The 72,089-nt window shown below is 31.0% G+C and overlaps 2 protein-coding genes across 2 annotated transcripts; one reads left to right on the top strand and one right to left on the bottom strand.

Annotated features, from left to right (window-relative positions):
* Positions 1-43,762: 43,762 nt before the first annotated feature.
* LOC120154980 (protein MAINTENANCE OF MERISTEMS-like) lies at positions 43,763-44,503 on the bottom strand. Its single transcript, XM_039166578.1, has 2 exons — positions 44,456-44,503; positions 43,763-44,353 (listed from the first exon to the last, which is right to left on the bottom strand). Exons 1-2 carry the CDS (start codon positions 44,501-44,503, stop codon positions 43,763-43,765), a joined length of 639 nt encoding a protein of 212 aa, XP_039022509.1.
* Positions 44,504-57,322: 12,819 nt separating this feature from the next.
* On the top strand, positions 57,323-57,890 carry LOC120154976. Its single transcript, XM_039166576.1, has 2 exons — positions 57,323-57,642; positions 57,753-57,890. The coding sequence occupies exons 1-2, from the start codon at positions 57,333-57,335 to the stop codon at positions 57,827-57,829; spliced, it is 387 nt and encodes a 128-aa protein (XP_039022507.1). The 5' UTR covers positions 57,323-57,332; the 3' UTR covers positions 57,830-57,890.
* Positions 57,891-72,089: the final 14,199 nt, after the last annotated feature.

Raw genomic sequence — 72,089 nt, 5'->3', positions numbered from 1 at the left:
TGTGTGAGTGAAGTAGAGTTGTTTCAAGGAGACTATTGAGTATAGTTCTTTCAAACTCTTGTAGAATTAAAAAAAAAAATTGTTCATGGCTTTAAGGTTATACCCATGAGAAATAAAATTCTTGTCAGAGTGATAGTTGTGTGAAGTATATCATCGTTTACATAAACAGTAGAATAGTTCAAGGACAATGCGTCTACTATTTAACCAGTAAAGTAAATACACTGTCACAAGGGAATGTTCAAAGGAGGACACTTACCTATCCTATGCAACTATCGATTGTAGGGCCTATCACCATATCATGTCAAAATATTTTGATAAAATAATCAATTTCATTCATGCAAGGATTGTTGTAAAAAGAGTGAATTTCATTGATATTATATCTATTTTAATATCTCAAATTAAAATAATATCTATTTAAGTTTGTATAGTAAAAGGTATCTATATCTTTTGAATATTTTAAATTAAAAAATATTATTAACCATTTAAATTTGAATATTAAAAGACATCTATTTTGAGTAAATCTATCTTGAAAATCCCTATAAATATTGAGCTAACATGCTAGATTAAACACATCTAAGAATTCAATAACTTCTAAAATCTTGAAAAATATTTTCTCTCATTCTTTAGTTTTTTGGTGATAGAAAAAGACAAGAAATAGTTCATGATCTCGATAGTTTGTGATATTGTTTGTTGATCATCTAGTTGTTGTATCCTAGGAGACATATGACCAAAAGATCTCAATGGATGAAAATCTATCTTAAGAAAATTGTGAAGTGACAAGCCTCAACTCATTTTCCAATCTTTAGATCAACAAAAAAGTATTTATTCTTTCTATATATTTTATTTGATTTTTAAGAAGATTAATTTATTTTATTTTATTTTCTAAGGTTCGATTTTATCTCATTTTGTTATTTTGTATAACAGAAATAAATAGGAAATATGTGTGCAGTAAACAAAACAAACAAGCCATAGAAATGTCAAAGAGAAGGTCATTTTTAGATGCTATATCCATTCTACTATCTTCCAATGAAAGATAAATCAACCAATCTGAAGGAAAAAAAAATAGAATGTCACGGCCGTCTTTCGGGTAAGTCCGGAATTGGGCTACGACTTGAAAAAATGTTAGAGTCACCACCGATCATTTTTAAAAAAATATTTAGGCTGATCGAACACCATCTTACATGATCTGTGTTTTACTAGAAATGTGTCGGTTTTGGGGGTCAATTACAGTCAAGAAAGGATTAGCACCCTTGTACTGCCCTTTCGGTACCAATTAATTTTTCGGTTGTCTTAATCGCAAAAATTAAAATTTAAATTAAAATTTAAAAACCCGATTCAAATTGCTTACCTTTGATCGATTGAAATTACTACTGAGAAAAGTCAAAAATATTTTAGATGGTAGAATACAATATTGAATGCTAAACAAAAAGAATTTTAAAATGTTAAATTAAGAAATAAGAATAAAAAAATAATAATAAGGTGAAATAATGTCACAAGAGGAATAAATAAAAATGAAGAAAATATTAGAATAAAAAAAATTAAGAAAATGTTAATTTCTAAAAGAAATAAAAAGGAAATAAAAAGGAAAGAACTATAAAAATTTAGGAAATAATAACAATAATAATTTTATTAAAAAATGAAAAAAATGTTAAAGGATCACATAGTAATTATAAAATAAACTAAAGCCCAAATCGCAAAATGTTAAATAATACAGACACCCTAAATGTAAATAACCCATAAATCAAATACAACCTAAAATAAAATAAACAAGAAACATGGTGGACTAAACAATAATTAATCCTAAATACCAAATAGTGACTAAAATATAAACATAATAAAATTGGAAATCCAAATTAAAAATATTGAAACTTAACTTCAATGACTAAAATGTAAATGTTACAACATACAGGGACCACAGACGGGGTTTACCCACTCACAAATTACTCAGAAATCCCTCCCCCAAAACGACACATTTTAGAAAATGGTATAAATGTCCCAAAACCGGCTCAAAACAAGCCTTCATCCTCATTTCTTCATTTTTCCATCTCTCTCTAAAATGAGAGTTGTAACAACCTAAAAATTTCAAAATAATATCTAATTGAAATTTGAGAATTTAATTGTGTAAATCAGTGAATTTTGGGGACTAAATTGAAAGATTTTAAAACTTGAAGCTTGTTTTAGAGTTAAAGAAAATTTAGGAACCAAGCCCTGAATTTGCCCAATAAAAGTAGGTATGTTGGATGATATATACGTGCAATTGGTTTCAATCAGAAACCAATTGCTCCAAAAATCCCCTACCCCTACGCCAACTTCCGACGACGATCCCGAGGTCGTCCGAATTCCGATCGTCGTTTTGAAAGCACCATTGTGTTCGTTATCGAGTCAGGAACACTCCCCTTAAATTAATTGAAGCGAAACGCTGCCAAACGCCGTGAATTTCAAGTCAAAGCATCGGCGTTTTTTTAGCTCAATCGCCTAGAAAATCATAAATTCATCGCCGATCGTTGCTCGGGTTACAACACCTCCCGCACCATCGTGTTCCTTGTGCCGTTTCGATTCCGCCGGTGTCATCCTCGGTTTTCGTAAATGGCGGCGCGTGGGGAGGTGAAGCAGTCAAACTTTCCGATTTGTTGAAAACGAGCTCTCCGCCGTTCAAAAATTTGAACCGATCTTTGTAAGTATCTCGAAATAGTTCAAAATGATTTTTAGGAATTTTTCTGTAATTTTTCTGACGCTTATAGACGCCGCACGCGCCCGTGGGGAAGACTAAAATAACCGGTTTAACCGGTTTTTCAAAGGGTTGACCGGTTTGACTAGTTTTGACTCGACCCGTTAACCCGACCCGACCCGACCTGTTGACTCGACCGTTGATCGGGTGACATTTTGGGAATTAATTCGAAATGGGTGCTATTTTGGGAATTTAATTCGAAAAGGTGCTATTTTGGTCATTATTTTAAAAAGGGTGCTATTTCTATAAAATGATTGATAGTTTTTTTACCACCTTTGACCAGAACTTTGACCGGCTTTGACCGGCTATTAAACAGCCATTAATCTTTTCCGAGAATACTTATCCTAACAGTTTTCGACATCCCGAATCTGTTTTTGGGGTCGGTTTCACAAAATTCAAAACCGAAAGTCTCTGAATCGTCAGTCAAACCCGTTGACTTTGATTTTGACCAAGAATTCAAATTTTCAGAAAATCATACTTTATGTTTTTCGACGTCCTGAATCTGATTCCGAAGTCAGTTTTGCCAAATTCTGACGCAAAATTCCCGAATCGAGCTTGTAAACTCAAAAGGCTTAATATTTTAATATTTTGATTATTTAATTGAGATTTGGTCAAGGATTGATTCAATAAAAATATTTTATGAAGGTACTCGTGTTTCACCTGAGCAAGGATCAATTAGGTATGGTGTTATCCGTTCGTTAGATCAGCCTGAACCGCGTACTACGAGATCTACCCGTAGGTTTCCGTATATTATTTAAATAATATTTAGATTATTTATATTAGGATTCCAATATGGATTTTTCCAATTCGTAGGATCTAGCGCTGCAGTAGAACGTGATCGATAGACCTAGTAATAGGCTTCCCTATCTGATTTCCCAGACTGTTACAGGTGTGTTTCCTGACAGTGTTATTTTACTGTTTTAAACTGTCATATAAATAGTTTATATGATTTTTGACCTGGATTCTGATATGATATTTGACCTGAATTTTTATATGATACTTGACATGGACTCTGATTTATACTTAACATGAATTATGTTTTAATTTTTGATATATATATATATATCCGTTATAAGCGGAATATGATTATTTGGGAGGAATAATGTTGGAGGAAGTACACCTGGAGGTTCCTCAGCTGTGTGCTCAGGACCTTATTTACCGGCTCCTCTGCTGTGTGCTCAGGGCCTTACTGGACTTGTTGGTGGGTGTATGGTTCTGGGGAACCTACACAATTTGGACTTGATGGATGGGGTAGTATTCATATTTTAAAAAAAATAATAGAACATGTTTGATAACTGATTTTACTGGAATATTTTATTCGTATGTTTTATACACTGTTTGGAGCACATTGAGATTTTTAGCTCATTCTATAGTTTTTACCCTTTTTCAGATAACAACAGACCGTGAACTAGCAGATTTGGTATCAGGGGAAATCAACTACTTATTTTGTACGAACATATATTTCTATATATTTTTTAGTTATGTTTGGTGACATGTATTTGCTATAATTTTGGACATATCTGTATTATTAATATTTTGTTCTATATTATATTTAACGTTCTATAAGTTATAAAAAAAACCTCTGAATGGAATATGTGATTACTTAGGTTTGAGTCTATCTTACAGACTGGGTCTGGGGGTTACATTTGGTGGTATCAGAGCCTTCGGTTTTAAACACTCGGACTGTATATGGGTCCTAAACTTTGGATTTTTAAGAAATTTAAAAAAATATATCACCTTATTTTATAATTTAAAGTTTTCTCGGGATCCCTGATGCTAATCTGACATATGTTTCAAATTCTTTCTGTAGAGCCTTATAAATCCAACGATGAATGCTGCTAGAGGTCGTAGGACAGGACGTGGACGTGGTAGAGGGCGAGTCGCTAGACCTTCTGTTACGATAGACGATCCGATGTCACCACGTGATCCTCTTGTTCCGCAAGTAGATCCGACTCTTTCTCATGATGATCAGTTTACTCCTGTGAGAGACCCTCCCGTCACTGAAGATGAGGATTATGAGATGAATGAAGACGCCATTAACAGAGCTATCTTCTGCATGTTTCAGAGAGCTGCTAGAGCCCCTAGTAACATGACTGCAGTGGATATTTCAAATTCTCTGGTTGCTGTTGGTGTAGTTCCATTCGAGGGCATTACTGGTGGACCTCCGACAGCCGCTGAGTATTGGCTGGAGGACACCGAGAGGATTATGGATGAGATGGACCTCAGACCTGAGCAAAAGTTAAAGGGGGCCCTAACTATGTTGAAGAAAGAAAGCTTCAGATGGTGGCAATCCATTTCTGGTAGTATTCCAAGGAACCAATTAACATGGGAACTTTTCAAGACGTGCTTCCGGAGTCGCTACATCGGAGAGAGATATCTGCAGGAGTGACGCCAGGAGTTTCAGAATCTGGAGTATGGTAATATGTCTGTTATGGATTACGAGGTGGACTTCATCCGATTGAGTCGTTATGCTCCTGGACTTGTTGACACTGAGCCAGATCGATGCTTGAGGTTTGAGAATGGACTCAGGTATGAGATCAGGAGTCGAGTCGCTACCCACCGAGAGAGGAATTTTGATGCTTTGGTTGAGATAGCCAGGACTACTGAGGAAATAGAGCGACTGGGTATGGAGCACAAGAGAGATAGTGATCGAGCTCAAACCCGATTCAAGAGGCCTTCTGGTTCTGTTGATTCTTCTGCATATCCTAGCAAGAGAGGCAGGGGTGATTCCTTTCAGAGAGGTGGTGTGAGTGTCAGACCTGCTGCATCTAGTTCTTCAGCTGTTCAGCCTTCTAGACATGGTGGATCTTCTGGGTTACAATATTTGCGGACATGTGATTATTGTGGGAAACATCATCTTGGAGAATGCAGAATGAAATTGGGTACATGTTATAAGTGTGGTTATGGTGACCATTTTTTGAGGGACTGTCCAGAGCGAGATCGTTCATTTCAGATACCAGCTCGTACTCCCGCTAGTTCTCATAGTACAGTTCAGACTCCAACACGGGGACGTACTCAGTAGAGAGCACCTGGATCGGCTAACAGAGGTCGAGCATCTAAGAGTAGGGGTCCAATCAGATCTGAGGCCAGACAACCTGCATTGGTTTACACTGCTAGACTTCGACAAGATCGTGATGGGCCTAATGTGACTGCAGGTATTGTTACTATTCATTTAGTTCCATACTTTCCATTGTTTGATAGTGGCTCTACAAATTCCTATGTATCACATTCCGTTTCTGAGGGTCTAAATATTCCTGTTGAGAATATTGAGCATTCGGTGATAGTTCAAAGTCCCTTAGGCAAGCCCATTGTGTTGGATCGTATTTATAAAGAGTGCCCTATTGAGATCAATGGAGAGATTTTTCTGGCTAACCTGATGGAGTTACCTTTGGAAGAGTTTGATTTGATTCTGGGCGTAGATTGGTTGGACAAACATCGAGTAAATATTGATTTTGAGACTAAGAGAGCTGTTCTGAAGACCCCGGATAATCGAAAGATTGTAATGATCGGGGAATGTCGTGGATTTCTGACAAATGTTGTATCTGCTTTGATAGCTGAGAAGATGATCAGGAAAGGTTCCGAGGTGTTTCTTGCTTATATATTGGATACTAGGAGTTCTCTGTCTGATATTGAAGGTATCCGGATTGTCAAGGAATTTTCCGATGTTTTTTCTGAGGAGTTGCCTGGATTACCTCCGGATAGAGAAGTTGAGTTTGAGATTGAAATCTATTCTGGTTCCAGTCCAGTTTCAATGGCTCCTTATCGTATGGCCCCAAAGGAACTTAAAGAACTGAAAGTCGAACTCCAGGAGTTGTTGGACAGGGGATTTATCTAACCCAGTGTATCACCATGGGGAGCCCCAGTTCTCTTTGTCAAGAAAAAATATGGGACATTGAGACTTTGTATTGATTATAGGAAACTGAACAAGCTCACGGTTAAAAACAAATATCCTTTGCTCAGAATCGATGATCTATTTGACCAATTTCGAGGGGCTTCTATCTTCTCAAAAATATACTTGAGGTCTGGGTATTATCAACTCAAAGTGAAAGATTCGGATATTCCGAAGACTGCTTTTCGAACTCGGTATGGGCATTATGAGTTTTTAGTGATGTCGTTCGGGTTAACAAATACCCCTGCTGCTTTTATGGATTTGATGCATAGGGTATTTCAACCTTATTTGGACCAGTTTGTAGTTGTGTTCATCGATGACATACTGGTGTATTCTAGAAGTGAAGAAGAACATGATGAGCATTTAAAGGTTGTTTTACAGACTCTAAGGGAGAATACGCTATACGCTAAGTTGAGCAAGTGTGAATTCTGGCTCAGCGAAGTGACTTTTCTTGGACATATCGTTTCTGTTGATGGTATTCGGGTGGATCCAAGCAAAGTGGAGGCTATTCTGAACTGGAAGCAACCCAGGAACGTTTCTGAGATTCGTAGTTTCTTGTGCTTAGCTGGTTACTACCGTCATTTTGTTGAGGGGTTCTCCCTTATTGCAGCTCCTCTGATGAAACTATTGAGGAAATATGTTCCATTTATCTGGTCTGAGAACCAGCAAGCTAGCTTTGAGAAACTGAAGACTGTTCTAACTCAAGCCCCAGTACTGATTCAGCCTGAATCTGGGAGGGATTTTTCTGTCTACAGTGATACTTCTCACTCTGGATTAGGTTGTGTTTTGATGCAAGATAGGAAGGTTGTCGCTTATGCTTCGCGTCAATTAAAGCCGCATGAGCGTAACTATCCTATTTATGATCTGGAGTTAGCTGCCATAGTTTTTGCTTTAAAGATATGGAGACATTACCTATACAGAGAAAAGTTTTATATTTATACTGATCATAAGAGTCTGAAATATCTGCTTACTCAGAAAGAATTGAATTTGAGATAGCGTCGCCGGTTGGAGCTTCTAAAGAACTACGATTTGGAGATAGAATATCATCCAGAGAAAGCTAATGTAGTGGCAGACGCCTTAAGCCGTAAGGCGATATCAGATCTCAGAGCCTTATTCGCCAACTTGAGTTTATTTGATGATAATAGTCTGTTAGCAGAGTTGCAGGTTAAGCCTACTTTGGTCGAGGAGATTAAGACCAAACAACTTATGGATAACTCATTGCTTTCCATTATTGAGAAAGTTAAACAAGGATCGAGTTCAGAGTATACTATGGATCAGGATGGTATTTTGTGTTTTCATGGTCGTTACTGCGTACCTAAAGATGATGATTTGAGACGAGTTATTCTTCAGGAGGCTCATAGTAGTTCTTATGCTATGCATCCTGGCGGGGACAAAATGTACAATAATCTCAAGGAGCGTTACTTTTGGACTGGTATGAAGAAAAATATTTCAGATTTTGTGGCGAGGTGTTTGAATTGTCAGCATGTTAAGGCAGAACACCAACATCCATCTGGATTATTACAGTCAATTAAGATTCCTGAGTGGAAATGGGAGTGCATTACGATGGACTTCATTACTGGTCTTCCTCTAACTCCTTCCAAAAAGGATTCTATTTGGGTAATTGTTGATCGACTCACCAAGTCAGCTCACTTTATCCCTATTCGAGTTAATTATTCTCTGGACAAACTGCCGAGATTGTATATTTCTGAGATCGTTAGACTTCATGGTGTTCCGTTATCTATCATATCTGATCGAGATCCAAGATTCACCTCCAGGTTCTGGAAAGCTTTGCACAAGGCTCTGGGTACTCGTTTGAATTTCAGTACAGCTTTTCATCCTCAAACTGATGGACAGTCTGAGCGAGTAATTCAGGTGTTGGAGGATATGTTACGAGGTTGTGTGATTGATTTCTGTGGTAGTTGGGAAGATTTCTTGCCGTTAGCTGAGTTTGCTTACAATAATAATTATCATGCGAGTGTTCGCATGGCACCGTACGAGGTTCTGTATGGACGTAGATGTCATACTCCTATATGTTGGACAGAGTTACATGATAGAAAAACTTTGGGTCCAGACTTGGTTCGAGAGACTGAAGATACTGTCAGACTGATCCGTGATCGCTTAAGAGAGGCATTTGATAGGCAGAAGTCATACGCAGATAAGCGACGTAAGAATATCGAGTTTGAGGTTGGAGATCAGGTTTTTCTCAAGGTATCTCCATGGAAGAAGGTATTGAGATTTGGACGTAAGGGTAAACTGAGTCCGCGATTTATTGGGCCGTATCGTATTATGAAGAAAGTCAGACTTGTTGCTTATCAACTTGAGTTGCCTCCCCAGCTCAGTCGTATAAATGATGTTTTATATGTGTCTATGTTGAGACGATACCGTCCAGATCTAGATCACATCATTCAGGTAGATGAGGTAGAGCTGAGACCTGATTTGTCATATGAGGAGGAGCCTGTTCAGGTTTTAGAGAGGGATGAGCGAGTTCTTCGGAATAGGCGTATTCCAATGGTCAAAGTTCAGTGGAGTAATCGTAGCCCCTCAGAAGCTACTTGGGAGACATTGGAGTCAATGGAGGTTCAATTTCCTCATCTATTTTCATAAGGTAAATTTCGAGGACGAAATTTCTTGTAGAGGGGGAGAATTGTAACAACCTGAAAATTTCAAAATAATATCTAATTGAAATTTGAGAATTTAATTGTGTAAATTAGTGGATTTTGGGGACTAAATTGAAAGATTTTAAAACCTGAAGCTTGTTTTAGAGTTAAAGAAAATTCAGGGACCAAGCCCTGAATTTTCCCAATAAAAGTAGGTATGTTGGATGATATATACGTGCAATTGGTTTCAATCAGAAACCAATTGCTCCAAAAATCCCCTTCCCCTACGCCAACTTCCGACGACGATCCCGACGTCGTCCGAATTCCGATCGTCGTTTTGAAAGCACCATCGTGTTCGTTATCGAGTCAGGAACAATCCCCTTAAATTAATTGAAGCGAAACGATGCCAAACGCCTTGAATTTCAAGTTAAAGCATCGACGTTGTTTTTTAGCTCAATCGCCTAGAAAATCCTAAATTCATCGTCGATCGTTGCTCCGGTTACGACACCTCCCGCACCATCGTGTTCCTTGTGCCGTTCCGAGTCCGCCGGTGTAATCCTCAGTTTCTTTTGACGGTGGCGAGTGGGGAGGTGAAGCAGTCAAACTTTCCAATTTGTTGAAAACGAGCTCTCCGCTGTTCAAAAATTTGAACTGATCTTTGTAAGTATCTCGAAATCACTCAAAATGATTTTTAGGAATTTTTCTGTAATTTTTTCGACGCTTATAGACGCCGTACGCGCCCCCACGCCCCGCCACTGCACGTGGGGGAGACTAAAATAACCGGTTTAACCGGTTTTTCAAAGGGTTGACCGGTTTTGACTCGACCCGACCCGACCGTTGATCGGGTGACATTTTGGGAATTAATTCGAAATGGGTGCTATTTTGGGAATTTAATTCGAAATGGGTACTATTTTGGGAATTTAATTTGAAAAGGTGTTATTTTGGTAATTATTTTAAAAGTGTGCTATTTCGGTAAAATGATTGACAGTTTGTTGACCACCTTTGACCAGAACTTTGACCGGCTTTGACCGGCTATTAAATAGCCGTTAATCTTTTCCGATAATACCTATCCTGACAATTTTCACGTCCCAAATCCGTTTTTGGGGTCGGTTTCACAAAATTCAAAACCGAAAGTCTCCGAATCGTCAGTCAAACCCGTTGACTTTGATTTTGACCAAGAATTCAAATTTTCGGAAAGTCATACTTTATGTTTTTTCGACGTCCTGAATCTGATTCCGAAGTCCGTTTTGCCAAATTCTTACCCGAAATTCCCGAATCGAGCTTGTAAACCCAAAAGGCTTAATATTTTAATATTTTGATTATTTAATTGAGATTTGGTCAAGGATTGATTCAATAAAAATATTTTTATGAAGGTACTCGTGTTTCACCTGAGCAAGGATCAATTAGGTCCGGTGTTATTAGTTCGTTAGATCAGCCTGAACCACGTACTACGAGAATTACCCGTAGGTTTCCGTATATTATTTAAATAATATTTAGATTATTTATATTAGGATTCCAATATGGATTTTTCCAATTCGTAGGATCTAGCGCTGCAGCAAAACGTGATCGACAGATCTAGTAATAGGCTTCCCTATCTGATTTCCCAGACTGTTACAGGTGTGTTTCCTGACAGTGTTATTTTACTGTTTTAAACTATTATATATATAGTTTATCTGATTTTTGACCTGGATTCTGATATGATATTTGACCTGAATTTTTATATGATACTTGACATGGACTCTGATTTATACTTGACCTGAATTATGTTTTAATTTTTGATATATATATATATATATATATATATATATATATATATATCCGTTATAAGCGGAATATGATTATTTGGGGGGAATAATGTTGGATGAATTATACCCGGAGGTTCCTCTGTTGTGTGCTCAGGACCTTATTTACCAGCTCCTCTGCTGTGTGCTCAGGGCCTTACTGGACTTGTTGGTGGGTGTATGGTTCTGGGGAACCTACACAATTTGGACTTGATGGATGGGGGTAGTATTCATATTTTAAAAAAATAATAATAGAACATGTTTGATAACCGATTTTACTGGAATATTTTATTCTTATGTTTTATACACTGTTTGGAGCACACTGAGCTTTTTAGCTCATTCTATAGTTTTTACCATTTTTCAGATAACAACAGACCATGAACTAGCAGATTTGGCATCAGGGGAAATCAACTACTTATTTTGTACGAACATATATTTCTATATGTTTTTCAGTTATGTTTGGTGACATGTATTTGCTATAATTTTGGACATATATGTATTATTAATATTTTTTTCTATATTATATTTAACGTTCTATAAGTTATAAAAAAAACCTCTGAATGGGATATGTGACCACTTAGGTTTGAGTCTATCTTACAAACTGGTCTGGGGGGTTACAGAGAGTTATCTCACCTCTATCTACTTCCCTCGCCGGAGGGAAGCCAACCACCGTCAGCCACCGTACGCCAACGTTTTCGGCCATCGTCGACGGTGACCTAGAAATCTACCCAAATCGTAGATCACCAAACCCTCAACCCGAATCCGAGCCCCAGTCGTCTTAAGAACCTATCAATCGTTCTAGATCTAGGAAAATCGAAGATATTACCTTCGATTATTCAATGGTTTTCCTTTTGACAACAGTGCTCAGCTTCTCCGGTGGTAGGTTCCTCTTCTTTCTACTGTTTTCTCTTTTGGAATGGTTGTTGGTTTTTTTTTCCTGCTTCGTTCGAATGCTCCCCCCCGAAGCTAAGTGGTCTTCTATTTCTCTGGATTTATCTTTTGTTTCTTGATGCTTTCGAAAAACCGATGCCCCTTCGTTCTTCATTTTATTTAACCATATAAAATATACTTTGGGCTTTAACCATATAATTATTTCATTTTATTATTTAAAATGTGTTTTATTCTCGTATTGTACATTCACATAGGGTATCTTCACGCAGAACCTTTTCCCTTAGCACATTTCTATATATATAACATTTTCAGGTAGAACATTTTTCACGTAGAACAGTTTCACGTAACATTAACTAAGTTTATCATTTATTCACATAGAACTTGTTCTCATAGTATTTAATTTCACATAACTTTTATTTGACACTTATCAAATACTCATAGTTCATAATTATTTCATATTACATATCATATTACACTTATAAATTTACTCATATAAAGCATATTCACATATAAAACCCTCATCTATAACATACTCATATAAAACACTTTCATATAGAACATAATAACATATACTCATATCATTTCATTTCGTTCAAAAATATTTGAGATTGGCTCATTGCAAGCCATCCTCCAATCATAAATAAAATAAGTCAATAACACTCACCTTTGCCTCACTTAAGTCTTAAGCAAACATCATTTTCACTTTAGCTTACTAACTTTACACGTCCATTAGTTCATCACTTGCTTCCGATCAAATCTACACATAAATATAACCCATGAATATCGGAGCTCAATTACATCTAGCCAAATAACTTTTATTTGAACAAAATGGAACACCTAACTTAACATTTCAGGCTTAATAGTATTGGCACTCTACCCACATTACTGATACTTCTCTTCTATGGTACTGATACCCACTTCAGTGCCGATATCATTTTGACATTCTGGAAATTAGATTTCACTTTCAGTATCGATACCTTACTCTTGGTATCGATACCTCCACATCAATATCGATACTACTTTAATCAGTATCAATATTGTTCATCGTATTCATACTCTTCCCTTAAATTTTAACATTATAGTATCGATAATGTTCTTCCAGTACCGATACCCTTACTTAGAATTCATTTATTTCACTTCGAATTTTACCCAAACTTCACTTAAATCTCTTACCCTTAACTTTATTCCTGTTACACTTATTCCCATTAACTTATATCCATTAGAACTCCTTTAACATCTAATTCTTCTATAGAACTCTTGAAACTAAAAATCATACTAGTTTTCCAAACATGTTTTAAATTCTTTCTAACACTTCAAACACTTTAATTAGACCTTTGACAAGTCAAATATCTCAGTATAAATCCAAATACTAATCAATCTCATAAAATCCCTTAAAACCCATTTTACTAATTCACCAATAACTCGTAAATTCTATGGTTTTTAGTTATCTTTAAGATTTCTTAAGCTTTTATATCACCCAAGGACTAAAAAACAACTCAAAAAAGAAAGAAAGAATCAACTTTAAAATCACTTACCTTAGCCATGGCGGTTCTCGGTGGAGAAAGGAAGAAGAGAAGTGTTATAGATTTTTATTTCCCTTTATTTATTCATCACATGTTAAATAACCCTTAAAATGAATTTTAAATTCATTTCTTCACAAAAGGCCACTTTGACCTTCAATCCTTCAATCTTTGATAATAAGTCCTAACCAATATTTTCTAAAATTAGTCCTTGAAATTTTCAATTTTTCAAAATATAACCACTAACTTTTAAATCCTTACTCTTTAGTCACTGACATGATGTTTGGGGTATTACATCTATGGGGAGACATTCTTGTGCTAGTGTCATCGACATTGATCTTTGTAGTATGGTTCGTGAGCGATCTCATGATTGATATACAGGTGCTACTCTTTTTTCTCTCGTAGTCGACAACGTTGAACTATTCTGATTTTGATGGGGATATTTCCGAAGAAGAAACATTAAGAGAGATTGGGCTAGATGGTGACGAGGTGGGCCCTTTCAATGAAGAACTAGATGACCTTGACATGCCAGAGGGAGCGAATGATGATGGCATTCTATATGTTGTGCCTCTAGTTTCTTATTACCGGTCACTATCCCACTTCACAACAGTTGAGATAGAACCTTTAAACACTCTCGACTTTCTGAAATTATTGCAGCTTGAGTAATACAATGAACATGGTGATGGTGAGCTCTATGTTGGAATGACATTCATAACAAAAGAACTCGTCTTGGTTGCAATTAAGAACTACAATATACGTCGGTTGGTTACGTCAACTTTGAGAAAAATAGATTTGGATAAGTACATCGCTTAATGTGTCCACAAGTGCAACGAATGTAATTGGAGGATTCATGTATCACACTTGAAGAGGTTGAATAACCTATAGAAGCTAGCAACATACGAACAACCTCATATATGCACTGCTAACATGCTCACTCAGGATCATTCAAACTTAGATGTTCACGTACTTTCTGATGTATTCATACTATTAGTTAAATTAAATCCACGCCTTACACCTTCCAATTGTATTACTGTAATCACATGTCAGTACGACTGCACTGTTAACTACCATAAAGCTTGGTACGCTAGGTATCATGCTCAACAAAAAGTATATGGCCAATGGGAAGAATCGTACAAACATTTGCAGGCATGGCTGAAAGTGATGAAGAAGTATATATCGGGCACAATTGTCAAACTGGAAACTGTGTTGGCGTACAAAAATGACCTTGTCGTAAAAGGTGTGTATCGATTTCACATGTTATTTTGGATATTTTTGCAGTGTGTTAATTCATTTCGGTACTATAAGCTAATGGTTTAGATCGATGACACTTGGTTGTACGGAATATATACGCAAATAATGTTGTTGGCAGTGGCACAAGACGGCAATAGGAAAACAATTCCTATTACATTTGTAATAGTCGAAAAGGAAGATATAGGGTATTGGGCATTCTTCTTCAAGTACTTGCACGGATAAATTCCATCGCATGTCTTGTAAAAGCGTTCTGCAGGGATGTCTTATTTCTGATAGAGACACAGGGATCCGATACGCAATTGAGAATATGAGACTGTCTTGGTAGCCTCTCTGTATTTATCACTAGTAATTTTTATGCCACATTGCCACAAATTATTTACAAAAATTTAGGAACAAATATTAACGCGTAATGGTTCTTCGAATATGTATGCCTTTCAATTTATTTAGATTCATATATATTTTTCATTTATTATTTATAATTAATTGTTTCATTTTCAATGGGTAGGCCACTCGCATTCTGGACGTGAGGTTAACAAGTTGTTTGAAGAACTAAGACACAAGAGTCAGAAAGGCTACAACTACCTTACTAAAATCCAAAGAGACAAATGACTTCAGTCATTTGATGGAGGCAGATGATATAGTCACATGAAAAAGAACTTGGCTGAGGCAATCAATTCATCACTAAAGGAATGTAACATTTGCCTATCACTTCCATTGTCAAAGCGACATATTATCATTTAGAAACCATGTTTGCAACCTTGGGAAGGCAAGTAGATGAGTGTATTGAGGTGGTAACATAATCCTCCCAGATCTCCATCAAAAATTGTAAACCTTTTTGCAGCACTCAAACATGATGAGTACGATATGCGCCTCTCGCAAACAAAATCAATTCCATGTTTCAGAATATTCTAGGTCATTCAAAGGCATACAACACAACACATATGTCGTCATTCTACGTGACAAAACATATGATTGTGGAGTATTCCAAACATTCAAATATTCGTGTCCACATGTAATTGCCGCTTGTTTTTCTGTAAGGATTGACTACATGCAGTTTGTTGATCGCATGTACTTACTGGAAACCGTATCCAATATGTACTGGTATTGGTTTTCTCCGATTGGAAATGAAATGGATCCGCATGTGTTGATGATGAACATACAATACATCTAGATTTCGCGCTACAACGCCAAAAAAAGGGTCGTCCATGCTTAACAAGGATTTATTGTGGCGAAGATTTGGTCGACCATCGAGAAAGAATTGGGCAACCGAAGCTTTGTAGTATTTATACGAATCCCGGACACTCGAAGAACAAATGTCCTAATCGATCACACCCTAATCTCGATTAGTTTGTTAGCATCTTCTTCATGCGAAAACCAAGCTTTAAAACCATTTTGAACGCGATTTTTACCCCGATCACAATGTCTCATGTGTGTTGGTATCAATCTCAATCAAAGAATCAGTTACAATACTACACCTCTGGTTTTATAAATTATGCAATTTTTTAGACTAACTACTCGAAAAAAAACCCCTCGAATATGCCTACCCAACCATTTTGCCATTTCCTTCATGAACAAAACAAGCTTTGGAACCATTTTCAACTCGATTTTTAACTCGCTTGCGATATCTCACATGTTTATATTTTCTCAACTGAAATAAAAATTTGAATACTACATCTCTAATCTTTTAATTGTCCAAAATTTCGAGATTAAATATCCGAACATGCCCCCAAACATGTCTATCAACACATGTGATTTGTTCTAAAAAAAAAGACATTGCGCTTTGGAAAATACGAGGTACCTTGAATACCACTAGCGATAAATTTCTCGGGGTGTTTCATGTGAGGTATTAAATATCAATATTAAATTACGTCCTCTGAAAAGGTTGTCCACGTCGTAGGTTCCTCGCGCCTTTTGGATAGCGAGACACGTTCTTGCGTTGAATAGGACACTAGATAGTTTTACGTGTGCAGTTTGGGGATATTTTTCTAACAAATCTGCTAATATGATTACTGTTAAAAAAATAATTATTGGGGGGTTTTTTAATATGTTATCGCCTAAGATAAAAAGGGCGGTGAGCATCTTTGCTCAAATAATTTAATAATTATTAGATTGTAGAGTGAATGCACATTGTACTAAAATAAATAAATTAATTTATTCATTTAGTTCTCTTTATTTTTATAACAAAACAAATATAATTTCAAAGTTTAAGTATAGAATTTTGCTAATCTAATAGTATTCGTATTTATGTTTTTTATTTTTCATATTATTATTGTCGGAACCGTCTTTCGGTTGAAATCCAGAATTGGGCTTCGTCTTGAAATAATTGGGTTGGGAGTCACCACCAACCACTTTAAAACGAATTTAGGTGGGTCGGACACCTTATTTCTTACCTGATCTACGTCTTACCAAAGATGTATCGGATTCGGGAGTCGATTACAGTCAAGGAAGAGTTAGCACCCTTGAACTACCCTTTCGGTACTACGTAATTTCCAGTTCTCTTAATTAAGAAAATTGCAAATTTAAATTAAAAGGTAAAATGACGATCCGAATTACTTACATTCGATTGATTGAAACACCCTTAAAAGATATAAAATGTTAGATAAAAACGAGAATGGACAAAAAAAAGAGAGATAAATCAAAAAGAGTAAAACAACAAATGAAATAAAAACAAAGAAAAATAAAAATACGAAAAAGTGTATGGAAATAAAATAAAATAAAGATGGAAAAAAGAAAAAAATGAGAATAAGATTCATAATGAAAATGAATAAAATGAAAAAAGTAATAAAGGTAATATGTACATGATAATCAACTAAACAACATAGGAGGAAAATACAAATAAATAAATAGAACAAATATAAGGGAGATAAAAAGGATCAAAATACAAAAAGAAGAAAAAATATAAAAATAAATAAATACATAGAATATAAGAATAAGTAATATAATATAATATAAATAGAAAAATAATAATCAAAATAGTAATGAAATGTAAACCAATAGAAACAAAAAAATAAGGAAACTGAGAAACATAATTAAATGTATATACGTATAAAAGAATAATAAAAATAACAACTATAAAAAAGGAAATAAATAAAATAGATAAAAATAATAAGAACGAAATTAAAGGGAAAAAATATGAAACGTATATATATATAATAGTAATGATAACGGGACTGGTTTAAAAAAATGCGAAATTTAGGGGCCAATTCACAAGAAAATATAAGCTCAGAATCAAATTTGGGGCTAAAATGGAAGTTTGTGAACAAAAGGGACCAAAACCGCGGTTTACCCCTATAATCTTATAAACATGCGGGTCATGAGCTATCTGGGTCGGGTCATGGCTGGCTTAACGGGTAGTATATAAGTTAAAAGAAATTCTAAAAAGCTTCATTTGTTCTCAACTTCAGAACCAAATACCCCCCCTTTCTCAAGCTTTCTCTCAACTGTTCTTGAGATGAAGAACACAGGCCACAACCAAAAAAATTTTATTTTTCAAAAGCTCCTTGTCCCTACGTTTTAAAAATCGAAACATTTTTAAAAATCGAACCTCGAGGAACAGTAGATCTAAAGGAGAAGATCTCGGTTTCCCAACGTTTATCGGCTCCCATCACGCTTAAAACCCAAATAGAATCAACATGCAAGCCACACACAAGCCGAATCGGAGGTAAAAATAAATTATACCTTTTCTTTATTTCTTGTGAAGAAAAAAAATACAAATGCTCTAGCCTTCTCGATTGATTTTTGCTTGTATTTGGTGCCTAATATCGTATGTAATCGTCTATCAACCGTGTATGTGCTCTCGTAATCTCCCCTATTAACTGAGATTACATGCTTATTTATAATACTAAACAAAGCTATTTTTAGTTTTAAAAAGTTTGAGTTCTAATCGAACTGTGACTCTTGTTTATTGTGAGTTGTTAGTGTTCCTTGCGCCGGAGATCTCGGGGCTGTTGGAGATGAGTTGTACGGTCATGGGAGACGTGAGGCACAAGGGGTCTTCGGTGTGTGATGCTGTGTGGCTTGAAATGCTAGGGTTCTAGAAACCCTAGCTGCGTGTGTGTTTGGGGTTTGGATTAGACCAGGGCATTCGTTTGGGCCAGCCACTGTTTGGGTTTGGGCTTGTTGGTCCTTGGCTATTGGACCTGTAAAACATGAAATAAGAAAAAGAATAAATAATTAATATAATATGTGTTTGATGTAATATATGAATGAATATGAGATCGAACGAAATAACGTGTCTACAGCTGCCCTCTTTGTCCTTTTTCGTGGAATGAAAAATAGGGCAAAGATTAAAAGACACAAATTTCGTCACTATCGAATGTCCTCTGTCGTAGAGTGGAAATCTGATGTAATGACTGATCTGTTAATTTGAATTGAATCACAAAATAACTCCCTCTTTGTGAGGTTAAGTCGAAACTGGAAAATTCTGAGCGCAAAATCCTTCGTCGCGAAGTTGAAATCGAACTCAGGGTATTAGGAAGTAGTTCCTGGACTCCACCATGTGGTTGATGCAGCATCGAGCTGAATAGAATCGAACTCGTTAGTTTTGATAGATAGCCCCTCTTGCCTTGAGCTATGCTATAAATTTGATTTGCCTCTGATTTGAATGACATGATTCAGATGATGCTTCAAGAGGAGTTATCTCTAAAGAGAAAGAATTCGTTTCAAGGGAAACGATCTCAAAGGTATTTGTTGTTTCAAGTTGGGTCAATATGTTTGTGAATATAGAATCATATATGGCCCTTCCGTCGTGAAGTTGAGCCTTGGAATTGGATATCCTTTGTCGTGAAGTTGAAATCCAATGTAAGTTGCATTGTTTCGAGGCCAATATCCTCCGCCGTGAAGTTGAAATTGACTCTGAAACTGGAAAGTTTATTGACAGCTACTCCTTTCTTGAGTTGGATATCCTTCGTTGTGAAGTTGAAATCCAGTCTAGAGATGGATACTGCCTGTGTGCACGATTCCCTTCGTCGTGAAGTTGAAACCGCGGGTGGCCCCTTCGTCATGAAGTTGAGCCTGAGAATTGGATATCCTTCGTCGTGAAGTTGAAATCCAAGTAAGTTGTATTGCTCCGAGTCCAATATCCTTCGTCGTGAAGTTGAAATTGGTTCTGGAACTGGGAAATTATTTGTTGACAGTCAGCCGCCCCTTTGCCGTGAAGTTGAGCTTGTGCTGTCTTGGGTCCAATATCCTTCGCTGTGAAGTTGAAATTGGATATGAAATTGGGGAAATGTTTGTTGACAGTCAGCCGCCCCTTCGCCGTGAAGTTGAGCTTGTGTTGTCTGCGGGTAACAGACGTATCTATCTAAATATATCTACGGCTACGGATATGATTATTATATTATGAACTGACAAGAGACACAGCCCATCTAGAATCATACGAAAAAGCATCTAGAAGTTCAGAACCTTTGTTGACTTTAACCTTCTCCTATTCCTAATAAGATATTTGGAATGTTTGTCAAACAACTTATAGTTAGTAGTTGATTTCGGTATGTGGTTTGACCAATTGATTTGATTTTTTATAGGTTCACGGACACGACCTGATAATCGATTTCCTACAACCCCATGGAATCTCATTCATTCAAATTGTATAGAAGCTGATTTGAGAAGCTGATTTAAGAAGTTGATTTGAGAAGTTGATTTGAGAAGTTGATTTGAGAAACTGATTTGATTAATTGTTTATATAGAAGTATTTGGTAAAATTTAGTAGATAGTTGATAGATGATATGGGTAAAATGACAAATAAATGGATAATACATTTAATTGTTAAGTACTATATGTTTATAATACTTTAGTCTTTATTGGGGTAAAATTATTCAGATAAAATTCTTTTGACTAGGAATTAAAAATTCTTTAAGAAAATTAGTGAATATTTTAGAAATTTTTGGATATATATTTTAAATTTAATATTTACAAATATTAACCTTGTGAAATTGATACATACTATTAATCTTGTATAAAATATCAACACTACATTTTTTCTATTTTCATGTTTTACTATATTTTCTTAACTAAAATATATTTGAGAATCTACAACTAAAAAAATAGAATAATAAAATAAAATTTCACTAAAGTGTATTAGGATGAAGGCTATTTAATTAGATTAGGTTTTATGGAAAAGATGTAATTATGAAAATAATAAGGTTAAATATGTCATTTAATATCTTATTTTTCAATAATCTCTCCCAAACTGCTGGATTTTCCAACATTTTTTATTTTCAACTTATTTTACACAATAAACTCATTTTAAAAAGTGTTTACCAAGCACTAAAAATAGATGGTTTAACTATCAATAAGCTATTTATGCTCAAATAAACTAGATGCTCTTCGAAAAGATGTTTACCAAACACCCCATTATGTGCAAATGGAATGGATATTTCTTACCCTTTTTCCCACCAAGTTATGTGTGCTTATGAAAGTCGTACTAAAATAATTTCATTTAACCAACACAATAATAATTAAACTTACCTTATACATAATATGATTATGAATAATTAATTTAGAACATACTCTACAAAGTGTTCATTTAGGAGGAGTTTGGTTCACAAAATGTACGATTATCTTTGGGAATAACATTATTGGAATGCAACATTATTATGGGAATGTTGTATTTGTTTGGTTTGTTTAGCAGGAATGTAAAATTACAGTGTTTTATTGGAGGAATATAAGATTACTTCAATTGCATAAACTGTGTACGGTCACTGTGAGGGTCTATCATCCCAAGTTTGTTCATTTGATGTATACAGTGATCAAAGTTGTATGGGTTAAACAAAACTTTTAATGACTATTGTGTGTTTAGGTGAGTCAAACAACATAATTCACCTATGTGTGAGCGAAGTAGAGCTATTTCAAGGAAAATATTGAATATAGTTCTTTCAAACTCTTGCAGAATTAGTAGATTGTTCATGGCTTTAAGAATATACCCATGAGAACTAAAATTCTTGTCAAAGTGATAGTTGTGTGAAGTATATCATCGTTTACATAAACCGTAGAATAGTTCAAGGACAATGCGTCTATTGTTTAACCAGTAAAGTAAATATACTGTCACAAGAGAATGTTCAAAGGATGAGACTTACCTCCTATGCAACTATCGATTGTAGGGTCTATCACCATATCATGTCAAATATTTGATAAAATAATCAATTTCATTCATGTAAGAATTGTTGGAAAAAAGTGAATTTCATTAATGTGTTTAATATTTAAATTAACTTCATATTCTTTTTGAATATTACAAATTCAAATATATTTATCTCTTTAATTTGAATATTAGTAGGATAATTATTCTTTTGAATATCTCAAATTAAAAGGTATTTATTATCTATTTAACTTTGAATATTAAAAGATAATTATATCTTTCTTAATATCTCAAATTAAAATAATATCTATTTAAGTTTGTATAGTAAAATGTATCTATATCTTTTGAATATTTTAAATTAAAAAATATTATTAACCATTTAAATTTGAATATTAAAATATATCTATTTTGGGTAAATCTCTCTTGAAAATCCCTATAAATACTGAGCTAACATGCTAGATTAAACTCATCTAAGAATTCAAGAACTTCTAAAATCTTGAAAAATATTTTCTCTCATTCTTTAGTTTTTCGGTGATAGAAAAAGACAAGAAATAGTTCATGATCTCGATAGTTTGTGATATTGTTCGTTGATCATCTAGTTGTTGTATCCTAGGAGACATATGATCAAAAGATCTCGATGGCCGAAAATCTATCTTAAGAAAATTGTGTAGCGACAGGCCTCAACTCGTTTTTCGATCTTTAGATCAACAAAAGAGTATTTATTCTTTATATATATTTTATTTGATTTTTAAGAAGATTAATTTATTTTATTTTCCAAGGTTCGATTTATCTCATTTTGTTATTTGTATAACAGAAATAAATAGGGAATATGTGTGGTAAATAAAACAAACAAGCCATAGAAATGTCAAAGAGAATGTCGTTTTTAGATGCTTTATCCATTCTATTATCTTTCAAGGAAAGATAAATCAACAAATCTGAAGGAAAAAAGAAAACAGAAAAAAATTGAAAATTCTCTCCTCGTTTCGTTCTGTTTATGGATCATCAAAATTTATTTTTGTTTGGGACTATTTTTAGTTCTAGAATAAATTAACGAACACGTATAACCTTCCACCACCGTCTCAATGTCTAGCATTAGTCTCACTTGGTCGCTTATTGGAGAAGGAGAGCCATTTCCCAAGACCCAAAAACATGTTCTTTAAAGGCTACTGGAAGATCAAAAGGATGAAATGATTTTGGTAAAAAAAAAATGGTTTTCATTGGTCACGTCCATCGCCGATCAATAGTGTCGGAGAGGAATCCGATCATAATTAATAGTGGCTGGATTTTAGAAAGGGGGAGAAAATGAGAGGAAGAGAAAAGACGGAAAGAATGAAAATGGAAAAAAAGATAAAATATAATTTATATATGAGTTTTAAATCTACATCGTTTTGACTTGAAATTGAATTTTTCAAAACGATGTCGTTTTTGTATTTTGTGTCATGTCATAACGTCAGTAATTATTTAACGACGAAGTGATCAAAACATGAACAATTCTAAAGTTTAATGATTAAATTGAAAAAATTTAAAGTTCATTGAACAAAATAAGAGAGAGAATAAAGTTTAGTGAGAAAATTTGTAATTTACTCTATTTTTTAAAAGATATGAGGCATGGATTTGAGATGTAAGTGTTAATTGCCCGGAGCTTAGCTGGTTACTGTTTTATTTCTATTTCACTCAGAAAAAGAAATGTAATTGTTAATTGAAAATTTATATAAATATAAATGTTTTTGTTATTATTCTGAAAGATTATATGATACTTTGTTTTATTCTGTCATACAAGATAGTCTTTAAGAAATAAATATTCCGCTAGGGTAAAGCTAAAATTTATTACGAAATTATTTGATATAAAAGTTATATAACATTTAAATTCTATGATTTTATTTATTTTAATTTTAAAGTATAAATTTTTTAAATTTTAATTTTTAACATATAAATTATATAAAATTAAAAGATTTTGTAAATTTTAAACAACTTGTATATTAAAAAAATTTCCTTAAACTTTTACTTTAATCACGACAAACATTTTTTTTACCCGAATCCTTGCTTTTAATGGTTCTTATACGGAATTCGAAGTAAAATTGTGCACAAAATAAATAACACGTGGTAAAAAAAATATCATTCAAATCCAGTTCAATTAATTTCATAAACTTGGAATATTACCATTCTCGAAGTGTGAAACTGAACACTAACCTGATAACGAAACATTGGACATTGAAGGGGATGAGCTAACGTGTCATTACCAAAATGTGACACGTCATATGTGAAGCTATTTTCCGAAGTGGACGGTCCTATCCGACCTTCTCATCTCAATTCTTACACTGACCCATTTTAAGTTTTTTCTTTTTCTTTTTCATTATAAGGCCCCATATTCTCCACCAACTTCACAAATCCCAGCGTTCCCTCCTCCCCAACAATGTCTTTTAGGCCCAACAACCTTTTTCCCCAAATGGTTAGATTTCTCTTTACATAATTTCAGTTTCGTTATTTGTTGTTGTTATTCATTAATCATTTAACAGCACAACGATCTTAAGTTGTTAAGTGTTAAATGATGCCTTGTACTCTGTTACTGGATATGGCTAATTCTCCGCTTTACTTGACAAAACAGGGTCCCCCAGGTGTCGTTTCCATGGATCCGGAGGTTGAACTGGAAGTGCAAAAAGAGGTGACTCGTCGGATGGCTGAGTCAGCAAGGGCCGATTTTGTCGCGTATGTGGACAAGGTGAGGGAATTCACCGTGCTTTTGACAATGAAACGGGACCTGATAGCCGAGGAAGCGGCCAAGGCGAAATTTGCCGACGGGTTCATGGATTTCCTCGGAGCGATTGATAGCGAAGATCTCGAGACTCTCCGGCGTTTCGACGAAAAGATATGAGAAATACTATTCTGAAAATGATGGACGGTGACGCCGGCGATGAGGGACGACTTGGTTGCTTTTACGGTAAAAGAAACAAGATTGTTCAGATGAAACAGAACAGATCCACTTGGTTGGTTGGTTGATTTTGTTTCTTTGATGTTATTTATGCAGGAGACGAGGTTTCCAAACTCGGATTGGGACCACAGGGTGTCGAAGAAAAAGTTGCCCGCAGTGGCGGCGAGAAAGGGGGATTTGCCGGCGGCGAACACGGTAAAAAGCTTGTGTTTTGTATTCGCATGACTCACCTGGCTGGGCAAAAATGCTCTGATGGAGCTTTGAAAAAAATGATTGAAATGAGGTTGTAAAATTTTATTCTTTAGAGTGAGGTGAATGCTACAGTGAACGTGGGATCTCAATCGGAGCACATGGCGTCTCCGGAATATAGTCGGGGCATTTGGTGTTTTCAGATCTTCATCTCTGACAACATCCGATGTACTCTTCTCCGACGTTTTCCGGAGGTCAACCATGATATTCCGACTCGGTATAACTGCAGCAGAGAGGAAGGCCTGACGATGAAAAGCTTGAAGATGCGGCTGCTTCGACCGTCTTTCGGAAGACACAAGCTTGTGTTTTGACGACTCCCAAAGTCCACTATAGCATTCACTTTATTTGGAAAAATAAAGTCTAAAACATTTCGAAGTCTGATTTTTTTTTCTCACCACTCTAGTTGCTGATTTTGCCCACCCTGGCTGGTTGAATTGAAAGCCAGTCACTTGTTCTGTTCGGAACACATTAGTACACTCTGCATATAAATTGATGGTTTTGTGGTGGTTGTGTGCACTGTGCAGAGCTTGTGGGAACCATGGTTGATGCTGTTGAGAAACCAAACGGTGACGGCGATGGAGCCAGAAGCGGCGGTGAATAGGGTGGCAGCTGCTATGGAAACCGCAGCAAGAAAGAGTCATGGTGGGTTCTATTAATTACATCTATACGCAAAAGCTACACGAATACGTGCTTAGAACTGTCAGTTGCTTTCATCATTGATGATTGTTGGCTACCGGTATACTTGAGCTTATGGTTTGTAATATTGGCTTATATCTATAAATGATTGCTGGAACCGTGTTGTGCTATACTTGTTTTACAATGGCTTGTATCTATAAATACTTGTTTTACAATGGCTTGTACCTATGGTTCTTTTCCTATTAGATGTTTGGTTACAGAGTTTTGTTTGAAAAACTTCGTTTGTGGTTACGGTGCTCACGCGATCCCTTTTAGGTAAAACTTGTCTGTTTTATTTTAGGGTAGAAGAGTGAATTTCTAAAAAGACTATGATGATGATAGAAGGCATTAAAACAATACAACAATTATCTGAACTGAGAAATGATGTTTAGGATATTAAGCATGAAGAGTTGTCAAATTATTCGTTTGATGGTGACAAAAAGGGAAAAGTCCCACGTAATGAAAAGTTGTCAAATTTTTTATAAAGATTTAAATCTGAGCCATTCATGACCCTAAGAGTAATCCAACAATTTAAACATTTATTTTATCACTAAAATTTTATTCGGCCTAGTTTGAAATAAAATTATGTTTACCTATACTATTAAACCTCTAATTATATAAATCATGACTAATTAAATGTTAATTTTACATATTATTAAAAAATTATCTTTAAATTATAATTAAATTGTAATAAAGTTTGTATATTTTATATCTTTAAATAAAAATTATTCAACTGATGATTGAACCTATATTAATAAGATTAGCATATTCAATCTTTACATGTCAACTTATATTTATTATTAAATGAAGTTTTATAAAAATAATCTTTCTTTTAATCAATTTTCTCCAAAAATCAGTTGTGCTCAAAAAAAACAATCTTTCTTTTAAAATTTAAAATTTTCAATCTTAATAAATTCATCTTTTATATTTTAAAATTTTAAGTTAAATTATATTTAAATTATTAATTAATTATTACATAAAAATAAATTAAACTTATAAATATCTAAAGTAATTTTATATAATCTAATGAAATCGTGTTTAATAAATAAATTGTTTAATAAATTAAATAATTTGTTATTATTAAGATTTATAATATAATGATTATAATTATTATAGAAATTAAATTTATTAATTTAATTATCATAACTAACAATTGTTTTATCTTTTAAAATGTAACCATATTAATTATCATAGTTTATTATAAATTCAAAATCTCACAACTTCATCAATTGTAACTTATAAGTCAAGTAAATATCAAGTTAAGTAAATATCATATTAGTTCAATAATAAGTCGGATCATTTACAGGTTGAGTAAATTATAGGCCAGGTTCATAACATGTCAGTTTGATAACAGGTCGGGTAATACCATTTATTTACTAGGTTAATATCGAGTTCGGATTCATATCAATCGAATGTAGGTCGGGTTCGGTTATCATATTATCGGTGCAATTCGGTTTCAGGTCAGGTGCAGGTCGGGTTCAGATCCATAATTTCTAGGTCCAACTCGATTCAGGTCAACATCGGTTCGGACTGAAATCAGTTTCGAATCACCATCACTCGGATCACAAATAATTTTGACTCAAATCAATTTCGGTCAGTTTTACAGATAGACTCAACTTTTTACATCCCTGACCACACAAGCTTAAAATTGTAGTTTTTGTTTTGGTGAAAAATCACTTTTTAAACGGGCTTTTTTCTGTCAAAAATCCCTCTTAGATATAAAGTTGTTAGGTTGAACTAAACGCAAAACGAACAAGCTAATGTGAAAAGCACAAGTACAACTATCATGATGATGACACGCCTAATTTGACGATTATCAAACGAATTTAGGTTGGATGTTTTTTCATGCAAAATATAAAAGATTTAAATATATTATAACATATTAATTCGCTTTAAAGTAACATAATTTAATATTTTTAATTATGTTAATATTTACAACTGGTAACCTGAAATTAAATTAAAATGATTAATATTTTTTTGATAGAAGTTGTTAGTCTTGAAAATATCCAAAATTATAATAAGGGGCGTTTGATTCACGAAATATAAGATTATCTTTGGGAATAACATTGCTGGAATGTAAAATTACTATGAGAATGTTGTATTATTTTGTTTGGTTTATTTAGCAAGAATGTAAAATTACAATGTTTGGTTGGACAAATATAAGATTATTTGAATGCATATTTTACCAAATTATTCTTGTGATATATATTTTTAAAAGTTAAATTTTAATATTCAATTATAAATATTTCAATGAAAACTCAAAGAAATATTTTAATTGTTATACTATCTAATTTTTTAGAAAAAAAATATATTTAATATAAAATTAGTATATTAAACTTATATTATTAAATAATTGTTGTAAGTATCATATTTATTTATATAAAATATAATATAATATGAAAAAAAGTATTATGACTCGAGTAGACAAAGATATTATATTTCAATGTATAAGATCTATTTTTAATAACTTAAAAATATATAATTTTAAACAATTATATTTTTTAATAATATAATCTTTTACCCCATAAAATTATAAATATTTAATATATTAAATATTAAAAATATAAAATAATTTTAATACTTATATTTATTAATATTTTACTAAATTAACTTTTTTATATATTATTATGTTTATAATTTTGAGTAAAGTAAAAACATAAAAATTGAGAATGATTATTATAAAAAAAATTTATTAGTCTAAGAGTATTCTTGTCTTAAGTGGTGAGATTGTCTAATACCTAAGACTTTGGAAGTTATGGCATTCCATCGTTTAACAAAAAAATGCTACTATTAGAAAAGATTATTATATGGTAATTTTTTCCGTAAACCAAATATGAGAAAACTATTTCGAAAAAGATTATTTCCATTGATAATGATATTTCTATGAAATAAACGCCCTCCAAGTGTTTATAATTATTGTCGTAAATTACATACACAATTTGAATTTTTTTCATATAAAATTGAAACTAATCATTTTAGATCATAGAAGAACCATACATGAAAAATGTTAAAAGCTCAATCAAAAGACTTGAACAAAAAATAAATACAAATAAATCTGACTATATCAACAAATAAACTACAAAAGGGAATTAGGGTATTGAAATACTATTGAGAATCGTAAATTAGAATAGAGCGTCATTAGAAATATCCACAAATATAAATCGTGTATCCAAATTCAATATGAATGCTCATAAGGATGAGAGTTTATATTAAAATTATTAATATAAATATAAATGTTATAAGGTAAATTTATTTACATAGACGGTCCATTTAGAAGTAGACGTCTTGATGGGATGAGAGTTTCTAATTTTAACATAAAATATATTATTGGACTTGATTGGGCAGCCGCAATTGACACATAAGATTTTTGTGTTTTTATTTAGAGTACAGAAAATGATAATAGTGATTGAATCTAATATGTTTTTTTAAGGGATTTTTTTTTTGGAATTTAGAAGTGGTAATTGGTGGGATTGGCTTCAGTGCCCAATAAATATTTTAGATTAATTACGCTCACGCTCCTCGAATAATCAGTGATTTTCTATTTTATTATTTAATTTTTGATTTCCTTCACTTAAGTCACGGTTTAATTGTAAATCTCTTATTGAATTTTCAAATCAATGCAATTTAGTCATGTATACATTCTAATTCTAGTCATTAAATATGAATGTTAATTTAGAAACTTTTATTTTAGTATGTTTAATGATATATATATATATATATATTTTGTTTACATACATCATACATATATACTTATGTATACATTATACATATAATATATATATAGTTTTATATATATACAATTATACTTATATATATGTACTTATATATATATATATATATATATTTATATATACATACATACATCATACATATGTACATACATCATTGATCAATGATAAGTATATATATTAAACTTATATTTAATCTTGTGTACATACATCATACATATACATATATCAATGAACAATGATAGGTATATATATTAAAATTATATTCGTACTTAAGTACATACATCATATTATATACATATATCATTGATCAATGATAAGTGTGTATATATATATATATAAGTAGATTGGATTATGTATTTTGTACAAATGGGTAGAGCTGGGTATATGGGCTAAGGTACGCGGGCTACCCGTTTAACCCGCGATCCGTGCGGGCTTCGGGCCTCAAAAATTGAAGATCGTTTAAAAATCGGGTTTTTTAGCCCGGACCGTTAAACCCGCGGGTTTAATGGGTATAACCGTGGGCTACCCGCGGAAGCCCGCTTAATTTAATTTATGTTATCTATTATTGTATTATATGTAATAGTTTACAGTAATCATAAATTTAATCTCCATAATTTATTAACATAATGATTAATTTTGATTTTTCTATCATCGTTATTTAGTTATATCAAATCATGGGTTAATAGTAATACCAAAACTAAATTTGTAAGATAATTGCTATTTTGAATTGCATTACAGTTACAGTGAGTAGGGTTGTAAATGAGACGAGACAGATCGTGAGCTATTCGAGATCGACTCGATCTTCGCTCGATAAATACTCGGATCGAATGGACTCGACTCGAGCTCGAGCTCGACTCGAGTTCTTAACGAGCCGAAACGAGCTACTCGATACTCAACTCGAAAAACTCGTGAGCAGCTCGAAAAAATGTTATATTATAATTTTAGATTTTTTAAAATTACATTATTAAAAATATATTAAAAATACATTATTTATGAATAAATATTCTTGAATTGAAAATGGTTAGAAATTATTTTGAATAAATTTTCTTATATTTTATTTTAAATTAATAAAAAAATTATTTATCTAATGAAAATATTTAATATATTTATAATGATAATATTTGTAATAACTAATTTTTTAATTGTTGTTATATTTTGAGGTTTCGAGTTCAAATATCATAAATATCAATGGTTTAAGCATTTAATAAATATACTATATACTTACCTCATAACTAATTTTTTATTTGACCATCCTCATTTGGTAGAGCACAAGGTTCTTAACCTTGAGGTCGTGGGATCGAGTCCCACGGAGGGTATTTCATAATTCGGAGGTCTCTTACGGAAGCTGCTCTCAACTTAGTGTTGGGGGTACTACTCTTACCTCCCCCCCCCATCATATGGGAAAAGGACATCATTTTTTTAATTTAAATATTAATAATTTAAAAAATATATATCAAAACAAGATACTCTCTCCTTTCACTAAGCCATCACATTCCTTTCACTAAGACATATATGCACATTGAATGTGAATTTACAGTTGTCCTAATCTACTGTTTAAAATTTGGATGACCAAAAAGATCTTAAAATGCTAAAAGGAAGGCTTTGCCGCTAAGTTTTAGCATGCTCACACCAGTGGCCTAGCAACAAGTACAAACTACATACCGTCGTGTTCGACAATTAAATCTGAAATGAAAAAAAAAGTAAAACTGCAAGGCTTCTTCGATCAGGACATCAGGTATTTGAAATTTTGTTAAACTGACTTAATTAGACTTATAAGAATTTACAAATATAGAAAACAACTGATGGTTCACAGCTAAACTTGAATAAATATAAAATGATGGAAAAAGAAGGCTCAGAAGTCTCACTACAGGCTAATGAGTCATCATAAAAATATACAAGAGAAACTTACTTCCCACTTTCCAGAATTGAATTACCGTATAAAAAATAGCAAAATTATCATCAACTCCACTCAACCCATTGCAGTTCGTCATCTATAGCTGCATTAAGCCATACCATTAAATTGATAGTTTCATATATTAATTAGGCTACAAGTTTTTGATGAATTCCATTCCGAGGTGATAATGCCACACCCAACATAAACTATATGAGAATCCTATAAAATGATTAAACAAATCATTTCATTTTTATAAACCATAAACCCTAAATCATAAACCATAAACCTTAAACCTAAGCCTTAATATTAGACCCTAAACCCTAAGGCCTAAACATGAACCTTAAACCTAAATGTAAACTTAAAACACTAAACCCTAAACTATAAAATATAACCTTAAACCCTAAATCATAAACCCTAAATATAAACCCTAAACCCTAATCAAACCTTTAAATCCTAAAACCCTAAACCCTAACTAAACTATAAATACTAAACCCTAAATAATGATTAATTCGAAATATTGAACAATTGAAAGTTGAAAAAACCTAATGATAAAATAAAACAATAGAGACTTGTTTACAATAATATCTCAATAATTATATATATTTGATTTGACTCATATCTTAAACCAAATTAACTTGAAGACTAAATTTTAGCCATAATAAAAAACTAGTCGATTTGTTATTGACACGACCTGAAATTTATCGATTTGATATTAACCTAACTCAAATTTGATTAGACCTAAACAGACTTACTATAATCTTGAATTAAATAAAAAATGAATTCGTTTGACATCATTGAATCGGATATATTTAGATCCAAATAACTTTATTCAAACTTGATTCAAACAATCTGATTAGTACCTAAATTCAGTTTCATATTGCAATCACATAAAATAAATTCCCGTGTCACATTACAAAATTAAAAAATATAACAATTAAACCAAAACTACAAAGATTTTAAAATTGAAATTTAAAAAAAACAAAACAAATTATTCTCTCGGATTAATATAAGGAATTATTCCCAATGACAAAACATTCTCTTGACCTCATTCCAACGTTGGAAGCAAACAGCAAGAAACCCTTAAATCCCGAGCTATTTCTGACAAGCTACATAAACACATTATTTTGGGGATTTTTTAATAAAAAAATCAAAATGGAACTTGCTTTAAGTACTTCCAAAATCTTTGTCGGCATGCCATGTATTTTCCTATTATTATTATTATTATCAAAATGTGAGATGTTTCTTTGTACATTTATAACGTGTAAACGAGCTCCATCACCGCAAAAAAATCAATTAATAATTGATTATTGTTGAGCTGTCCAAGAACATGCTAGGGCCATATTTTATGGTCGCGTTGGGAACTGACAAAAGATAGTTTATTTTTTCTATTGATGCCTTTCTCGGTTCCTCAGGTTTGCTCCTTTCCCTTTCGTTTCATTATGATCCGTCTGGTTTTTTTATGCAATTTCGAATTTTCATTTTCAATAATTAATATGCTAATCGTTTTAAGATTAGCTAGAAGAAGATACAAATGTTCATTAGAAAACCCCACTCTACCGGTTTTCAAAACTGAGGAATCGAAGCATTCCGTCCCATTGTTCGTCTAAATGCTTGCGTCTGTGTGTTGGCGAACTTTGACTATACTTTCATGTCCCGGCCCACGACCGAATAGTACCTTTCCCCTCTGGTGAGTTTGTTTATGAGTTTGTTTTCTTTAAATAAATATTCCTTTAATTTTTATTTATATTGTCACTTGTATTTTTAGATATGTGTAGTGAACCACAAGTTCTTCAACCCATTGGTGTTCAAGAGTTGAAGAGTTTTTGTGAATGATGATGAACATAACAAAGAAAGTGCAATATAGAAGCTTCTGAACCTACTTGACAACACACAAAGAAGTTGAGGTTGAAAACCTTTCCAAGCCTTTAAGAGACCAAGAAGATCAAAGGTGTGTGATGATTTCTTAGAACCTGAAATCATAAACGAACAAAGTAAGTAAGGTGCTATGTATGGAAGCTTGGATATGTTACTGTTATTTTTTTTGTGAATTTGAGTTTTGTGATACATGAACAGGTAGATTGGAATATTTTGTTGCTGGATTTTGTGTTTTCTATGGAAGATTTGCCTTTGTATTTTGAGTTTTGAAACACTTTTTATGGCAAAAGTTGTTGTTTTGCTTTGGGGAGGATTGTAAATAGGTGCCTGCTGTGGGCACATGTTTGATCTTATGTGTTTAGAACCTGTTCTACAACCATAACTACTCTTGTATGCATCCTATAAAGTTTCTAAAATGAGTTATATTATCAAAAAAAATGTATTGGTGATGGTTGATTAAAGAGAAAATTATTTATATATTTAAATGTAATATAAGATTTTGTAGGTTCAAATTTGAGTTCGAGCTTGAATTGAGTTCGAGTTTGAATCGAGTTTGAGCTTGAATCGAGCTCAAAATCGAGCTTGATTCGAGCTCAAATTCGAGCTTGAATCGAGTTCGAGCTTGAATCGAGTTCGAGCTTGAATCGAGCTTGAATCGAGCTTGAATCGAGCTTCAATCGAGCTCGAGTCTCGAGCTTCAATTGAGCTCATGAATTTTTTTTGAGTTCGAGCCTTTTCGAGTTTGAGTCGAGTTTCAATATTATCTTTCGAGTTCGAGTCGAGCTTGAAAATTTAGGCTCGTGAGTTTTCGAGCCGAGCTATATTTAAAGTTTTCGAGTTCGAGTCGAGCTCGGCAATACTCGAGCTCGACTCGGCTCGTTTACACCCCTAACAGTGAGGACAGTAAAAGTGGAAAACAGCAAATAAAACCAGAATTCAGGGACCTTGTAGCAGACAATGCTCCCAAAGAAGAGTATACCCGCAATCAAAATTTACTTTTGATATGTACCGAAGTTGTCTCCTTCCGGAAAATGTTCAATCTTTGATATGAATCAAAATTGGTGGTTAGAATTTGAGGTTGAAGGTAAATATTACAATTCTTAATGTTTAATAATTGTTTCTTTATAAATTTACTTTTGATTTCAAAATTTAAACTATCTAATATATTATGATTTTTCTTATATGTAGATGAAGTGGACAAGTCTCTGGTGATTGGAAAAATGGAAGATTCAACTACATCCAAGGATTCAAAAAAACATTGATATTATTGATGTTGATTTTATTTAGACTTATTGAGACTTATTGGTGTTATTTATTTTAAACTTATTGAGATTTAATGGTGTTATGATGTTATTTATTTTAGACTTATTGAGACTTAATAGTGTTATGATGTTATTTAAAGGTGTAGCAAGTTAGAATATTATTTTTTATTGCATTTAAAACATTTAAAATTATTATTATTTAACGGCCGCGAGTAAGTCCGTTTAGCCCAGGGTTAAATGGACGGGCCACGGCCTTAAAATTCAAGACCGTTTATGATTGCAGGCTTTTTAAACCGCTCTGTTTAAGTCCACACCGTCAAAACTCTACAAATGAACTTATTAATAGAATGAACATGTATTTATTTCAAATATATATATATATATATATATATATGTAACGGATGCATAAGTGCAATGTACATTATATATACATGTATCATAACATTCAGAGGTGGAGGGCCCTTGGGGCTCGAGGGGGGCCCGACCCCTGCTCCAATTTTATGTTTTTTTACCCTAGTACTAATATAATTGTAAGAGCCGACAAAAGTTTTATAAATAAAATAAAATATTAAAATCTTTCATAGAAAAACTTTGAGTTAATCACCCTTCCATCGACTAAAGCTCTTCAAATATTGCAAAACCAAATTAATCACAGTTTTTTCTTTCACAATGATACAAATAGCATTTAAACAATACTTCTTCTGAACCCCAATGAAGCATAACCAAATTCAAAAGAACTTTAGTAAAAGAAATATCAATAAACTTACACATGTACAATGTTTTATTAATAAACTCACCGGCATATACTGTTTATCAGAGGGCATAGTCGGATGCTGCCGGTATATAAATTGACATTAATAATAAATTTAAAACAAAACGACAACAAAGCGAAGCAATTATTTACTATATAAATGTCAAACAATGATTTCTAAGAACCACCTAGTAAAGACGAATCTTAGGACAACCCAAAGCTATCATATGTTCCTATGTTATCAGAAATAAAAGAATCAATATTCCAACCTATATTAATTATTAAATTGAATTAAATTCAATGATTAATTATACGTATACATTTAATGTATTATGATGTATAATTTTTATATATTAATAATAATAATATTATTAAATATAAATTTAATAATTTAGTATTAACATTATATAATAATTATTATATGATTAATTAGTCGTACGTAAAAATATATAGTTTTAACATTATCCTTAATCATGTTTATAGTTAATATCAATTCAAGCAAAGATGTGATTTTTTTAAATTTCACACAAATGTGATAGGAAGTTGCAAACTAATGATCATTATGCATCCATAATCATTGAAATTGTAAAAAGCTTTATCTTGTATGGATTAAAAATATGCTCATGTTTTTTGTTTGTTTTATAATTGAATTCTCAGGTAGAAAATATTGAACTTTTTGTTTTCTAAACTCGGGTTGTAGAATCTGATATAATTATTAAAATATTTTATTTTTGAACTATTTTTATTTTGGAACATTGTTTGGACTGCAATTAAGTTATTTCTTATTTTCATTTCTAGTTTATTTTTTATTTTATTTTTAAAACTAAAATGGGTCGGTCTCCAGACAAAGACAAACAGAAATCCGTTTGTTCCATCCTATTCCATTGCCATATCTATGTGCAACAGCTAGGTCCAAAAAGATATTATTTAAGAAATATTTTCTATTTTTATATAATTCAATAAAATTATATAATTTAATGTAAATAAAATTTCAACTCTTTGATATTTAATAAAAATATTTTTTAGAAGTAGATTTTAATAATGAATCAAGGTGTGATTAGAGGGATGGGCATAGGACTCAAACCTGACGGGTTCCGACCCAACCCGACTCGATTGGATCATTTTTTAAATTTCGGGTTCGGGTCATGTCATGTTTTTAAAGGTGATGTTCAGGTTTGGTTGGATTCGGGTTTAGGGTGAAAAATATCCGGCCTGACCCGACCTGGGAAAAAATATAATTATATTATATATTTAGGAATAATTACAATAATACCCCTCTATATATTTTTTTCAATTAAATCACAATTTTTATTGAATAAAAATAATAATTTTTGGATTTTCTCTCAAAACTTAGGTCGAATTCTAGTCGGGTGGAGGATATACTTTTCAGATCAGGTTACATTGGGTGAAAGATATAAAAATTTCAGGTGGAATCGGGTTATTCAAACCCGACCATGCGCATCCCCAGGTGTGATTTCCTTTCGGCGTATAAATGACACAGTGATAACATATCAAATATTGATTAACAATTAATAATATAATCAACATATATAGTGGTAGGCGAACGAGTATTGATATAAATGGTTAGGATTCATGAACTTGAGAGCTTGTAAGGCCAAGTTCGAATTCTACCACCGTCACTCTTGTAGGCAATCTGTAAATCCTAATTGAGTCTTAGGTATGCCATGACCTTAAACTGGAGGAACCACCCTGATCCAAACTTATTTATATATATATATATATATATATATATATATATATAGTGGGTATGTACTCAACTGGAATTTGAATTTTTTATTTTAGTTGTTTATTTTATTGAAAATATTCACCCTATAATTTTATTCGTCGCATATAATTTTTTTATGTTATTATTATATATGTATCTATCCTAAAATATACTTTTATTTATCCGTTATTGAATATAAATGTTTGATATAATGATCAGATACTTTTATTATTAAAAAACTTAAATTTAAATATTTGATATAACATTCAATATAAAGATAATTCAGTTTCCACGTGCTAGGAGGGCTAGAATTATCATTTATTAATGAAAAAATATTTTTAACGGAAATTTAAGTATAAAGATATGTCAACTCATTAATCGATTTTAATAATAATAATGAATGTTGGTTATCTTATAAGTTTTAAATTTTAGTATTTATGTTTATAGATATGTATAATAATAAAAATATTCTAAATAAATATTATCTTATAGTATTTTATACTATTAAAAAATATAGATATACATAAATACAAATAACTTTTTAATTTATTAATATAATACTATTAATTGACGGGCCAAGTTGGATAAAAACTAAACCTGAACAATGAGAATAATATATAGTTTGGGCCTGGGCCTGATGAATAGAAAATATTCTCATCTTGGGTGAATACACTGTTTCAAAATTTTGAGAGCTCAAGACATACAGAATTGATTCAGCGAATGACACACTATCTTATTATAGAAAGATGAATTTATAAAATTTTAAAAATTGAATTTATAAAATTTTAGATATAAAAATAAATTATAAATACAAATTTAAATTATATGAAAATTTAATTTTTTAGGAAACAACTATTCAGTAGTTCCTTCGGGACATCCATGAGTTGTACATTCCTCTCCTGCACTGTTAGAGTTGAACACAAAAAGGGAATAATTTTATGAGCAGATGCTTAAAAAAACACTTGAAAGAATCAGGAGCAAAACCTTAGTTGGAGACAACCATTTTTGTGTCAAACTGATTGCTTCAAGTCATTTATGAAAGAATTAGATGACCCTATTCCCATATGTAATGGAATAAAGAGGAGGTAGGATAGTAGGCTGCCCCAACACCAGGTTGAGAGAAGTTTCCGTGGGAGACCTCCGGCAGTCACAATTATGATTTATGAAAGAGAGCAAAAAAAAACATAAAATTACAAATTAATGACCCAACTCTTCCAGTTTCGTTTGAGTGACAAAAATAATGGAAATGAAGCTTCATATAAAGAAAAGATGGTGGTGGTGGTGGTGGTTGGGTGTTTTGGGGGGGGTAATTGAGAGGAGAAAGGAAGAGGGGTGAAGTGATAGCCTTTCATGGGTCCATTTATAGCCAAAGATTTCTGATTAAGACAACTCTGTTCATTTTCTTCTCTTAAGAGATTTATTTCATACAAATTCAAGATATTACAAGATAATATTTATTCGAAGATTTTCAATAATGTAATAATAAACGTTAATATATACTTACAATTTTTATATTTGGACTGAAAACCTCTAAAAAAAAATCATTCCTTAATTACTAAAATTACTTATTTGATGCTTTTTCCACTAAAAGTTAATTCACCTTATATTATCCAGTTGGATGTCAACTTCGATTTTAGCACTCTAACCTTATATTATTTTCTTTATAATTTTGAAAATTTTATGTGTAGGTGTTTCAGCAGCCTGGCTTTTCTTTCTTCTTTATTTGTCCGTTTGGCTGTAAATCGAATTAAGATAGGCAGATTGGCTGATACTTTTTCATAAGGACAAATTTGCTATATTTGTTTGAGAGCTAAGCAAAGACGATTTCTTTTATGTTTTCTTTTTGGGTACTACACCAAATGTCACCTAATTAGGGGTTTAATAACAATAGGGATGTAAAATCGGGTAATCGTTCAGGTTTCAGTCGGATCCTATCAGTTCGGGTAAAATCGGATACAGATAAAGTCAGGTAAATTTGAGGCTTCGACTCGGATTAGGTCGGGTCCAGGTCATTTTCAGGTTGATTTGACACCAGGTACAGTTCGGGTTACTTTTAGTTCGGATCAATGCCAGTTCAAGTCCGGAGCAGTTAAAAAAGCAGGTTAATTCAGGTTCGGATTGACTTCAGGCGGATCACGTTCTGATCGGGTCACATCATTGGCAGATAAAATTCAGGTCGGATCTCTATCAGATACAGATTGAGTTCAAATCGGATTAATTTTTATTTTTGAATTAATTATTTTCGTCTTTCGCGAACGTTAAATTGTAATTTGTAATTGTATATGATTTAGAGTAAATTACTAAGAATATAAATAATCATGGTTCAATTTTATGAAAAATACAAATTTAAGAATTAAATTGAACAATATGAAATTACAAATTAAAATTTAAATAAATTAAACAACACACATTGATGAGGGATCAAATCGAAATAATTTTAAATTGTGAGGTTGAAATTAATACAAAAAGTACTAAATTATACACAAAAAGTCATGGACCAATTAAAAAATATAAATAAGTAATAAGTATGGGTTAATTTCAGATGCAAATATAATTTGGAGGACTAGATTGATCAAATATGAAATTACAAATAAAAATTTAAATAAATTAAACAACACACATTGATGAGGGATCAAATCGAAATAATTTTAAATTGTGAGGTTTAAATTAATACAAAAAGTACTAAATTATACCCATTTAAAAAGTTATGGGCCAATTAAAAAATAGAAATAAGTAATAAGTATGGGTTAATTTCATATGCAAATATAATTTGAAGGACTAAATTGAACAAATATGAAATTACAAATAAAAATTTAAATAAATTAAGCAACACACATTGATGAGGGATCAAATCAAAATAATTTTAAATTGTGAGGTTTAAATTAATGCAAAAAAGTACTAAATTATACCATTTAAAAAGTTATGGGCCAATTAAAAAATAGAAATAAGTAATAAGTATGGGTCAATTTCAGATGCAAATATAATTTTAAGGACTAAATTATTGTTGCAGGATACTTGCTGAATTGATGCAATGATGCTTGCTGAATTGGTACATTGATGCTTGTCGGTTGTTGTTGTCTATTACTCACTGATGCCTTGTAAATTATTGTTGTTGGTCTTACTTAAATCAATTTTTGAACTTTATAAATTCTTATCTAAATAGTTACTCATGTAGAATTATGTTGGTGACATTTTGACTTTTAAAGCTAGAAAGTTGCCTATAATTAAACATGTTGACAACATTTAGGTATAATGGCTTGATGATTATATTTCTGGTACTATAGTTAGGCTTTTAGCCTTGGAAAATTTTAGCTATAAGATCTGAGATCATTTATTCTAATATAAATTTATTTTGTTTAGTTGATTTTATTATAATTTTAGTGTTTTCAAGTGTAATAAAATTAACTTTATTTATAATTTTTTTGTTTTAGTATTTGTAATGTTATTCAAGTTTTAAATCTTTACTAAGTTCATCATTTCAACTAATATATTTTTATTTTAAAATTTCAAGTTAAGTTATAATTAAATTGTTAATCAATTTTAACATTAAAATTAAATTAGATTTATGAATATTTTAACTCAATTTATATAATTTAATAAAATCATGTTCAATAAGATAATATTTAAATTTAACTTAGTGATTATAAATAAAATTTAAAATATAAGAATTATAAATAATATAAATAATTAGAATTAATATAAAAATCAAATTTAAAATATAAAAATTATAATTAATATAAAAAAACTAAATTTTAAAAAGTAATTATATTAATTTAATTATCATAAGTTTATTACAAATTTAAAATAACATAATTATATTAATTGTAACTTATTACTTATAAGTCTAGACAATATCAAATCACTTTAACAACATGTCAGATCATTTACAGGTTGAGTCAATTACATGTCAAGTTCATACTAAGTCAGGTTGAAAACAGATCGGGTAATACTAGTTATTTACCAGGTCAATCTCGGGTTCGGGTTCATATCAGTCGGATGCAGTTCCAGTTCGGGTATCATATTTTTGGTTTAATTCGGGTTTAGGTCGGGTTCAGATCTACAATTTACAGGTCCAACTCGGGTTCAGGTCAACACCAGTTCCAACTCAAGTTGGTTTCGGATTGCCACAACCCAGGTCAAAAACAGTTTTGACTCGAGTCGGTTTCAGTCAATTTTACAGATCGAGTCAACTTTTTACACCCCTAAATAACAAGCACAAATCTTTTCCCTTAAAAGTTACAAACATGTCATCAATTAAAATATTGGTAGAAACATGTCATCACTTAAATATTAGTACAAACATGTCGTTAAAACTAGAACGATATTCTAATGTGATATGACTATTGTCAGGGACAAACTCAATATTATATGCTATGAGACAAATATAAAAAAAATTAGGGGAGATAATTTATAAAATTTTACAAATTTATAAAATTTTAAGAGAAAAATATATTATTAATTGAAAATATAAAGAAAGATATAAAATATTTAATAATTTAAAATTTTAACGATTTTTTCATGAACCAAGTGCCATTTCAGTGTTTAACGCTTTCCCACTTTGAAATTGATTATTTTTCTTTATATTACTTTCACCTATAATACTTAAAATTTAGTCAAATAAATTTTTGGATAAACTACTTGTTTGGTCACCCACCTATTCTTGCATTTTAGTTTTTCTCATCCAACTTTTTTCATCAAATTACACCTAATGTTAGGTTTCATTTTTTTTTTTTTTATTTTGATCTCCCGTTGTTATATTTAAATGTCGATAAAAAGAAAATGGTAATGTGATATAATTTAATAATAGTTTAGCCCTCAAAACTTGCACATTCTATCAAATTGGTTCTAGTTCAAAATAATTCAATATATTTCAAATATTAAAATTTAATAATTCTTTAATAATTAATAATATAGCAACAATCAATTAGTCTAATTGGATGAGATATTAAATCTCTTAAACAAATATCAAAAGTTAAAAAAGTATGCAGGAAAGGTAGAAGAAATCCTAAGAACTGAAATGGAAAAGTGAGAACTATATTTTTAACTTACATGTGTTAGTTCAGTAAACTATGTAGCACGGGTACAACAATTCAGTGTCATACGAAGTACGTCCCGAGATGGGTACGTGATGCATACAACTTGGGTATGTACCGGGGATATCCCATGATTAAAGAGTACGATTGGAATTAATTGGGTACATCAGAGAGATTTCTAAGAACGCATCGGGGACAACATTTGATCTTTACATGCATGCTCAAGATTTTTTTGGATTTAAATTATATATATATAATCTTTTAAATAATTTAAGATTCATCATTTATTTTATTTTTAGAATGATATGTTAAAATCAATAAATCTTACATGCAGAACCAATTGACACATAAGGATCTTGATAGGGTAATTAAATCAACCAAATCAAACTCATGACATAATTATTAAGAATTACAGTAAAGAAATGAAAACCTACTTTATGATTCCATTATGATAGTTGAATATCCTAAAAGCAAGAAATAATAAATGTTATCCAATCCCAATGCTGTATAATCCTTAATTCGCCTTGTGATGATATCAAAATTAATTTGATTCTTGATGAAAGAATCAGAACCCCAAAACAAAGAGTGTTATTGTTTTCTTTTTTAAGAGAAAAATAAAGAGGCTTGAGAAAAAAAACTATCTGCTACGTGAGATTTTAAAAAACTGATTTCACTATTCTTTTTAAATCACAAAATAATCGAAAAACCATAATAACGGAAAAGCCCCTATACTTTTTCAGTTACACGTAACACCCCTAAAACTTATATTTTCACGGTATAAGGTGGAGGGATATACATCCGATAATTGCCTCCTCAATACTACACTAATCATCACCGCGTGTACAACAACAACACTTATCAATTACTTAAATTATATGAATCAATATTATAAATCAAAATTTCTAACATTCTCCCACTTGATTCATATATGACTAGTATATAACATATTAACATAATTTGAGCTCACTTAAATAATGTAATATACAAGTCACAACTTCGTAAGAATTAAATCGACAGAATCATGGCGGTCACGGGCCTAAAAAAGTCCCAATTCCTTCCAAGTATTATAGGTCAATCCAATTCAAACAGACACAATTTAATAAGACAGTCACCCGAAAATATCTTATCTGACAATATCTTAAAATAAGATCCAACATCTATAATCATAACAAAATATGCATAACTGAAATATTATTCATAGATAAACGAAATCCAAACAAACAACGATATCTAGAGTATCAAACAAACATAAATGTGCAAGACATATATTCATATATGTATGACTAATCATCCGCTATACAAGGGCTTCACGACTACTCCCATTTCACTAACATGGTCAATGAATGTCTTAGGAACTAGTCATTTAGTCAATGAATCCACAATCATAACATTGGTGCCAATGTGCACTATTTGGATCTCAACAATTGCGAAATGGAGCAATAGTGTTATGGCACACCATGTGTCCGCTCCTTCAAAGAACATTGGCGGTAGACACCGTTGGATATCTGACTCATAATAACTAATCCAATTAAATTGTCAAAAGTATTATGTTAGTATAATTAAGCAATTAATATTACAACTTCAAAGTTAATGCAAAAAATATGAAAATTTACCGCATGTGTATCAACGATATCAATTCTCATCTGAATATCTATTTTGGTTGCACCCGATAACTTTGTATTGATTATTCGGTGTTTCCATATAAAAAAATTAAGTTATTTATTGTCATTTTCAAAATATTTAAATATATTATAAAATATAAAAACTTTAAATATATTAATTTACCTTGCGGCGAGAGGAAACCCCATAGAAACTGATGTAATAGGCGTCATAAACTGGAGATGATACCATGCCCATGATTGGAGCAAAACTAAATAACCTGCTACATCCGTTTTTTTCCTCTAACGACTACGGTCGCCTTACATAGTTCACAATACAAAACGCCAAAATTGTAGAACCACAACTATATTGGCGACATACAGCGAAATCTTCCATTATCGGAAGATATTGGGTGTGCACCAAATTGCCCGATTTATCCGGTAGCAAAATCCCTCCAATCAACGTCAAAAGATATGCTCGAGCTGCATATATCACCTCTTGCTCCGTTGATTGTTCAGCTACTCTAAATTCTCTTTCCAACCACGTCATTCGTACCCGCAACCCATCAATGACATCGGTTGGAGCATCTTTTCCCAATAAATTTGAAATAAGAACATTTACCTTATAAGTGTTGCAAAACACCAATGGCATACCATTAATCGGAACATCAAGTTGATATGCGGCATCTTCCAAAGTTATCGTCACTTCACCACAAGGTAAATGAAACGTATGCGTTTCAGGCCTCCAACGCTCAATTAACGCAGACATCAGTGTCGGCATCACCTTAAATCCGCGAAGAAATGTCGCTCCATATAATCTTGATTGTGAAAGAGATATCACCAGCCGCTCATGTGGCTCTTCATTAGTCATTCCTTGACGACGAATGGTTCGTTCTTCTCGCTACAATTTGAAATTAAATTATTTAATACAATTACATAAATAAATATTATTAATACTATAATTTTGTCAAAACTAAAATGAAATAAAACAAATTAAACTTACCGTTGTCAACTCAATCAACGAAATATGAACTTCATCAAGACGTAACATTTCTTCTCATTAGGCTATTTCAACACAAATTCTTCAACGCAAAAGTTTTTGCTCTCAGTAGAATGTTTGATTACAGGTGAAAATCAATCCAACCTAAACATCTATTTATACTACTCTACCCAACGACTGGTTTTTTTCAAACTGAAAATAGCCGTTGGAACTTGTCACACTGGCGTGATGAGTTCTATTGATTTTTTTAAAAAAAAATCGATCGTTGAATAACGGTCAATCCAACTTTCAAAAAATCTAATTATACCTGTTGGAACCTGTCACGATGGCGTGACGAGTTCCATAGCCATTACAATATTATTTTTTTAATTTTCTTTTAAAAAAATTCGAAATTAAAAAAAAAGTAGTGGGACTCGTCACGCCAGAGTGATGAGTCCCTTAAAAATATTTTTTTATCCCGGATGTGGAGCCCACCTGACACGATTGGGGCTCACCTGACCCAACTGGGGCCCACCCGACCCAACTGGGACCCACCTGACCGGACTGCTCAATTTATCATAGATCCAAATGAGATGTTTGGGTGCCCTAATGAACCAAATTATTTTCCCGGTACCGTAATGGGCCAATTTGGCCTTAAAAGGCAGTATCGGTTAGTCATCAGCCCAATTTGATGACGCAGAAACGTCCACGTTGCTAGTAAGTAGCAACCGCAGATGAAGTTTTCTCATACTGAGTGAACAAAGAACACATAAGACTTCCCTTTCAGTTTTTTTTCCCAATGATTGACACTTCAGTTTCTACCGAGATTTAGTTTATAATGTTGAAAAAAATTAGAATAACATTGGTGGTGGAACTAAAAATATTTTTTAGAATATATGTTAATTAAAATTAGTTTCAAATAGAGTTCTCACTTCTTCTTTTGGGTTTTTAGGATTTCTCCCTTCGGTTTTAAATGCCATCGGTGGCGGAATTAATTTTTTTTCCCCAGAAATCCAAAAAACCCAAAGGGAGAAGTGAGAACTCTATTTAGTTTATAATGTTAATTAAACGGAATCAAGATTTTAACTCAATGGGGGCAAAGTACAATTAATAATAAAAATGGGGTGCAAAATGAAAATAAATCAATAATTAAAGACCTAAATAGGAAATTGCCCCAATATTCTTTAATGGTAAAAAAATTGCCCCCTGCCCCTGATTTCTTCCAGCTCTTATGCATATTTACTGGACTTTTGGTTTTGTTTAAAAGATTTAATGTATCATCTCAGTAGACCAATCTATTGTTAGTAAATTATTAATTATTAAATTTAAACATTAGAAATTTATTGAATTATTTTTTAATTAAGTCCAATTTGATGGAACGTGTATGTTTTGAGTACTAAAACTATCATTAAACTATACTACATCAACATTTTCATTAAATTAATGATCAAATATAACGAAGGAAGATCAAAATAGAAATGAAACCTAACATTAGGATAATTTTTAGAGAGAAAAATCGGATGATCAAAACAAAAAATGTAATTTCAAAGTGAGAAATGGTTAAACATTAAGGTGACGTTTGGTTCACCAAAATATCATTATTAGGGTAATCGTTTTTGGATTTGTAATTTCACGTTTACTTTGTTATCATAGCCCTCGTGAGAATATCTTATTACCAACGTTAATGTTTTTTTTCTAAAATGGGGTAATGACATTCCCCTCAGTTTTTTAAGTGTCTGATAATTTTTAAAATAATTTAATAATTTTTTTAAGATTGCCCCCAGTCAATTAATTTAGTCATAATTTGAAACAATTTAATAAATTTAATCATTCATCTTAAAAAACAATCATCAAATAATCTTTAATTTTCTCTTAAACTACTTGTTCTTTTTCTAGATCAATTATTCAACTATCACTTTGATCCGATGGACTCGCTTCATTTGATAATATTGCCAAAAAAATTATTGAATTGATAGAAGTTTAAATATGAAGGATTAACTTTATTGAATTGTTTCAAATTAGGATAAAAATGATCGAATGTATAAGTTTTGGGGACTAAAAGTGTTATTATACCATACTAGAGATGGATAGAGGGGAACAGATGAGACAATCGCTCCTTGAAAATTTTAAATTATCATATATTTTATATATTTTTCTTTGTATTTTCAATTGATATTCTATTTTTACTCCTTAAAATTTTAGAAGTATATCCCATAACATACAACATTGTGTCCATCCGTGACGGTAACCATATCATATTAGACTATTATTTCAATTTTAATCACACGTTTGTACCAATATTTTAAATGATGATATGTTTGGTACTTTTAAAAGAAAAAGTGACCTGCTTTTTTATTAAACCCCTACTTAGGTGACATTATGTGTAGTTTACCCTAAATGAAAACATGAAAGGAATCCTCGTGTTTAGCTCTCAAACAAATATAGAAATTGTCCTTATGAAAAAGGATCAGCCAATCTGCTGAAACACCTACTCCAGTTTTTAAATTCAAAATAAAAAGAAAATAATATAAATTTAGAGTGTTAAAATCAAATTCAACATCCAACTAAATAATACAAGGTAAATTAACTCTAAAAAGAGCACGGAACGAGCGACTTTAACAGTTAATGGATGATTATTTTCTTTGAAGATTTTGGATTCGAACACGCCGATTATAAGAGTGTCTGGATATTCATTATCAGATAATTGAGAATCTTTCAAATAAATACTACTATGTAACACCTAAAATTTATATTTATAAAAAAAAATCAAGGGAAGAAAATGAAAGGGTTGTCTTATCCAGGAATCTTTCGCTATAAATGGAATATATGCCATGAAAGGGCTATAATTTACCCCTCTTCCTTTCTCCTCTCAATTCATGTGTATAATTTTCCCCCTTTTCTTTTATATGAAGCTTCATTTTCATTATTTTTTTACTCAAAGGAAATTGAAAGACTTGAGTATTGATTTAACATTTAATTAATTTTAAGTTTTATGTTTTGTTTTCGCTATCTTTTCCTTTTTGGTTGCCTTCGAGTTTCAAGATTTTATATTGACTAATTTAAACCGACTTAGGTCGTACACTTAACATTGGTGGGTGAGTCTCCCAGTGGAGATTTTATGCATGTACAAGGACTCGAACCTAAGACCTTAATTAAACAATATCAAACTACTTAACACTTGAACCAACTTCTGTTAGTATATTTGCTCTTTTATAAATGACTTGAAGCAATCGATTTGACACAAAAATGGTTGTCTTGAACATAGATTCTCTCCTCATTCTTTTACTGTTTCCCCAACACCTTCTGAGAAAGCTATTTCCCTTTTTGTGTTCAGCTCTAGCAGTGCAGGGAGGTATCTTCAACAAATGGATGTCCTCAAGAGACAAGTTGAAATTCATTTTCTTGAAAATTTTAAATTTTTATATAATTTAATTATTTTTATATTTATATTTATAATTTATATTTTGTTTTTTTAATTTTAAAAATTTATTCTCTAAAATTTTATAATTTAATTTTCTAGGACAAAATCTTAGATTCAAATCAATCTGTGTTAAGCTCACAAAATGTGAAAGCAGAGTATCGACAATTGTTTCTATTCATCAGGCCTAGGCCCAAAACACATATTATTTTGGTTTTTTGGCCCAATACGCCAAAACCAAAAAAAATTAGCCTTTTAGTACATGTAAAAGTTTATTTTGAGATCTACGACATTTACTACAGTAACTTATAACTCATCATGTGAATAAAAAATATTTTTTATTCAAACTTTCTATCTCAATGTGATAAAATTTAATAAAATATATATTTTATTGAAACTCATCACTTCAACGTAACGAGTTTGAATAAAAATATTTTTTATTTAAACTCGTCACGAGTTCCATTGAATACCGTAGAAAATGCCGTAAATCCTAAAATAAACTTCTACTTTACTCTATTTTTCTAAATAATTTACCCATTTATCCTATTAAGCCAAAAAAACCTATTATTTTCATCGTTCGAAGTTTAATTTTTATCCAACTTGGCCCGTCAATTAATAGTATCAAATTAATAAATTAAAAAGTTATTCGTATTTGCATATCTCTCTATATTGTTAATAGTATAAGGTGTTTATAAAGTAATATTTATTTATATTCTTTTTTAATTATTGATAACATAGTTACTCAAATTCATAACTAAAAAAAATATTTTTTTATCACTGAGTTCATTTAGTGAATTCATATATTTTTATACTTAAAATGTTCATTAAAAATATATTTTTATTAATAAATGATAATTGTGGTCCATCCTCGTACGTGGAAACTGAATTATCTCTATATTGCATCTCAGTTTTACTGCCTGATTAATTGTGTATTCAATTTCTTTTATATCTTTTAAAAGACAAAGGAGATAACCATTTATATTTGGAGTTTATTATTAATTTTTAAATAATATTATACTGAAGATTTAAATTTAAGTTTTTTTTTTCAATAGTAAAAGTGTCTTATCATTACACCAAACATCTATGTATATTATATATTAATGTGTGAATCTATATTTGATCTATTATTACCGTGATTAATACACTGAAAGAAAATTGTACCTTGATATATTATTAAAATTTCTAAAAAAATATTATTAAATTTTATTTTTAAAGTAATTTTTTATTTAATATTAAAGTGTTGAAAAACTATTTTATATTAAATTTATATAATTTTATAAATAAAAAATATTTCTTAAATAATATCCTATTTTGGACAGAGCTGTTACACATAAATATGGCAACATAATAGGATGGGACAAACGGATTTTTGTTTGCCCCTGTCAGTATGTCACAATCCTGACTTTTTTTTAGACTTAATATAAATGGGGAATGCTTACATGAGGCGTTTAATATACTGTTTAAAAAAAGGTGGTATAGATTTTGTTATTGATTAAAAAAAAGTGGTATAAAATCGGTAACGGTTTTGTTATTATTGTGCATAACAAAACCAGTAAAAAATATCGAAAATATCATTATTTCTATTGATTTTGTTATTATTTGCATTTTACCGGGTAAAAATATATCGGTTTTGTTATTGTTGTGTATAACAAAACTAGTAAAAATTACCGAAAATATCATTATTTTAACAAAACAGGTAAAGTACTAATGGTTTTGTTATTTTTTGCCGGTTTTGTTATTGTTGGAAATTTTACCGGAAATGTTAAAAAATATTGATGTTTTAGGTATCTTTTACTGGTTTTATTAACCCAACAATAACAAAACCGATAAAAATAAACTTTTTTTAATGATAAAATTAAAATTATACAATTTTTTAAAAAAAATTCTTTATTATAAACATTAAATACAATAAAATAATATTATTTATTAACAAAATAATAATATTATTTTTAAAATATTAGAATAATTTATTTAATATTATTTATGTCAATATTACTATTAAAATATTATATCTAAAATTTTATAAATAAAAAATTATGATTATTATATTTTATTAAAATAAAATTATTATAAATTATATTTATTATTTATTATAATAAGAATAATATATCATTAATTATATTATAATGAGAGAATAATGAAACACATGTGTCGATACATTTTCAAAAAGTATCGACACATATGTTACATCGAAACCGATAATTATAATGTAATAGGTAAATTTACAATGTAACCGATATAAATATAACGATTTTATGAGAGAATAGGTCAACATAATGTATCGACACAAATTTAAAAAGTGTCGATACATTTTGTCCAGAATGAATGCCAAACGAGGTGCACACATAAAGTGTCGATACATTTATTAAAAGTATCGATCCCAAAAATATCGAAATCGATAATTACAATGTAATAGGTAAATTTACAATGTACTCGGTATAAATATATCATTTTTATGAGAAAATAGGTCTACATAATGTATCGACACATTTTAAGTTTGTGTCGATACTTTTTTCCAAAATGAATGCCCAACGAGGTGTACACACAAAGTGTCGATACATTTAAAATTGTATCGATCTCAAAAACATCGAAACCGATAATTATAATGTAATAGATAAATTTACAATGTTTATTTTAAAAATAATATTATTATTTTGTTAATAAATAATATTATTTTATTGTTATCTTTGGTAACATTTTAAGTGTTTACATATATATGTTGTAATAACAAATTAAGTAATTAACAAAATAATGTTATATAAGCAGTTATTACTTAACTTGTACGTTATAAAAAGTATTAATGAGTTTTTACGTCATTAAAAACAAAAGAATCCTTATAATAAATAAATAATCTTTGCAAGTCCTTTACAAATTACGTTAATATGTATGTAATAATTAGATAATAAATATTTTTTACAATTCATAAATAGTTTATTTTCAAATAATATTCTTATTATATTACATTATAAAATTAATTACAAGATGCAATTATTTTTTTCGTTAATAAATGAATATAAAAAATATTATAATCAATTAACGTAACTTTTTTTTATAACGTACAAGTTAAGTAATAACAAAATAATGTTATTACATTATAATAAACGGAAGTTATTTTAAAATAACAAAATAATAATTAATCAGTTATGTTATTTTTGGTAACATTTTAAGTGTTTACCTAATATGTTAAAAAATTAAGTAATTAACCTATTTTATTATATAAGCGCTACCTAATATGTTATTGTGCTTGATAATATTTCCAGTAATTAACTTATTTTATTATATAAGTGTTACCTATTACATTATATAAGTGGTACCTAATATGTTATTGTGCTTGATAATGTTTTCAGTAATTAACATATTTATTATATAAGCGCTACCTATTTTATTATATAAGCGTTACCTATTACATTATATAAGCGCTACCTAATATGTTATTATGTTTGATAATGTTTCCAATAATTAACCTATTTTATTATATAAGTGCTACCTATTACATTATATAAGCGGTACCTAATATATTATTGTGCTTGATAATGTTTCCAGTAATTAACCTATTTTATTATATAAGCGCTACCTATTTTATTATATAAGCGCTACCTATTTTATTATATAAGCGCTACCTATTTTATTATATAAGCGCTACCTATTACATTATATAAGCGCTACCTAATATGTTATTGTGTTTGATAATATTTACAGTAATTAACCTATTTTATTATATAAGTGATACATATTACATTATATAAGCGGTACCTAATATATTATTGTGCTTGATAATGTTTCCAGTACTTAACATATTTTATTATATAAACGCTACCTATTACATTATATAAGCGGTACCTAATATGTTATTGTACTTGGTAATATTTCCGGTTAAATGATATAACATAACCGGTCTAAATTTTAACCGATCACGACATTTTTTAAACGCCGCACAGCAGAACTTCCCAATATAAATATAATTATTCAACCTATCATTTTCTTAGTTAGGTGATTAAATTTTTCCTATTAATTTAGGTGTTAAATATTTTTAATGTTACACTTTTAACTATTTCGACAATAACAAACATTAAATTATGCCGTTAAGTGGCACATGTCTTGCTCAAATAATTTTGAAAATTTAGTTTCTTTTAAAATATAAATTTTATAAAGGGTACCCATGTCATTTAGCAGCAATTATGGTTTAGACACATAAAAATGTAACGTTGAAAATGTTAGACACCTAGATTAACTGAAAAATAGTTTAGACGCCTAAATAGGGCAAACTGTATAATTTGAGCATTTATTTTTATATTAAGCATTTAATTTAACATATTTTAATTTAGGGTAAAGTGCACAAATGGTCCCCTAATTATAGGACACTACTTTATTATTGAGTCCTCTAACTATTAAAAATTACAAAATGGTCCTCCAACTATAGAGCATTAATTTGTAGAGTCCCTCGACTATTAAAGTTTAGAAAATGGTCAATTGACTATTTATATGTTCCAAACTTGTCATTTTTCGTTAAAAAATATGAAGGCAGTCTGAGTTAGATGTTAACATAGTGGCTGAGATATGATAGTCATTTGAGATTAACACCTAATCAATAGGTTAACACCCAATCAACAGGTTAACACCCAACTTAGATTGTCGTTAATTTTCTAACAAAAAAGGACGAGTTTAGAACATATGAATAGTCGTGAGCTAATTTCGTAACTTTTAATAGTTGGGGAACTCAATAAAGTAACACCGTATAGTTGAAGGACCATTTTATAACTTTTAATAGACAAAGAACTTAACAAAACAACATTATATACTCGGGAGATCATTTGTCTACTTTACACTTTAACTTATTAGTAACTTAATTCCAAAAATAAATAGTATACTCAATTTGACTTGATTTAACTTAATATAAAATAAAAAAATGATTGCAACTACAATATACCCATCTCCGTGATTTTTCCTAATCAATCTAAAAATGAAAAATAAGAGAATAACTTAATTACACTTAAAACAATGTTCCAAAATTATGTTCACTTTAAAATTAAAAAAAAATTATAAAAAATACACCTGCAAAGTTCTAATTTAATAAAATTTTGAAAAATGTAATTTAAAGAACTATGAAAAATCAAAAGAATTTAAAGAAAAACAAATTAAAGCAAGAAATTTTTTTAAAAAAAATCTTACGGACGGTGAAAAGAAATAAACCCTAATATACATATAAAGTAATTTAAAAATAATAATTATATTAGATAATACGAGACGAGTTTAGCAAACAAAAAGTTCAACATTTTCTTCCTGAAAATCCAATTAAAAACAAATGGAAAGATACGAGCATTTTTTAACCCATAAACGATAATGCTTTTTGACAATTTCAATGATGATGAATGCATAATTAGTTTGCAACTTCCTATCACAATTATGAGAAATTAAAAAAAAACACATCATTGTTTTACTTGATAAAATATTAACTAAATATATAATTAACGATAATATATTAATAATAATATACTAGTATTTAATATATTTATAATATAAATACTATGCATATACTTTAAATATACACATATAATTAATCGTTGAATTTAATTCAATTTAATATAGATTAGAATCTTAATGCTTTTAGTTCTGATGCCATAGGAACAAGGTAGCTTTGTATTGTCTTAGGATTTGTTTTCTACTAGGTGATTTTTGAAATAATTGTTTGACATTTTTGATAATAAATAATTGCTTTGCTTCGTTGTCGTTTTGTTTAAATTTATTATTTATGTCAATTTAAATACTGTATATACCCCGGCAGCATGAATTATTCACTAAAATTAATATTATAAACGAGAATCCGACTATGCCTTCTATCGTACTTTTTCTTCAATAATGTTTAATTGAACCCTAAAACTATGAATCATCAAATAGTATATTAATAAAACATTGTACATGTGTAAGTTTATTTAATTTTTTTCTGAAAGAATTGAATTTTGGTTTTGCTTAATTTGGGTCAAGAAGTATTGCTTAAATCTTATTTATGTATTATTCTGAAGAGGAAAATGCGTTTAACGTTATTATAACTTTTGTCAATTTGGAAGCATTCCGTTTCAAGGTATCTCAACAACGAATATATTTTAAGGAGCATACCGATTTACTTTTTCACCGTCCAATAATTAACACTGAATAGTCAATATACATTAATCCAACAGATTACGAAATGTCTATAATAATTTCAATACAATCTATCGATTATTATATTCTTTCTCATATATTAATGGTTATAGGACTACATTCGAATATATAATCAACTTTCACATGACAAAGGGAAGGACACCCTTTTCTCCTTTGGCCTAATTCTCTCACCTCTCACGATGTTTGTATCCTGTTACGTCTTTAATTGTCTCACTATCTCATATGACCAAAAAAATAAGCTAATTTGGTCATATGAGAGAGTGAGAGAATTAATTTTTTTGAAAGAACATTCCTTCGCGATGTCCTGCATCGTATGATCCTCAACCCAACTAAACTAATAGATCTATCAATTAAAAATTTATTAAGTATTCTCAGTGATAAAATATAATATAATTATTCCTAAAGAAGTTTGCAAACCAAATTCTCATATAAAAACTAATACTCAAACTTGAATCAAGTTTACATTATCTCAATCCAAATTATATTATGAGTTAGATGTTTAGGTAATATATTTTTAAAATATATTCAAGATATTATAAACACAATATTAATAAAAAAAATACATTAAATAGTATATTATTATATAAATATATGTAACAAAATTTAAAATATTGAACTAAAATGAAATAAAAATATTTAATAAATTTACCCCTCAAATAATTAGCTATCTAGTTAAAAATGCGCAATAAATGTTCAATATGAAGAAAACCTATTATTTCAAAGATAACTCTGTCCATAATAATAAGAATAGACAAAAAGTGATGGACCTAGAAAAATTATTTTAAAGTGGACACATATTTATTAACACTATAAAATTTTCAAATGGAATAGACCCAAATAAAATTTTCGGGTGGACACCATCAATAAAATAAAAATTAATCACAAAAAAATTCGGATTTCAAAATAGATACATACCTACCCTCAGTCCTCAACAAATATGTCATTGTTTACAAATACATAGGAATAAGTGGGCATGACTCTTTTAGATTCTTGCCAAAAATGCTGCTATTGATAATATTTGTAATCCCTAGACCTGGCATAGACGTTATAATCAAATCTCAGAGATCACAATAATTGAAATTAACATAAATCATAAAATTTTCAGATTATAGCATGCTTCGTTAAAAATCGATGTAAATCCGTAAAAAAAATACGAGTTCATAAAATATAACATAATCCAAGTTTAAAGTCCAGAACAAGTAAAAATATAGCATTTCAAAGCCCCATTATAAATATATAAAAGTTGACATAATAAGAAATAAAATAGTCTAAAAACATTCATCAATGTCTAGAATAAATTTGCTACTAGTTGATCCTTTAAATACCAATTGTAATCTTAAAAGTCAGAGGTATCTGAAAAGATAGGAATTTAAAAAAAATGAGCTAGAGAGTTCAATGTGTCCTCTAAATACATTAGGTATTGATGATAAATATTAAATATTTTAGATAAAACATAAAGTGTAAATCAAAACACATGCATTAGTAAATTAAAAGTCCATTACATTATTATTATAATAGATAGTTTCACACAACCTTACCTTTTGTCGAGGATAAACAAGATGAGGACATTACTCTCTGAATAGGTACCAAAATTAGAATATAGAAATTAGGATGGGATAATGTCCTTCAAAAAGGATCATAGTCAAAAAAAATAAATTAGGATGGGAATATAATCCTTCAAAGAGGATCCCAAACAGAAACAAGACAAGGATATTATCCTCCGTAGAGGATCCCATATAGAAATAGAACCCGGATATATTTTCTTCCGTAGAGGATCCCATGCAGATGACAGAATACATCAAAACACATATTATAGGTGATATAGCAATTATCAGAAATTAGACCTTTCATAGATAAATATAATTAGATTACGATCATACTTGTAGATAACCTCATACAATATAATAGAATAAAATTAATAAATGCGTATTATGGGTCAAAGGGACACACAATAGCAGTAAATCAATACCGACTAAGCTTTATGCTTCATACGATTTGTAGTACTAAGTCCTGTGAAATGAGGACCTAAACACACATAGTGCATGGTAGAATTAAAAACTTAGTAAAATTAACACAAATCATCATAAATGTTCTTTAATTTCAGTCCATACTCAAACTATTCAAATTATCATGCTCTTTAATCAACTAATCAGTTAGTGTAGAATGATGGTGATTTTTTTGAATTTATTCAGTACTTTCTGTCAAGCATTAAAAATGTTGTAGGCTAAAGTGAGAGACTTGTAAATTCTATAATTGGTTTATAGAACTTATTCGTCTTTGCTTGCTTTAATTCCATAATTTATGGGTCCAACAACTAGTCAACTACTTTCTTTTATTCCTTTCTCAATATGCTATTGGCTTAGTTAATTTATATATGTATGGAACTATCTTTTGTATGATATTAAATTATTATTTAATTAAGTAATATGTAATTTTGATAAAGTATTGATTGTAATCCTGAAATATATTATCTAACAAAATTATATTGAATATCAAAGATTTTATTATTATTTTTTATCATTGATATTTATTTATTTATAAACTAATCTAGATTAAATATTACATAGACTCGTTATGGGGGTGATCTCCCAATTTAATTTATATCATTCACAACGTTAGAATTTGATCCCTGGCATTAATGAAAAAATCCGGTGTCTTATCTCACTAAACAAAATAATTGTTGATTGAAAATAATATTATATATTATTTCAATCAGTCTCATTTAAACTTTTTTTTAAATAAATGTTATGCTTATATTAGAAAGAAAAAGAAACATAAACCTGCTACAAACAACAATAGTATAAAAAAAACATAAAGGGAAATCTACCACCTATTACAAAATGAACATTACCGAAAGAAGCCCTCTCAATCACTAGACCAAATAACATAATTTTTAAAAGAATAATGAAAAGTAGAATAGCAAATGTGTGAACTCTTGAGTATTTGCGGATCCAACTATGTGAGAAAGGACAGAGAAAAAGTAGTCAAAGCAGAATCGATTAGCCAATAAAGCAACACCACGTCGGATTAACGGTCGATCTTGTCTCCACTAAAACGGACGACAAATATTATCCGATGATGGACCCCACCCACCACCACAGAAACACTATCCGATCTCCTTTTTAAGCTATGAAGGGGGGCTTTTTTCAATCACACCTCTTCCCCAGAATTCCAACATTCTCCATTGCTGTATAATCCCTTCTTTCATCTTCTGATATGATCACTCAGGTTTCCATTTCTATAAGTTTTCTTCTGATGCCTTTTTAGTTTTGTTAACATCTTTCTTTTCTCTTGTTCACATAGGATCTAGAGTGGCACGAGGTTATGGAGCTCATTCTATGCCTCTATGAAGCTCAATTAGGAAAGAAGAGGGATAAAACAAGGGAAATGGAAGAGCAGCTGAGGGCTGACATAGCTGCCTTGGACGCAAAGGAAAATGAGCTTTTGATACTTGTGAGTGAGAGGGATCAGAAGCTTGCGGTCAAAAAAGCTGTGGACAAATTGGTGTCTGAATTTCTTCAAGCTGAGGATAACAAAAATTTTGATGCCCAGGAAGCTATGAAGAAGGAGATTGTAGCTTTGCTCGGACATCACGATGGAGGCAACACAGCAGGACCTGACACCAGGGTTAACGGTAAAAAGCTAAAAGAAACAGAAAAATATACGACTAAACCCATTGTGGTAATAAAAAAATTAGAAGACCACCGAAATTGGGTAAAGGTTTTATGATTGTTGTTGGTTCAGGAGACAATATTGGGGAGCTTGACAACGCTCAGAACCAGGATGAAGGGACTGTGACAGCGGATGATATTAGCTACTAGAAACGGCGGTGACTACGGTGGCTCCAATAACTTAAATAAGGATGATGATGGACTGCACTACCATTAGTATGATATGATATAAAAGATGAAATACCTCGTTTTAATTTGTTCACTACTTAATACTTTTTCTTGCATTAAAGTTGAAAGCATGTTTGATTTATAATCAACTTATATTATTGGGGAAAAAACTACTGATACTATACTTTTCATTGTGTTAAAAGTTGAAAGCATGTTTAATCTATTTTTCCTTGTATTAAAAGTTGAAAGCATGTTTAATCTTTCTTCCACAAAAATAATGTATACACGTTATGTAAATGCAATTATTCGAATTCATAATTTCTAGAGAGAATAATACTCTCTTTAATCACTTCACTTGATTAGTTCAATGCAGAATTGGTTATAAATTATTAGATCAGAGTCAGACTTTTGGATTTTGATATTAAATATAATACTTTACCGATCCCAAAATTATTTGACATAGGTTGTATTTGTGAGGTAATTATTTTAATCAGAATGCTTGAAGTCCAAGTAAATCTGCTGGCAAAATGAAGATGGATCTTTGGGTTGTTATATGCCGCTGACAAAGAAAATAAAAACATTTAATCAATTATCATCTCATAATAATATTTTCTTTTATAAGATTATTGTACGAGAATAGAAATGATCGCGATATAAAAATAAATTCAACTTTTACTCCTGATTTTCTCCCATTATGGTGGCTTCACTTTGGGGAGAAAAAGGATTATCAACTTTTGAAATCGAGATATGTCCTTAGTTGCTGTTTCTCAAGGTCTTTATTGGGTCCTCTTTTCACTTCACTGCTTCTAGTCTTAGAGTTTGATTTTTAAGGGACATTTCAAGGATTTCAAACCCATTTCACATTAGATCTATAGAATTTAGGGATTTTCTTATTTCTGGATAGAAAATTAAACAACTCTCAAGTTAGATTTTATATATTCATCAATGAGTTTTCAATTGAAGTATGCATGGATATCTTTTTATTGGTATCGATATCCTATGAAAGTATTGATACCAAAAACTATTTTGATATCATCCCATATCGATAATCTATTATATCGAATATGTATCGACATCCTATACTTAAATTGCCTAGATTTCCTTATAAAATTCAATGCATATCAATATTGTAAGAACAATATCAATACCAAAATACAGAATCAAATCCTAAGTCCGAAAAATCATCCAAACTTGACTCTAATCATCCACTATGATCACCCAAATTGATCTTTAAGGCCAATAGTACTATCCATACATCATTTTGTATCATTTATAACAATTTCTAACGTGAAATTCATCTCTTATAGATTAATTCATGCAAGTTGCCACAGCTCACATCAAGTACACATTTCCCCTACAAGTCACTACATTTATAGTTCATATGAATTTATCAAGAATAGAAATATATTAACTTGAGCAAAATCACCACAAGAGAGACTCATTGTTTTCCTCTTCAAACATTCTTTTTATCTCTAACTTTAGATGATTTATTACCTCTTTCATACGTAATAGAAGAGATTATTACATATCTCAAAAGTGAAAATAAAAGTCTGTAGCTTCCAAAACTTCCATGAATCTCTTCTTAAACAAATCCCTCTAAAACTCCAACTCACCGTTTTTATTTTTTTCTATAGAGCTTTGCATCTCAAAATGAAACTTGAAGAGTGAAGATGAAGTTTCTTACCTTAGAAACCTACTCTAACAACACCACAAATCAAAGAGGAAGAAGGTAACAAATGGGCGAATTAAATGGTAAGTATGAGGTCACCTAGTCCCATTTTGTCTCTATATCTCAGGGCTAAGTCAAAGCTACGAATCTGATTTCTTTTCCCACAAGGGAAAAATTACAGCTTTGGTCCTCCTCATTAACTTTCTCTTTTAAAGACACCCCTTAAAATCACTAATTGAGCTTCAATTTCTCCCCAACAAGGCTCAATCTTTAACCAACAAGTTGAAGACATCTAAATCTAAGATTTACTGACTCGGGTCAACCATCAATCGTTGACACTGAATTTTCGAGTCGTTATATAGGCAACTCAAAAGAAACGTAAACTCATAAACTTATGTTTAGCTATTTCAATCTTTGGCTAATCTTTTGGTCCTTTACATTGTAACTATAGCATTGAAGCATCTAAATACCACACCTACAAACATATTTCACATTTAAATGATATTAATGTTAAAAACATTAAAACAAAATCATGAATTTAGTAGAAGGTGGATCTTTTGGAGTTGAGAAAGAACTTGTTTTTAAATTAACTTGTTCTAGTTAGAGAAGTTGTATCCTTAAAACATAGGGGGCATATTTTTTTTTTCTTCAGGAAATGTAAGATTATTTTTGAAAATAAGACTCCTAAATGTAACATTACATGACAAATTACTAGGAATATTACATTACCTTGGTTGGTTTGCTTGACAAGAATTTAAGATTACAATATTTGATTGAGAGAATATAAGATTAAGTGGAAGAAAATTTTACCAAATTGTACTTGTGATATTTGTTTAACAACTTAAATTTATAATTTTAAATTAGAAATATTAACATGTATTCATAGAACTATTTTCCTTACACTATCTAAATTTTTAAATAACATATTATAAGTATAATTAGTATACTATGTCAATGGTTAAGAAAGCTTATATTACTTTATGATCACCCCAAACTATTAATTTTTCTTCAGTTCTCAAGGATATCATAAATAAGATAATTCTAAACTTTTGAATTTTAAAATGTTCATTATTGAAACAATTTTGAGTGCATTTAAGTAAATTATGATAGTTGTATTATCATAAGTTTGCAAACAAAATTCTCGTATAAAAACTAATACTCAAACTTGAATCAAGTTTACATTATTTCAATCAAAATTATATTATGAGTTAGATATCTAGATAATATATTTTTAAAATACATTAGAGATATTATAAATACAATTTTAATAAAAATACATTAAATATTATAATATTATATAAATATGTGTAACACTATTTAATATTGAACTAAAATGAAATAAAAATATTTAATAAATTTACCCCTCAAATAATTAGCTATCTAGTTAAAAAATTGCAACAAATGGTCAATACGAATAAAACCTATTATTTCAAAGATAATTCTATCCAAAATAGCAAGAATTGACAAACAATGACGGATCTAGGAAAAAAATTTAAGTTGGACCCATATGTATTAACACTAGAAAATTTTTAAATGGGATAGACCCAAATAAAATTTTAGACAAAAAATACTACTATTAATAATATTTGTAGACCCTAAACCTAACATAGACGTTACGATCGAATCTCGGAAATCACAATAATTGAAATTAACAGAAATCATAAAGTTTTTCACATTATAGCATGCTTCATCAAAAATCGGTGCAAATCCGTAAACATATATACAAGTTCATAAAATATAACATAAAACAAGTTTAAAGTCCAAAACAGGTAAAAATATAATATTCCAAAACCCCAATATAAATATATAAAACTTAACAAAATAAGAAATAAAATAGAGTCTAAAAACAGTCATACAATGTCTAGAATGAAAACGTGCTACTTGTTGATCCTTTAAATACCAATCATGATCTAAAGAGTCAGAGGTATATGAAAAAATAGAAACTAAAAGAATGAACTAAAGATCTCAGTGTGTTCTCTAAATGCATTAGGTATTGATGATAAATATTTAATACTTTAGATAAGACATAAAGTGTAAATCAAAACAGATGCATTAGTAAATTAGCAGTCCAATACATGAATAATATAATAGAAAATTTCAAACAATCTTACTTTTTATCGTGAATAAATAGGATGAGGACGTTATCCTCTGAAGAGGTACCCAAATTAGAATATAGAAATCGAGATGGGGATAATGTCCTTCAAAAATGATCCAAGTACAAAATAGAACTTAGGATGTGAAAATAGCTCTCCAAAGAGAATCCCAAACAGAAACAAGACGGGGACATTGTCCTCCGTAGAGAATCCCATATAGAAATAGGACGGGTATATTGTCTTCTGTAGAGGATCCCATGTGATAACAGAAATACATCAAAACTCATATTATAGTTGGTGCAACAACAATCAGAAATCAGACCTTTCACAGATAAACATAATCAAAATACGATCATACATATAGATAGCATCGTACAATATAATAGGATAAAATTATTAAATGCATCTTATGGGTAAAAAAGACACACATATAGCAACTAATCAATACCAATTAAGCCTTATGCTGCCCACGATTGGTAAAATTAATATCTTAGTAAAATTAACACAAATCATCATAAATATTCTCTAATTTCATTCCATACTCAAACTATTCAAATTGTCATGCTCTTTAACCAACACAAGATAATTAACAAAGTCCATAGTAAAATTAAAGCAAATTCTAGATCATCTTTTACCAACACAAATTTTATAAAAGAAGACATAAACATAAACATTTAAACCAAAAAAATCCTCCAATGTCATCGGCTCCATATTTTCAATATTTTCTAACAGCATAAATCCTATAAAATCCATGAGTATTTAATCTTGTAAAATCGAAAAAGTAGTATTTTAAAATATTTTTCATGTCCAATTTCATGTAGCAACATGGTAGTTCAATACTACTTCATATAAAGAATAAAATTGTCTAATTTAAAATTTATTTCGATATCAGTAAAAATATAATTTAAAAAAATACTAAGCATGCAAAATATTTTTTAATACCTAGTAATAGTCTTTTTAGGTTAACATTTTTAATTGTACAAACATATTTAAAATCTATTTCTATCAGAGTAAACATAATGCATATAAAAATACATGCCCACTAGAAAATCAAAACATCAAAAGAGATGTCTTACTAATATTGGAAGATAACTCTCGGTTGATGATGCCAAGCAATGCTCCTTCCCCTACTCGATTTTCTTTACATAAAAATAATCACACACTAAGTATACACTTAGTGAGGCATATAATAATATTTAAAAAAACAAGTCGATTATAAAACATCATATGAGCAACAATATGTAAAATATCATATATATATATATATATATATATATATAAATATATGAACATATAAAACAGACTTATTAAGCCACTATCATATAAATAATATGAAAATCAACAATTCCGTATCAACAATTCCAAAATCAACAGCTTAGATCTAGGCATTTTATGCCAAATCAAAGTATTCGATGAAAGATTTACTTTCAACGAATAAATTGAACTTGCAATTTTCACTTTCATTTGAATCATAGCCCAATGTATAATAAATGAGAATGCATGATACACGAGTCACTAGTATCCACATATTGCACTTTTAGTGTTTAACAGATGTACAAATGATGTAGAACACAACATCATATATTGATAATTGGGAATATCAGAGTACTAAATTTACTTACTATGGTTCGCATTCCCTACAATAACATGGTACCAAATAATTATCACATGCTCATTACTAAATTTGTATATGTGATTATGTAACACCCCGAAGTCCAGGTTAGGAGTTTCGGGTTTATCCAAGCAGGCCTTAAAATAAATTCCCTTAGCTTATGAAAGCCTTGACCCAAGTGGGATTCAGTTTGGGCTTTGGATGAGCCCAATAGGAGATGGAAAGGATGATTTTAATCATAGACCAAAAGAGGAATGATAAATTGAGTAAATAACCCAATTTTCAACACAAAGGTTGAATCCCATTTATTTGGGATGATCTCACATTTGGGCACCTCTTTTTTCCCCACACACTCCCTTTTTCTTCTTCATTCTTCTTCTCCAAGAACAAGTAAAGTTTGGAACTTTAAGAATTCCAAGCGTCATTTGAAACTTCCAAGGTAAGATCCATAATTTACTCCTTACAAGCTTCAATTCAAGCCCTCTTTCATAAGTTTTGGATGTGTTATCCAAAAGTAGGTTTTAGTGGGGTTTATGGAACCTTATGATTTTAGTACTTTTTGAGATATTTGAGTTGTATAAATTGTTTCTAGCATTATCCTAAGTTCCAAAATGAGTTAACAACTCATTTCCTTTGTCTTGATTAGTGAAAGAGAAATGAGAAACCTCCAAGGAAAGTGGCAAGGAAAATCTAGTCCTTGAGTGATTTGAGTATGTTTTCTAGCAACCTAGCACTAGGGTAATATATTTCTAACTTGTCCATACCACTTTTAAATCATTAGATTCACACATATGGTTAGTTGAGTTCATTGAGCATTTATGAGTAATTCAAGGTAAATTCCATGTCTAATGTCTTTCAACATGAAAGATGGCTCATTTTAACCCTAAGACATCAAATAAGACTTAATAACGTTTAATGGCCTTACTAGGATGAATGGTGAAGATAGGTCATATCTTCGTGCCTAAAATAAGGCATTTCTCGGCATGAGTATGGGTATCGGAAGAATAATTGTAACACCTATAACCCGTATAATTATACCTATACATATTATAGATGTCACCTGAGTTTCTAAAACCATTTTCCAATTCAAGAGTGATTTAAAATTTATTTTCTTAAAACGATAAATAATATTATAAAAATATCATTTCATAAAAATTATGTTTCGTTATAACAAATTTAATTCAAAAGATTTTTATGAACAGTAACTGCTACAGTCATTTTCGAAAATACATATAAATTCATAAAAATTAACCTTTCATCACTATAAATTTACCATTTTGTTTCCAAATTTATTCAACAAAACAAATTGAACATTAATAAATACATGCCACTAATAAAATCAACATTACACCATAGGATGTCTTACTGATATTGAAATATACTCCTCGATGCTCGATGTCATTCCGAACTCTTTATTCTACTACTGGCTTTTTACCTACGCGTGAAAATCATCACACGCTAAGTATATACTTAGTGAGGCAATTTAAAACAGTAAATAATGCAATACAATTCATGCATAAATTTCAATGTCAAATTCAATATGCCATAAAATCATGTTACCAACATATCCAATATTTTTCCATGATCAAAATAAGATAAAATCTCTTACCATTTATCCCATAAGCTCGTAAGCTTATTTTACCAATATACTTACCATTTATTCTATAAGCTCGTAAGCTTATTTTACCAATATATTTACCATTTATTCCATAAGATAATAAGCTTATTTGTACCAATATACTTGCCATTATTCCATAAGCTCATAAGCTTATTTTCATGATTACCATTTATTAACCAATAAACCATAAATCATAGACAATAGCCCAATATAACACCCTGAGGACCCTGGGTATTCGAGTAATATTTTCACTGTAGTGCTACACATAAGGTCGTGCCCACCATATACACCGAAGTGTATTACACATAAAGTCGTGCCCACCATTATAAACCTGCAGCTGCTATACTCTATGGCATGCCAACTATACCCTGTACCTCAATGACATACTTGGGCATTTAGTATATTTTTTATTTGATCCATCCATGGAAAAGTATATCAATATCATTTAACATTGGGCAGTTCATACCCGAAATAATATTCATGGTAAATCATCACATTTTCTATAATCAATGCATTATAATTTCATACTTTGACATATCAATGTCATGTCAATTTATAAAAATATGACATAATATCATGTTGATATAAACAAGGTCGACTTATCACAAGTCTTCCTGATGATGTATAAAACATCCATGTATAATGTCATGCATGTATTGCACTCACCTTGACACTTTATAATTTCTAAAATATGAGCCTCACTATGTTCCACAATAAACCCTTTTTATACTTGACTTGCTTCAATTGCAAATCAATCATGATCTGTATAAATCACAAATTCATAATAATACATATGTTAGTATTGTACTAACATAAACATATCCCAAAATAACTCCACAATATACTTGAAACTCATTTCTATCAAAATACTCAAATACTTAATAATTCCTTTTTAACATTGGAACCAACTTTTCCAATTTACTCAAAATGGTCTACTATAATTTAACTTCAATTCCAAGCATCCAAAAATATATTCAACATTTAAACATTACTCTTCATCTTCTAATCCCTTTCCACTTAAATTCTAAAGTTTCCATATTCAGACAATTTGCACTACCTTTAAAGAATCAGTATTCTGTATTGATATACACACTGGAATCTAATTCTATTTCTTCCGTTAAAAACTAGACTCGAATATGAATCTATCCATATAAATAACCCCTTCTAATTCATTCTGTACAATTTATGGTGAATTTTCAAAATTGACCAACAGAATCTGTTTTGTAGAATTTGTTGTCCGATATTTTTCTGACCTTTCCTTTGTTAAAAATTCATATCTTTTTGTATACACCTTTAAATTGATCCCCATTTTTTTTAAACAAAACTATATCAATATATTAAAAACATATATAAAAATAACCTCTAAATTATTTTTATATAATTTCGGGTGAATTTTCGAACCCACTGCTAAATTCAAAAACTAAACTGTCTTCTTTAACTCCATCCTTAGGTTCTTCATCAATTCTTACAACCAATTCTTTAAAATAACTTAACTCTTCATAACCCCTAAATACAAGAATCAACATCTCCTTCATCATTTCCAACCCATATATAATGTTTCCATAATTTTTCTCATTCAAACAATCCATGACCGAAACTTAAAGAACAAGTTCTAGAAAGATTAAACATGTTCTAATAATCATACATGCTTGAATATGAATCTACTATCTCACAAACATCAATATTCATCATCAATTTCATGATCCCTTATATGAACACAAACCCTTAGATTTGAGATATTTGAAATCTAGCGAGATTATCATGCAATATTGGTACCAAAAGATAGCGTTTTTCGCATATAAAATTTTTCTATTTTCAGCATACTCAAAATCCTAAGAAAATTGCTTGAAAATTGAATTGAAGCTTTCTCTTACCTTAGGAGAAAACCCATGTCTTTTTGGAGAAGAAGATGAGCATGTGAAATGAAATGTTAGATACATTTCATTTTAATTTACGTTTAATCTAACTTTAAATGAATAAAATATTCATTCTCTTGAGATAAGACCAAATCACCCTTAATGAATCTTCTTATTCACCATAAAACCATGACAACTCATCATTATCATATTTCAAAGTCAAAGCTGAATTATTTTGACTTTTATTTTTGAAATTTTCCTTGGATTTTTCAAATCTTGCGTTTTAGTCACTAAATTCCACTGTTTCGGTTAAATCTAAAAAATTGCATATTTCCAAACCAAATTTCTCTGATCCAAAATATTAAAATAATATTTCCAACCATTTTATAACATCCTTCAAATTTTTGTAAATTTCCATTTCGATATGAAATTACCGATTCCTTACCGGCTTTTCCCCTTTCTAATTATTCTTTACTAAAATTCCAAATCCAACAATATGATTTCTATAAAACCCACTCTCAAGAGTAAATTATCTATTTATGGAATAAAATTCTTTTTAGGAAATTTATCACTTAATTCCCTAAATGTTTCCAAGTTTTATACTTTGGCCATCAAACTTTCAAAATTTACATTTTGGCCATTATCTAAATTTTTGGGGTATTACAATAATACCGATAATGTTATTTGAGTAGTGTAAAATAGGGGTTTTTTGGAAAGGGAGTATCGATACTCGACCAAGGATTATAGTTATTGTTGGTTCAATTTCGATACTAATAGGGTGGTATCGATACTAGGGGCACTTAAAGGGTTATAGTAACCATTTTTTGTATCGATACTCATGGGAGTATCGATACTAAGGGTAGAGTATCGATACTCCCCATTAGGGTATATATACTGAGGTATTTTTCAATACATCGAAGCCATATTTTGTATTGGTACTCAGGTAGTATCAATACCTCTCATATGAGTATCGTTACTCCAATGAGAGTATATATATCTTAAGTTTTTCGAAAACATCAAATATATTTTAAGTATCAATATTCAAGGTGAGTATAGATACCCAAGGGTTAGTATCGATATTATTGGCACAGTACTAATATAATCATCATGAAATTGGATAATTAACCTTACTGGTTCAAATGTTCGAATTTGGGGAATTTGGAGGTATAGATGCCTTAAGTACACAACTACATGTGAAATCAACTAAATTATTGATAAATACAATAGAAACCAAACAACTTAGGATGACATAAGACTTGCCATTATGTGATGCTCAGGAAACAATCAGGATACTCGAGTTACTTTAGTAGTATGACATCCATCCTTCATGATGTAATATCCAGATATAGTTGACCAAGTACATATCCAATACACTTAAAATTTTTTATCTTTCCCAAAGCTCGATGGTCTGTATATTGGCTAGGGATAAAAGATTTCAATGCACGTAAAATTTTGGTTCCTACTCCGAGACCCTCGAGTAACCTAGATAGGTTGGAGTGTCATCCAAGATGTAAAAAATTCCTCCGACCATACCACTAGACCTATCTTATGTTTCCTGCTACACTATTGCATACCCGTGACTTTACGCACGACACGTTCATGTAATTAATTCTTGTAGTATTGCATAGTTATTATCGTGGCATTGAGCTTGTGAACTCAACATTCAGAATTTTTTTTCATGCACATGTCAGTAGATGATTGATGGGGAGCTTATTGTGCATATACATTCCAGATCAAACATCTTTCAAAGAATATCTTGAGTCTTTTAGAAGGCATGTATTTATGTGAACCTTGTATTAATTCAAGTCATAACTCTGTTTTGATTTAAAAGTTAGTGTCTGTATTTGTACGTATTGAGAGCTTTATGTATTTTGTAAACCTCTTTATTTGATGATTTCTTTTATAATATGATGAATGATTTATTGATGCTTTATAAATGATTTTAAATAAAAATTTTGTGTTAGTCACTTGTGTGGTCTGTGTAGTGCCTTAATCGTATGATCTTTTGGTCAAACCTGATTAGGGTGTTACATTTTATGGTATAATAGCATCCAAGTTTAGTCTTTCTCAGGACCTATGAGTTAGAGTCAGTAAGCGTATGTGTGAGTACATACCCATAGAGTGTAAAAAATACTTAAGTTTCTAGTATAATGATAATGACCTCTCTTTCATTTCTAATTGCAGACTTATATTATGATCGATAGTACTGCTCCTAGTCACAAGGGCTGGAAAAAAAGTCATGCCTCTTTCACTAACGATTCCAGTGACGAGTATGTCTCAAATTTTAAGTACGAGATATCGATGGATGAAGGAGTGAATAAGGCGACTTTTCCAAGACATGACCTCGATACCTAGGTTGATAGCCCGAGACATACCGAGTGCACCAGCTGTGCCACTTCCCCCACTTGTACCTCTAGTTTAGTATGGGGCAATACCTAAAGAGTCCCCGGTAGAGAAGCTCCATAGGTACAACGCTACTGACTTCTATGAAATTGGAGACAATGACCCCATCTTAGTAAATCAATATGTAACGCCCCGAAACCCGGGTTAGTACTTTGGGTCAACCTAAACCCTATAAACCGAACCAAATACCCAATAAAATGTATGCATTTAGCTAATTAAGGTTTGAGCTTTAGTTAGGCCCAAGGGATTATGGTGATTTTGTTTGATTTTGGAGTCAAAGGGACTAAAAGTACAATTTACCCACTTTTTGATTTTGAAAGCTGAAAACCCCTTATTTTAAGTTGGGTTATGTGAACCACTCCCCCATAACATCTTACAAAACTTTCTTCTTCTTATTTCTATCATTTTCCACTCCCATTCCTTTCAAAAGTTAAGAATTCAAGTATTTCCATTCTAGATTGGTTAAGCTAAGGTAAGAAAATGAATCACCATCCTTCAAGCTTCATTTTAATCTTCATATTATAATATTTTGACTATAGTTTCCAAAATAGTTTGTTTAAACGGGTTATGAGAATATATAGATTACAACTCTTTTTGGGTGGATTTGAACTATAAATAGTGTTTTTAAATTGTTTTGATCGTCTAGTTAAACCAGTAATCCATTTTCTACATTTTTTAGTGAAAGAGGTAGGAGAGAGTTCCAAAGCTAGGGGAAAAGAGAAGACACCTCTTGAGTGAGTTGGAGGTTTTTCTATTAGCCAAGAAATCCAAGGTAATCACACTTACAACTCATTTATACTCTTTAGTAGGTCATTAGAAGTGTATTATAGAATGAAAGTTGAGATTTAAGCTTATGGAGTATGTTCATGGTGAACTCTATGTTTTATGTTATCACTATGTTTTAAAGCCTTATTTATGACCATTTGTAATCATATAAGATGTTAATAACATATGGGAACCCCAAAGTATCATTATAGGTGAGTTTGAATCGAAGTGTCGATACTAGAGGGACCAATATCAATATTGTTCTTATTTCAGGCTTAAAATACGTGAACTTTGTAAGGGTAATATCGATACTCCTTAAAGGAGTATCGATAATGGGATTTTGGTATCAATAGATTCAAAAATCTAGTAGCCATTTTTGGTACTGATACTAAGGGAGTACCGATACCAGTACTCTTAGTAGAGTATCGATACCAAGAATGTATTTTTAACATCGAAGCCAATTTCATTATCGATACTACGGATGGTATCAATATCCTAGTATATTAGTATCGATACTAGTCACCCATTTTTAGCTTTAATTTAACTTAAGGTATCGATACCCCAAGGGTTAGTATCGATACCCCCATTCGATTTTGGGCATAAAAACCAAAAGTTTTTAAGGGCAATAAGAGTTCTTATGAACTCTATATTACTCTCAAATATGATTACAAGTGGAAACATTAATAATGCTTAAGTACACGTAGAAACGAGATAAGTTAGGGTAACATAAAACTAGCCTTAATTGATGCTCGAGAAACGATTAGGACACCCGAGTTCCTTTAGCAAAGATAAGGTGACGAAATTTAGAATCAATCTGGATATTCTTAGGTAGTGCGTAAGGCACTTTAAACTGACTAACTGGGGTGCAAGGTCCGACACTCACAAGGGGTGGGTTAGTCGAGGGTGTTGTGTTCAATGCAGAGATTTTCGAGCCTCATCCTTGGTAGACTAGAGGGGTGTGTATACTTTGAGATGCAGAAATCCCTCAATCGCACTATATTATCTACCATAGAGTAGATAGTGAGTATATAAGTATATTCACTATATTATTTTATCAACTGACTTGAACATGATTTAATGAACCCCTTTTAGTATATTTTATTTGCTAGTGTGGCAATGGGCTAGTTAGCTCAGCATTTGGTATTTGTTTCCTTATGCAGATTCTTAAGTGAAGAGCAGTAGAAGTGCATTTTGTGCAGCAGTGATCCAAACCAGGTTCAGAGTAGTGTACGTCTCGAGTTCTTAAGGGGGCATGTATATTCTAAAACCTTCATTTGTATATTTTGAATCCCTATTTTGTATAATCGAATATTAACTTATTTTAAATTAATGGTTTGTATATTTTGAAATGATATTTAGGGAACCGAATTATGTAAATATTATTGTTTATTTTATCATGTGTAATTTCAAATGAATGTTTTGAATTGAGTGAGTTTAAGAAAAAAATTTGTAAGTCACTATGGTGGTTCTGTGTGGCACTATGATCGGTCGATTGTGTGTCATACTGGTTTAGGGTGTTATATTTAGTGGTATTAGATCATCAATTTAGTCGTTCCTAGGACCCTCGGGTCAGAGTCAGTAAAAGTTTATGAATATATATGCCTCTATGAATGTTAAGAGTACTTCTACTTCTGAAAATGTTGATAGTAACCCTTATTAGTGTTTAAATTTAAGATTTGAGATATGTATGAGAGCTCAGGCCATAGTTAGGGTAGGCATGAGTAGGGTGTCCTTTGAGGTTAATATAGGTGATGATTTTATTCCCGAGATCGACTTTGAAGAGCTTAGGGAGGCAGGGTCGAGGAGGTGACCTTATTTAGAGATCTGACTGAGACCCTGAGGTGTATAGCTAGAGCCTTACCTCAAACACCCACTATAAAATGGTGTGATTTGGTAGAGATGTCTTTGGAGCCTGGAAGACCCACTTGGGAGTAATTCTTGGAGGAGTTTCACCATAAATACATTTAGGAGGCTCACATAAACGCTTTAAGGGATCAATTTATTCATTTGACTCAGGGGCCATACAATGTTTGAGTATGAGGTGGAGTTTCTTTGCATGAGTCGGTATGCACCATATCTGATTTCATCAGAGTACCACTACTCCATGAGGTTCAAGAAGGGCCTCCGATTAAATATTCTAACCACCTAGTTACCAATATGTCAAGAGTATTTTCTTAATTAGTCTAACATGCAAAAACTATCGAAAGGGTTATAAAAAGAAGAACA

This window comes from Hibiscus syriacus, unplaced genomic scaffold (genome assembly GCF_006381635.1).
Source record: "Hibiscus syriacus cultivar Baekdansim isolate YM2019G1 unplaced genomic scaffold, ASM638163v2 tig00111156_pilon, whole genome shotgun sequence".
NCBI lineage: Eukaryota > Viridiplantae > Streptophyta > Magnoliopsida > Malvales > Malvaceae > Hibiscus > Hibiscus syriacus.
The sequence above is the reverse complement of the archived record's forward strand: the minus strand, read 5'-3'. Positions and strand labels throughout refer to the sequence as shown.

Bases quoted from the DNA above. Each gene is read 5' to 3' on its own strand.
- LOC120154980 (XM_039166578.1), bottom strand. From the start codon at position 44,503: ATGTTACGTCTTGATGAAGTTCATATTTCGTTGATTGAGTTGACAACG. The intron at 44,354-44,455 runs GTAAGTTTAATT...TTCAAATTGTAG, and splicing joins CGTTGATTGAGTTGACAACG to CGAGAAGAACGAACCATTCG.
- LOC120154976 (XM_039166576.1), top strand. From the start codon at position 57,333: ATGGAGCTCATTCTATGCCTCTATGAAGCTCAATTAGGAAAGAAGAGG. The intron at 57,643-57,752 runs GTAAAAAGCTAA...TTGTTGGTTCAG, and splicing joins ACCTGACACCAGGGTTAACG to GAGACAATATTGGGGAGCTT.